This window comes from Mercenaria mercenaria, chromosome 14, assembly GCF_021730395.1.
Source record: "Mercenaria mercenaria strain notata chromosome 14, MADL_Memer_1, whole genome shotgun sequence".
In the NCBI taxonomy this organism is placed as follows: Eukaryota; Metazoa; Mollusca; class Bivalvia; order Venerida; family Veneridae; genus Mercenaria; species Mercenaria mercenaria.
Window position 1 is genome coordinate 22,462,797 of NC_069374.1, and position 72,089 is coordinate 22,534,885.

Below are 72,089 nucleotides of genomic sequence, written 5' to 3' on the forward strand. Positions count from 1 at the left end.
TTTAATGATCATACAAAACAACCGTACTACAAACAATTTATGTATATGGTCTATTAATACTAATTATAGTTTAATTCTTCGAAATTTAGTGAAACGCAAAAGGACCTAACAGGCAGTTCGTTGAACAAAAAGGAACAATACTACAGCTGTGGCCGCACAAAACAAATGTACCAAACCTAAAACAAAGCAGTGAATTAGAAGAAATGATTTGTTTTTGTCGACAGCTCTATTGCTCCTTGCTTTGTCTCTCGGGTTACTGAAAAACTTGACTTACATCTTTACAGTCTCTATCCTCGTACCGTCTGCAAACACCAAAACCTAAGTATACACGCAATTAAAACGGCGCGAAATTAATATGTGTTACTGACAATTGTTTGAACGCTGATTGCTTTGGACATTACGCTCATGCTTATACCGCATAAATTTGTATGTAACAACAGCAAAAGCTGTCTTATATATTTAAACACTCAAATATCGTCTTGGATACTTGTTAGCATATAATTGTTGAGAAGGAGCATGCATTGTATTGCACTGTCGCTACAAATAAAGGGAATTTGTACAAAAAGAATCAGCTGGAGTGACAATATTTGTAGTATGTGCTATATAATAATGGCACTGGAAATATTTTAATTCACTTTCATTGTCAGCGTTCACTTTCATGATACATCTGTTTTCATTTAAGTAAGGCGGAAACTGACGAGACAAGTACACCTGGGATGGATTTCACCATCTCCGTTTTTCCTAAGACCGTCAGCATTATTGACCCCGTGAATGTTATTGTTCAATTTCTCTGTATTTCGACACATAAGTCACGAAGGTTTCAACAGGTATCGTAATTTTTGTACTTTGTTGCTATTTAGGATTTACTCTATAACACATACGTGGTACATTTTGTCTGTAGTAGATTTTGTAAAGAAGATATTATAGCATTCGAATTAGTGGTCATATTTGAGAAATATACAAAAAATTAAATTGTATTATATTACCACTTCCAGAACTTAACATTTTACGAACATAGCATATTGTACTTCTTTTCAGAATCCATAACTTATGTTTATATGTTAATATATACAGCAGCCTGAGAACGAATTCATTTTAATATTCAATATACTTGACTACGCATATACAATCAGAATCAAACATAACTGAGACATACTTGCTGAACACTTTATAGTTTATGTTCATGAGTTATTAGTTATTTGTAATACACAAACAAACCTGGCATGGAAATAACATGTGCGTTTTATTCCATAATTTCTGGTGAATTGAATCTTCTGTTTTGCTTAGTTGCGTTCTATGTTCCCATAAGAAACAAACAGATTTTATCTTCTGTTAGTAATACACTTTCTACAATGTTTATATATGATAAAACATGTATAAGTATTTTTTCCATATAATGCGTGTCGCACAGTTTACTGATAATCAGTGTCATCCATTATCAAATAGGATAATGTTTTGTTTTGATGTAGGTAGATCTACTGAAACATTCTTAACTTATATTTGTATTTTATTTGATGGCAAAGTAGACCTTAAAGACCTTAAAACTCCAGTAATGGGGCTGAACGTATACATTCGGTCCACTCTCAGTATTTACAAAACCAGATATTTGTAATCTTGCTCATTTCAACAAATATTTTACTGCTACTTTCCGTATGAAATGTACAAAGGTGAAACGAATTAAAGACAAGTTTTGACCTGTTCTAGAAATTCAAATAATACCATGCTGACAAACATTTTACCAGAGAAAATCTATTTCGTTCATTATGCACAGAGAATGACCATACAGCTATAGTTAACAGATAACTATCAACATAATCAAACAGAATGTACCAGACATGTGTAATAGAATTTTGTTTCAGGACACCTACAGGATTTGGCTGAAGTCAAAGTTGGGTCTGCATTGTCAATGTGTGCTTTATAATATTGTTTATTCAAATAAAAAGCTCTTTTGATTTCAAATAATTTCTAGTTTTAAAATAACATATGATAGATATCGGGATAACCAAAGAGCAAGTTTTAGAACTATCTCTAAGTTCCCATAATGATTTTACAAACTTTTGTTACGAATTAGCTCAAATAATATTTTTTAAGGAAGAACAAATTAAACAGAACTAGTATTTAAATAATGCAAAATGCAATTATTTAAAGAATAAAAGAAATATATTTAAATATAAGAAACGGAAAACCAAATATTGATTTATTTAGTTAATGAATATTTTGTGTTGCGTTTTTTTTATGCACACCAACACAATAAAAGAAATATGGCGAATTTAAAGTGTTTAATATTGGAAGGAGCCTTGACTGCCCTCTTGACATAATTTCAGGTACAGGCGGTTGTAGTGTTGTTAAATACAATGTCAATCAAGTGAAAGCAGCTGCTCCCACTAGCTCCCTAGCAGAAGGATGTCTCTCTCTGATACCATTATATGTTAGTTGAATACATGCATGCGATATGACCACTTGTAGTGCCCTAGTAAATAAACTTGTAGAATAGTTTTATTGAGTTACTCATTTCTCAATACAGTACAATGGCGACGGGGATAAAAAAGTTGACTTTCAATAAATTGAAATAAAAAAGTGTACTTAAAAAAACGCTGGATTTATGTTTACACATATAAGCAGGAACTTAAAAGTTTAGAACACTTTTGGACACCTTTGTTACAATAACTGTCATTTATCAATAACACTGATATTTTGACAATAAATATGGCACAAGGATTACCAGTTTTTCCCGCATTTAGTGTAAACGAGCCTGGCATAGACACAAGGTGGAAAAAATGGACAAACCGTTTTGAAAATCTCATGATTGGAATGAATATCAAAGACAAAACACGACAACGTGCATTATTTTTTCGCTATGCAGGGGAAGACGTCAACGACATATTTGATACATTGCAAGACACCGGGGACGATTATGAAACCGCAAAAACAAAACTGACTGAATATTTCGCACCAAAAAAATGCACTGAGTACGAAATCTTCAAATTTCGACAGGCTAAACAGGACTCGAGAGAAAACGTAGACAGTTTTCACACGCGCTATTTTTTAACTTTCAGTTTCGCTTTGAGAGCTTTCACCATCCATTCTGTTCACGTTTTTCCTACAATTTCTCTGCTTGGACCTGCACACTTTTTCAAAATGACCTTTCTTTTTGCAGTATGTGCACGTCTTTCCGTCCGCCGGACATTTTCCTGATTGATGTGGGTATTCGTATCCACAATATTTGCATGTTGCCTTCTTTCTGGTCGGATAAGAGTTGTGTTTAGTTGATGCTGACTTGTGTTTCGATTTCAAGGATTTGTGTTGACATGAGATTGCCTAATCAAGCAATAAAACGCACAAAACATATAATTCCTACTATTGATGATATGATCGTGGACTTAAGTGGTGCTAAAGTGTTCTCTAAATTAGACTTGAATCAGGGATATCACCAGCTGGAACTATCAGAACAATCACGAAACATTAAGACATTCACCACACATATTGGACTGAGAAGATACAAACGCCTAAGCTTTGGTATAAATAGTGCGGCGGAAACTTTCCAAAACGCTTTAAGTACGACTCTAGAGGGATTAGATGGTGTGAAAAATATTTCGGATGACATAATCGTATATGCTAGAAACCAAACAGAGCATGACAGAAGGCTTGAAGCAGTCTTAAAGCGACTACAGCAAATGAACATTATGCTAAATAAAAAGAAATGTGAATTCAACCAGAACAAATTAGAGTTCTTTGGATATGTATTTGGTGAAGACGGCATGTCGGCAGACCCAAAGAAGGTCGAAACCATCAAGAACATACCACCACCCAAGAATGCGCCAGAGGTGAGAAGCTTTTTAGCTATGACAAATTATGTGTCGCACTTCATTAAAAATTACAGCACAATTGCAGAACCTCTAAGACACCTGATAAAGAAAAACGCAAAATGGACATGGCAAAATGAACAAGAAGAAGCATTCCTTAAGCTGAAATCGATTCTCAGCAGTGATACTGTCATGACCTACTTTGATCCTAATAAGGAAACACAGATCATCACAGATGCAAGTCCCGTTGGAATAGCCGCAATAATGCTACAAGAAGGAAAAGTTGTGTGCTATGCAAGCAGATCAATGACAGACGTTGAAAGAAATTCATATTCTCAGCAAGAAAGGGAGAATTTAGCACTAGTTTGGAGTGTAGAACATTGGCATATATACTTATATGGACATAAGTTTAATGTGATCACTGATGCGAAATTCATTGAAAATATCTACAATAATGAAGTCAAAAATTGGATCAGCAGGACTTGAACGCTGGAGAATGCGACTATTATCATACGACTTTAACGTAATGCATAAAAGTGGAGATTCGAACATGTCGGATTTCTTGAGCAGACACCCAGACACAGGAAAACACAAACAAACAAGTGTGGCAGAAGAATATGTTAATTTCCTGGCATATCATGATGTCCCTGTAGCCATGGACATGAATGAAACAATTCAAGCAACATCCCAGGACGTTGACCTCCAAATGGCCATTAAATACGTCAAATCTGGAAACTGGAATAACCCAAGCAAAAACAAAATCATTGATACCCTGTCACGCTGCAAAAACGAGCTGTCGGTAGTAAATCTTCAAAATGGTGAAATTCTGCTGCATGAGTCCAGGATTGTTATCCCTAGGCAATTACAAGATAAAGTGATATCATTAGCTCATGAGGGTCATCAGGGAATTGTTAAAACCAAACAATTATTAAGAGAGAAAGTCTATTTCCCAGGCATGGATCAATTAGTAGAAGCAAAATGCAAAAGTTGCATTCCGTGTCTAGCAGCAACAAATAAAAAGACTCAAGAACCGCTGCAAATGAGTGAAATGCCAAAATACGCGTTTCAGGTAGTTAGCTTGGACTTTTATGGACCATTTCCGGATGGAAAGTATTTACTCGTGTTAATGGATGAATACTCACGTTTCCCGTTCGTTGAAGTATTTAATTCAATCACAGGCAACACTGATTCCTGTGCTAGACAAAATTTTCTCAGGAGCAGGGATTCCAGAAGTGTTAAAGTCAGACAACGGAAGTCCCATGAATTCACACCTGTTCAAAGATTTTGCTAAGCATATGGGTTTCAAACACAAGAAAATGCTGAATGTGAACGCTTCATGAAAACAATAGGCAAAACAATCAGAGCTTCCCATGTCCATCATTCTGATTGGAAAAAAGACATGTATGCTTTTCTGAGAAATTACAGATCGACACCGCACGGAACGACATCCGAAACACCCTCTGACCTATTTTATGGAAGACCCATAAACATTAAAATTCCATTCTTACAAAGGCAAAAAAAAAACGAAAAAACACAAAAACGCAAGAGAAAATGACAGAAAATCAAAGCAGAAAATGAAAGACTATGCTGATACACGGAGAAACACGAGAAAAACTGAAATTAAAATTGGTGACAGTGTGTTGGTAAAACAAGACAAACACAACACATTTTCGACCCCATACGATCCAATACCCTATGAGGTAATCAAGACAAAAGGGTCAATGGTAACCGCCGAACGCGAGGACAAACAAATAACTCGAAACCCCCATTCTTTAAACGTGTCGGAACGTCGAAAACTGAGCCAAACAACGAGAAAACCAACGCCAACCATGATACGACCGTATCATCACAATTCGAGAAGAAAACCAGGCACGAAACCCCATCACACCAAGGCAACGAGTCTGGCGATGCCGTATTACCACGAACACAAAGACAGAAAAAAACACCGGATTACTTAAAAGATTATGTGTGTCAAAGTAATAAATAGCGGCATAATAATCCGCTATAATTCAAAGCAGACTCGAAAAGCTGCATTCGAAACTGGAATTTAAAAGTGTTAATCAATAATCTATCATTTAAAAGCTGCATTCAAAATTGGAATTTAAAAGTGCTAATCAATAATCAACCATTTAAATATGTAACGTTGTGAAAAAAAAATTCAAAGAGATGTAAAAGGATTTAACAATAAAATGTAATTCACCATGAATTATACATGCAACAGGTGCATTGAAATAATACATGTCATTTATATGCTTACACTGTTTTGTTACTGGATTTACATTATTGTTTTAGAATAATATATCTGACCTTCATTGCAAATTCATTTTGTATCATCGGGCTTATAATTTATTTACTTGAATGAAATGCCAGTCTCATTAACATTAAAAGTAATTTATGAACACGTGTAGACAGTAATTGCTATCGGAACCAATCTTTAAATCAGCCATTGAACATTAACGTCGAGATAAGATGATAAAGCAATTAGGAGCATATCATTGCTACAAATAAAACTCTCGTTATCTGGACAGACACTCGTAAAGACAAACACTTGTAATCTCAGTTAATGTTTGGAAATAATGACATTGCTGTTGGAGAATTTGATTAGTATAAACATTATTTTATTCTGGCTAATTTCAAATCTTGGCCGGGAGGAATTGTAGTGTAACTTGTTAAATACAATGTCAATCAAGTGAAAGCAGCTCCTCCCACTAGCTCCCTAGCAGAAGGATGTCTCTCTCTGATACCATTATATGTTAGTTGAATACATGCATGCGATATGACCACTTGTAGTGCCCTAGTAAATGAACTTGTAGAATAGTTTTATTGAGTTACTCATTTCTCAATACAGTACAGCGGTCACCTGGATAGAACCAACGACTTCCTCAAGCATGCTGGGTGGCTTCTCCACATCCGACATGAACAGAGCTTCTGCAAACAGAGGTAAGCTGCAAGCAAATTGAAGTCAACGATTTTAATCACTCGGCCACGCATCAATGAATAGGTGTCCACACTATATGCTCTACATCAACTGCACGTGTATCATTTGCATCAGCTACCAAAACGATATATCTACCCCAAGTTTCTGAAATAACCACCAGTTTCCTTGTTTTTTCATGTTGTTCACAACCTGAAAAGGATAGTAGTATTAAAAAAGTTTGAAATACAACCTAAATAAAATTAAAAGGCATTTGTTTCATCAAAATAATTTCCCACATTGTTACTGTAGCACGTTTTGTGTGAAAAATATTACTTCATTGCTGGACCTTTGCTAGGAAAAAGCAGATCGTTGACGTAAATTACTTACACATAGGAGTTTTCATTACCTGAGGACAACATATCGTGTAAGTGTAAGAGTGAACTTGAGATACGCCATTTCAATGGTTTTAACCATACAATGCTAGTTTTACAAGCGCAACGTTATGTTCCAATCAAATTAATGTGCATCTGTGTCTCAGTTGAAATATATTTGAGACGCGCCATGAGAAAATCAACATAATGGGTTTGCGACCAGCATGGATCCATGCTGTTCGCTTTCAAAGTCTATTGCAATTAGAGAAACTGTTAGCGAACAGCATGGATCCTGACCAGACTGCGCGGATGTGCAGGCTGGTCTGGATCCATGCTGGTCGCAAACCCACTATGTTGGTTTTCTCGTGGCACGGCTCATTTTTATCTGTAATAAGGAAACTCAAAAGAAAAGTGTTGCGGTTGTTCATACACAATGTAGATCCACTGAATCAGCAGCGACATAGTTGTAATGCAGTTTATTAAAACCACTTAACATTGTTTACTAGCAATGAAATATACTTTTAAGTTTTGATATTTCAGGTTCTTCAACATAGTCTTGTACTGGTGTGACAAGCATTAACAAAAACAACATAATGCTTACATTTGTTTAATATTTGTCACTTTTTTATATATCCAATGGACTTTTTTTATTAGCTCGTCAAATCATGACGCCGCCCCATGGGGTTACTTGATTGTACATAGAAAAATCTTCAAAATTTTCTAAAAATAAACCAGAAGGCCTAGAGCTTAGATGTTTGATATGTGGCATTGCCTAGTAGACCTCTATAAAATTTGTTCAAATCATGACCCCCGGGGTCAGAATTGACTCCGCCCCAGGGGTCACTTGAATTTACATAGGAAAATCTTCAAAAATGTCCTAAAAATAAACCAGAAGGCCTAGATCTAGATATTTGATGTGAAGCATTGCCTAGTAGATTTCTACAAAATTTGTTCAAATCATGACCCCCGGGGTCAATCTGACCCCGCCCCATGGGGTTACTTGATTGTACATAGAAAAATCTTCAAAATTTTCTAAAAATAAACCAGAAGGCCTAGAGCTTAGATATTTGACATGTAGCATTGCCTAGTGGACCTCTACAAAATTTGTTCAAATCTTGACCCCCCAGGGTCAAATTGACCCAGCCCAAGGGGTTACTTGATTGTACTTAGGGAAATCTTCATAAATTTGCTAAAAATAAACCAGAAGGCCTAGATCTTAGATATTTGATATGTTACATTGCCTAGTAGACTTCTACAAACTTTGTTCAAATCATGACCCCCGGGGTAAAATTGGCCCCGCCCCAGGGGTTACTTGATTGTACGTCACGGTATAGAACTTGAATATTAAAACGGGGAGAAAATGTGCAGACGGCCGGATAGCTCATTCGGTAGAGCGTCGGAACGGTATTCCGAGGCCCCGGGTTCGAGTCCCGGTCTGACTGCACATTTTTTCCACCCTGTGACATTTGGCGCTCAACATGGGACCGTGGCGGCATTACACTGGTTAGTCTCCGACGCCTGTAATTGCTTATATATAAAGTACCCGCTGAAATTCGAGGACGAATTTCAAAATGGTGGGGAAATATGTCACGGTATAGAACTTGAATATTAAAACGGGGAGAAGATGTGTAGACGGCCGGATAGCTCATTCGGTAGACTGTCGGAACGGTATTCCGAGGCCCCGGGTTCGAGTCCCGGTCTGGCTGCACATTTTTCCCACCCTGTGACATACATCGGAAAATCTTCCAATTTTTTTCTAAAAATCATCAGTTTGACATTTGAAACATGTAGCTCATATTACTCAGGTGAGCGATCCAGGGTCATCATGACCCTCTTGTTCAAATTTACTGTAGTCTACACTGTCAGACCAGTACAGGTAAACAGACGAATAGAACGTAAGATCATTAATAATGTGTAGTCGAAATATTTGTAAAATAGCAGATACAGGATGTGATACAGAGATGGACTCAAATAAAAGTGCAAATATTGAGGTTAATATACCAATACAAAACAGGTATACAACAGCTGATGGGTGGAATGATACCTTTTAAAATAACTGGAACAGTTCAAAAACATAGGAAAAGAAAGAAGAAAAGCAGTAGCGATGAAGCGATGAGTTTTTGAAACTATCCACAAATGAAAATCTTGCAATACTTTTTGAAACAATGAATAAAATTTTTACAAAACTTGAGTCACTGGAGGAGAATGACGAGTCTAACTTTAACTGTATATTACATTAGAATGACCGATAAGGTAAACAGTGCGCACGAACACGTGACAAAGACAGAAAACTGTAATGATATACAAAATAGAAAAAATAAGAAAAAATGAAAATGTTGTCATATTAGAGATTGACCTCGAGGCTTAAAGCCGACGATATATGATATTTGCTTAAGTTGTAAATTGATTAAACTATAACTGATAAGCTAAACCATGATAAAAGCTTGCATGTTTTGTATCGATGGTAAGAGGTGAGGTTTTGATATTTTTTCTGGCCAATCAGTTGCTGGGAAAAAGGTCTATTTACTTTTTTCTTTCCCCTTTGATCACTCCTTTCGTGTTGGCTTCAGTTTTTTGATTAATTCAGAATTGCCGTCCTGTCAAATTTGTTATTACACCGCTGAACCATGTGTTGTAAATATATACTGTATACTAGCTTTAACTGCAGATAAAAAAGTTTATCTGTATTTACATGTACAGCGCTGATAAAATAATCACTGCAGTAGAGAGGGAGAGCGAGCGAGAGAGAGATTGAGAGAGAGAGGGAGAGAGGGAGAGAGAGAGAGCATGGTATTTGGGCCAAATAACTATGGTGTACCGTAACTTGCTTTCGGTCATGCTTATATCGGTCTATTAACTGAGGAACGCCTCGGTAGCCTATTGGTAGAGCGCCCGCTTTGTGTGCGAGAGATCGTGGGTTAGGGTTAGATCCCTGACCGTGTCAGACCAAAGACGTAAAAATGGTACTAGTAGCTTCCTCGCTTGGCGCTCAGCATTAAGAGGACAGTGCTAGGACTGGTCAGCCCGTTGTCAGTATAAGGATACTGGGCGGGATAGCATGTCAGGTGTCTACGGCGTGGTATTCCAGTGAGGCAGCACTATAAAGTTTGGCATTGTGCTCACTGCTACAAGTATACACCGTCGTTTACATGATTAAAGATTCTTGAAAAAGACGTTCAACCTGAACACACGCACGCACGCACACACTAATAACTGATGTTATCCTCGAGTGTCTATGATGATATGAACAGATGTGATTCCTGTACTCGTTGAATGCCAAAAAACATTAGTATACATATAATGTACTAATGTATTTAGCGACATATTAAACGGTAATTTTGAATTTTGACAAATGTCATTTATATAACTGTATAGATATCGTTAATAAATCGAACACATACCGTGTCAAGGCGCCAAACGTACCTTCTAATAGTATTTGAGATGCCGATTGATCGGTTTGTCAACAGAGCTGTTTACCGTTTTAGAAACAAATATTAAACTATTCATTGTTGAGAAAATTGAAACGAAATTAAAAACTTTAAAACTTGATCAAACAACTGAGAAAGTATTCATTTTGATTTGTCCTGTCCGTCGACATGTTGGCTCAAAATTTCACATCAGTACAACTAATTAAGGAAGACCATGTAATGGCGTCTTGTTTTAGATTTTTCTTGTTTTAGATTTTTCTTCAAGTTGAACTACGGATTTTAACAAAAATTATCTGATGAAAGGCCATCAAATCGTGTAGGATTTTATGTTGCAGTGAATATATTATTGAATTATAACATAGTAGTCATCTAAGCATTGTAGATGTCCAAGAGATTTATTACTTTTGCTAATTTAGAAAGGTCGCGAAGCGCACAGTCGCGCGCGCGGCTCATAGTTGCGTAGAAGTTTTGTTGTACATCGTTACGCCGCGCAAAGGTAGCACAACGACGTCACTATTAAATGTTTGCACACAACCTTACTGCGCATGAGGAAGGATATAAAAAAACTGAGAATGTTTTTCTTTTCATTAAAAAATGATGTTCTGATTTGGTATTCGGAGAGTTGCTGATGTTGATAAAATGTAAGACAGTATCGTGAGACCGATAGTATGGATCGCTGTTTTGAATGACTATGTACAAGTTTTATATGTGAATTTGTTTGAATAGAAATGTTATGCTGCAAAATAAATAACGGATTTTGATACAGTACTCTGTTTTGTTTTAGTTTTGTATGACCAACATATGAGAGATCACGTAATACGGAGAAATAACGTAACAATACATACGGTTACTTTTGGACATATATCGTCCCTGATCCAGTTGCCAAAGTCAGAGTAAACCTGCCTCTGATAGCTGTTGCGACTCAGTAACCGACACAGTTCAAAAGTAACAGGCGTCCCTTTGTCTTTGTATTTTGTCTTCCACTGAAAATAACTATTATATAAAGTTGCATTTGAACTCACTTTTTTCACATAGTTTGCCAAAGATTTGATGTCTTTGAAGTCAAAAACATTTATATATGAATTTGGTATTACGATGTCTTCACTAATATTCTTCCAGTTAACTATAGGAATCTGTTCCCGCTTCAAAGCATTCCAGTATTTTTCTGTAACGTAATCTTTACACAGAGAGTTTTCCAAAGCCAGATAGAATTTATATTGTTTTAGAATCTCATCACAACTCTTGGGTTTCATGACACTTCCACAAGGTCTATCATAACATCCGCCGTACATATCTACAGTTACAAGGTTTTGCATTTTATGAACTAGTTTATACCTTTCAGCTTGATCTTTACAATTAGATATCATCCCAGCTACTTCTCTTGATTTCTCTTGATGAAAATTTGTTTTTCCGAATAGTTTCCTGGCATCATTGCTTTCTGAATGATTCAGTGTGTACTTGGAGCCATACAGCCACATTAGAGTTGCATCTTGTCTATACCATGCAGTCCAGTTGAACACTCCATTTAAGATCGCCGGATCCCAGAACATATTGCTTGGTGGTTCCATGTTAAAAAGAATCCAAACTTGATCAGGTCGACGGTAAGTCGGAAATGATATTGTTGTTTTTGTTCCAATTTCCCAATTAACTGACTTTGGAAAAAGATCAAAATTTTGAAATATAACGGCGTTTGCAGTAGTAATTTCACTTTTATTTACTGTAAAAGTACACTTGCATGTATCTTTACAGTTCGACTGGCATTGTTCACAATATTCTATAATAGTGTCCGAAAATAAAGGTGTCCAAATTAGAATTTTCTTTGAAACGTTTTTGTGGAAATTTCTTTCCGAGAAATAAGTAACATACGGCTTAATTTCATCACTGGAAGACATAAATATCCGTATTATATATATAAAACAATATGAGAACAGACACACAAAGATGCATTTGAAGCCACTCTTATTTTTTCTGTAAAACCACATTGCAAAAATGTTTCTATCATTTCAATGTCGTATAATCTAGCAAGCATTTTACGAGTATTAAGCTATTGCTTGTCACACTGAATATCTTTCGATCGCGTGTGACGGCCTGATCTCAAGATAGATATCATTATGCAGTAGCGTAGCCGTCGTTTTAAGTTGTAACAATACGTTACCGGTGCTATTCCCTCTATATGTGTATGAAGACAAAAGACTTAGAATTAAAGATACACTGTCTTTAAAGTGTTTACAGAGGTCATCATTTAGAAATAAAAATTAGCGGCCTTTGTGGACAGGTGTATAATAATCAATGGTAAATTTACACTATTTACAGTTAATCGAAAGGAGAAAGTAGTAGCTTTTATATTAAAGTTTTAACATAGTGGTCTTGCTGTGGTAGTAGTTTTTAGCCCAGGTTTCACACCACTTTACCTTTACCTTGCTAAATTTCTAAAATGGACTGATCCATCCGTGCAGGCTGATTTTGGTCTGTACTGGTCGCATAGGCAGCATCACTGATTTACCACCAGCAGGCTAAAAGTTAAGTGTTTCGAAACTGTATCTTGTGAATTTGTATTTGTCTATTGTAAAATGGCATGAAAACACTTTCGTACTTTTGCAAACTAGTGCACTTCATAAATGTATATAAATTGATCAGTAAGTTCAAAAGAATACACATAAATCTAGTTCTATTACGATTTTAGATTTTATTTCAGTTCCAAACTATTGGAGATCTTTGAATCTTTATAATGTCATGAACATTTAATATTTTTATCACACGTGTAAACAAGGATTATAGTAGAGTACTTGATTTGAAAACTTGATCGGCAAGGTTGTATTCACCTCAGTGGATTTTTTCAGGCCTGGATCCCATGATGCGCTTGCGCCGAGTCTCAGTAGAGCTGTTTTAATGATCCTTTTATTATATACAGGTTCCTATTACTAGTGTTATATCAGACAAAATTGTTATAATATCAGATAAATAAGACTGAAACGGTTATCTCTCTGACGCATGGAACGTTGAGATGCCATCATTACGTCACTTTAAACGTCATATCTGACGTCACATCTAAAACAATTAGTTCCACCATTGAATATTTTTCCGTATCAGATTGGAATAGAATACGGGATTTTGTATTCGTTAGTAAAACATATGCTGTATTTCAGACAAAAAATTCGTTGGTATATAATAAACGCATCTGTGCAAAGCATCCGACTATTATATACGTATTTTCTACCTATATTGGGAAAAAAAAAATTATATCATCCAGATCTGCGCCTGAATCAAAGCGTTTTGCAGGTATTTGATATAGCTTTATCATTACAATTTTCAGATAACAAACTCTTGATCAACACTTGTACTTCATTTGCTCCTCAAACTTTATCATGTATGTGCATAATACACTTTTGCAAATAGAATGGGACAGGGCAGTAAATTCAACAGTTAAAAACAGCAATAATTTTGAAAGTGTGTATGCGGGGAGGGAGGGTACCTTTAAAAATGATATTCAGAAACACAAGAAACTGCAGGTTTAAAACTGAGAGTGGGGAATGACGGAAAAAGAGAATAATATACCAAAAAGTAAAAACGACATTCCGGAGCGGAAAGGAGAGTTGGGGTCTGCATGTTAATGATAGATAACAAAATAAAATATCAAGCGGCAGATAGGGGGCAGGTATGTGGAAGCGTGCTTCAGAAATTTGATGAGGAGTACAGAGATTTAATATCAAGAAAGCGAACTGAAAGTAAAGAAAAAAGTACAGGAGTGGAGTGTGAGAGGGTATGCGGCTGCGACGATATGGATAAGGGATACTGAGCTAAAATAAAATACAGGGACGGTGAATAGGGTAACAAGGGTATGTGCGGGGTTGCACTGTGGATGAGGGATACTGAACTGATACTAACATGAAATACAAGGATGGAGAATAGGGTAACTTAACAGGCGTATGTGTGGGGATGCACATGGATTAGAGATATCAAACTTAGTTATCAAGAAACTGAGGTGAAAGTATAAATAAATGTAAATGAACTGAAAGTAAAAATAAATGTAAATGAACGGAAAGTAAAAGCAAATTTAAATGAGTGGAAAGAGGGTATGTTGGGAAATTTGAATAAGGGACATTAATATCTATAATTAGATAATATGCAAGGATGGAGTGGGGTATGTGGGTACATTTGTGTGGGGTTAAATGCAGGATGTTCATTACAAATACTAACTTTAAAGAAACAAAATAAAAAAAACAGGTGAAAGTAAAACATGAGGACCATAGTGACACTAGATCGCTCACCTGAGGCTCACAACTCAAAGATGTTTATGTTGGTGCTATGTTGATGATTTAAGAACTTTACTTAGGTAGAGGGTCGCCAAAAAATGATTGTGTGAAATTGTTCTGAATTCTAATAGTTAATTCCTGTCAAAATAATCTATCAGCAACACTGTATGAACAAATAAATGGCTGACCTTAATCACCCTCAGGGTATTAAACAGTGGAAGTGCAAGTCAAATAAGGTTAATTGTCTTATTACCATCAGCATTTAAACTAGCCCCTCAATCAATTTTCAGTACAATGCACTATCAATGTATTTTTAAGAGTAATACATGTGAAGAGCCATGCATCTCAGACATGAATAGAAAAATATAAAAAAGTACATAAAAATAGGAATCATATGAAAATCTAATTAATTCATGGAGGCTATCTTTTAATCAATCATATATCAAGTTATAATTACAATGTTACATATACTGCTTCATGTTATATCAATTTATAATTAGGTTTCAACAATCATATATCAATTTATAATTACAATGTTACATATACTGTTTCATGTTAAAACAAACTGAGAGGACATAACTAGAGTGCTACAGACAAAGTTTGTTGATGTTCATGAAAAGAAGTTGTGTAAAGGCTTTTCTAGTTTTGGCTCTGACGGCCCCTAAAACCATTCAAACTGATCCATTTAAGCAAATCTGAAACAAGACCTTCCTAGGATTCTACCGATGATCCAAGTTTGGTGCTGATGCTTTAAGTGGTTCATGAGAAAAAAGGCGTTTAAAAGTGTGTTTTTTTTCTCTCCAATTTTTAGCTCTAGCGGCCATTACAATCAACAAAGGAACACCGTTTGAACAAACCTACGAGATGACCTTGCAAGGATGCTACAGACCACGTTTGGTGTAATTTTGACCAGTAGTTTCAGAGGAGAAAATGTTTTGGTACAAAGTTGAGGCCGACGGACTCAGGGTGATCACAAAAACTCGCCTGAGCAAAATGAGCTGAAACTGAGGTTAATCCCTGTGACCTTGACCTGTGATACACTGATCCTAAGATCAATTAAGTCTTTCTTCAAGTGGTATTTACTCATTGTGTCAAGGTTTAAAGCCGTAGGTATTTAATTTCTGAAATTACTAAAAAAACTTCCTTTTCTCAATGGTACTGTTCGGCTTGCCTTCTTATAAACAACACAAATATAAATCTACAGAATTGAACAAATCCTTCTCAACAACAATCATATAGTTGTAACAGTAACAATATAGATATAAACAGTAACATCTCTCCAAATATATTCATTATGGATCAAAGGGAAACAACCCCATGTACATATTTCGGAAATCTTAATGACAGTTACATACCTGAACCTGACCCGGAGGAGGACTGGCTCCAATAACAATTAACTGTAATTTCTCAAACAGAAGAATTGACAGGTAATGAGGAAAGTGAAAACTCTTTTGATTCAAACTCTACAGAAAACAACATTTTATATTTAATATGACATTTTTGACACTCTTTAGAAATTTAAGAAATGAACACAAGAAAAGACCAATCCTTAGTCATATGAATATAAATAGTGTGCGATATAAATTTGTTGATCTAAAGCAGATATTAGATGACAAACTTACTGACCTATTAATAATTTCAGATGACAGTTTTAATAAATAAATAAATAAATAAGCTATTCAATGCAGGAGCCTAAAGATAGAAATGCACGCGGCGGCATAATAATAACTTTTGTTCGATCAGAATTACTTTTTTAAACGTAGAAAAGACCTGGAACACAAAGAACTAGAATGTATTTGTTATTGACTGTCTATGAAAAAAAGAGTAGGTTATTTTGGTTATTTATAAACCACAGATATTACAAAATCATCTTTCTGAAGAAACATGGACTACTTGTCTTGATGAAATGTGTCTCTTTTGTACGCTGTTCCGTTTGGACAATCGTGACTTTTTATTTAATACTAAACCGCGATGCACGATGGCGAAAACGCGATGGCACGATGATGAACCAACGATGGTCCGATGGTGAAAACGCGATGGCACGATGATGAAATCGCGATGGTACGATGGTGAAATGTCGATCGCGTTTTCATCATCGTACCGTCGCGTTTTGACCATCGTTCCATCGCGTTTTCACCATCGTGCCTTCTCGTTATCACCATCGTACCGTCGCGTTTTCACCATCGTGCCATCGCGTTATCACCATCGTACCATCGCGTTTTCACCATCGTACCATCGCGTTTTCACCATCGTGCCATCGCGTTATCACCATCGTACCATCGCGGTTTCACCATCGTACTTGTATTTTTGTCAACAATAGATAAATGTATCTCAATGTATTTTGTGAGAAGAAATTTACCATTTAGATTCTGCTGTGTTGTAAAATGTTTTACAAAATGTTCAGTGCTTAGTTCATTAAAATTGTGTAAAATCTTCAAGGTCACGTCCTTTGGTTGTAATAGTCACATGATATTATTTAAACTCAGCTTATTCTTGTTAGGATGTAGGAGGTACATAGTGCAATGTGAAAATGAGATTTATCAAGCCTGTATTTTACTGACACACATATACTGTACCACTGCGCATGACCACCGGATGGTAGATGGTACGTTGGTGATAACGCGATGGTACGATGGTGAAAACGCGACGGTACGATAGTGAAAACGCGATGGTACGATGGTGATAATGCGATGGTACGATGATGAAAACGCGATGGCACGACGGTAGAAACGTGATTGTACGATGATACGATGGTGAAAACGCGATGTTACGATGATGATAACGCGATGTTAGATCGACATTTCACCATCGTACGATCGCATCATCGCGATTTCATCATCGTGCCATCGTGTTTTCACCATCGTACTATCGTTGTTTCATCATCGTGCCATTGCACCATCGCGTTTTCGTCATTGTACCGTCGTACATCGCGGTTTAGGATTCAATAAAAAGTCTCGATTGTCCAAACGAAACACCGTACTTTTGACAGTATAATATGTATTAGAGACCTAAATTTTGACTTATTCAAACGAGACAAATGCAAAAAGACTCATGAATATGTTTGATAATTTTAACAAAGAAAATATTGTTATTAAAGGGCCAATATGTATGATGAAAAATCAGGATTCAAGTTTGATAGTTAAAGCTCTTTCTTGTAACACTATCAATTTCAATTGTGGTCTTAGTGATTGACATAATTTTATTGCACCTTCTCTGTGCCATTCAGTACCTGCAAAATAGTTAAATTAGACCACCCAACCCCCATTGTCTGTATTTTGCATATATTTATAATGTATTTATTGATAGATTTTGAAGCAACCTGTCTACAATAATTTTCCGTTACAGCTTCTTTTGTTATGGACCTACATTGCGATGCATGGCTCTATAGCTGTGTTTTGGGTGATCTGTGCTTCTAGGAAATCTAGCCTTACATTTCATCTTTTTTAGAAGCTACAAACATTTTGAAGAAAATGGATTTAATGAAGATCTATCTTATTCCCCCTTCTATGTTACCCATGTTTTCGACGATATAGATTATGTCTATTGGGCCCATGAACACTTGTTAAAACAAGTAATTGATAAACATGCCCCTATAAAAGTTTAAAGCCCAAGAGAATTTCTCTCTCTTACATGAATTCTCAATTTCGAAAAAATAGATATTAAAACAAGACAGATTTAAACTGAATATTTACAGAAAATATTTAAAGAAAATTGGCTAAAATACACTTAGCTCCGAAATCTTTACACTAGGTCAAAATGGGGATCTATACAAATATATTTCAAGGAAAGATGTGATAGGGACCAAAAGCTAAAGATTGTTGGCCCACAATTAAACTTTTTTCTGTTCTAAAAGCCAACACAGAAATCAGACAGTCAAATAATCATTAAGGACACTGAAAATGGTCTTTTGATTTCTGATATAGTATCTAAGAAGTTTAACTGCAAACAATATAGGCACTGAATGTAACACACCAGTGAATATGGAGCACCCCAGCATAAAGGCAATACAAAGTATTGTCCACCCAACAAATTTTAATTTCTCCATAGACACAACAAAATGCATAAACAAATATAATATCAGAAACTCAAACCCAAATAAACAACTGGTGATGACTTTATCCCTCCAGAAATAAATAAAGCAGGTCAAACTTGCCTTGCAGCACCAATTACCAATTTAGCAAATTGTATCATAGATAAAGATCAATTTCCAAACAAGTTAAAACGCGAAAGTCAGGTTACCCCCATTTATAAAAGATGAACATTTCATAAAAAAGAAATACAGACATGTAAGTATTCTATTATGAAAAAAGAATTAGCGACCAATTAAACGGGCATCTTAACAAAACATTCCACCCATTTTCATCAGGTTTTAGATCATCAAATGGTTGTCAGACAAACTTACTCCGTCTAGTAGAAGACTGGAGAAAGGCCTTTGACGAAAACAAATATGTAGGACGGTGCTAATTGGACTTGTCTAAGGCGTTTGATTGTCTACCTCGCAATCTAATTATAGTTAAATGACGAGCTTAATGCATGCCAACTTATGTTGAACTATTTTTTAAACAGGTCACAAAGGGTTAGAAGATTACAAATCATTAAGGGAGAGTCCAAAGGCGCAATACTTGGGCCATTGGTTTTCAATAATATCTTTATAAACGACACTTTATCTAATAACCACCCATATCTCAAAACCTTTAAAGATACTATTGAATCAGAAACTGAATCCCTCATACGCTGGTTCAATATAAACCAAATGCAAACCAACCCTGAAAAGTTTCAGTCCATCTGCTTAGGAGCCAACAGGAAGAGGTCAAGTCCATTCAAATAGGAAATAATGAAATTGTGTGTGGGTCTTTTATCAGGTCCAATTTCAGTTACTGTCCACTGATTTGACACTTACGCACTAGGTCTAATAAAAAAATTAGAAAAGCTACAATATAGGGCACTTAAAATTGTTTTGAATTATTATGAACCTTTTTATGATACTCTTTTAATAAAAGTAAATATGTCAACACTACATCTTGACAGGTAACGTGCAATAGCACTTGAATCTTTCAAATGTATAAAGAATCTATCTCCAGAATATCTGCAATATCTTGTATATGTTGAAAATTATTATTTCAGATACACAAACATACTGAGACGACCACATTGTGTAACTAGGTATAGCAAAATCTCTTTCCGTTTGGCTGTCGTCAGGGTGTGGAACAGCCTGCTAAATGACATGCGTACAATGGATAAGTAAAACCATTTTGTCATGAGTGTCCGCACTCGGACAGGCCCCAAGTGTATGTGTGTTATGTTCAGCTAGCCAGTTTGCTTGCCTCTTGTTGTCCTGCTTGTGATTTTTACATCTCTTGTTTCTTCTGAGTTAAAAATGTGTCTTTTTCAGTTATGTTTGCCAGTTCTTCTTATATAATATTAAAGCTATGCTCTTTATGTTTTTTTCTCTTGAGCCATCTTGCATGAGTGTCAGCCTTTCAGTTGCATTTTGTTTAATATGTGTTTGAATGTTTTGTGCATAGCTAAATTCTCTATCTGCATGTTAAGACAGAAACTTTATTGTATATTAAAAGGTATCTTTAGTATGTAAACGTGTTGTCTTAAAGTCTGTACTGTATATTGTATAAAATTATATTCTTAAAAATTGTGTTTCCTTAACTTTATATGCTTGTCTTTATAGTCTTGTGCCGTTTGTGTGTGTGTGTTTTTCCCCCTATTTTCCATAGAGAAGCCTATCTGTCTTCAACTAGACGAGTAAACTGGTTGGACACATTTAAACGTCGGTAAGGGCTTGGACTTCTGGCCCAAATCTCACGAAAAAAACTAACATAATTACTTAATTAAGTCTGTTCTATTTTAAAATCGTACTACTGCTTAAGTTAATGTTATTTGATACTGGTTGTTTCTATAAGGCCACACCAAATTGATTACTTGGTCAACGGATTTCCCGCTCCATTTTTTTCCAGAATCAAAAACAAATATTGTTTTTTTGAAAATCAGCTTCCGCTCGCTTCAATTTTTGCACACCGATTTCAAAATTTCCGGGCGGGCGTTTTTTTGCTGTTTAGGAGCCTTATTGTCACTGTGAAGAGACATTAATTCATACAATTTAATACTTTTAATCATAAGTGTCCATTAAAACACCAGAAGAACATGTTTGAGGCTCTGTGTTGCCCAAGTTTGCAAAATTGACAGCCGAAATGACAGTTAGATTGTGTAAATAAATCTTGGAAAGATCATTATGAAGAGTTTCGGCAAGACATTTTTTTTATCAATATCTCATTATTTAAAACAGTTTCATCTATAATGGCTGGTGATTAGAACAACGTTTGGCTGCGATCCTTAAAATTATACACATATATCAGCAGTAACTTGGTAGTTCTTAAATGATGAACAGGCGGTATAATTCAATTTGGACTTCACAACCAGTGTAACATCATAAATAAAGACAATTTTCTGGCGGAGAACGGGTAAGCACATGGAACTTTATTAGGACAAAGGCATCCTAAAGAGCTTACAAACTCGCAATAAAAACATGCATTAACGGCTTACTTTTTTATTTTTCAAGTAGAGTTGAAATACAAGAATATTATATAACTATTTATAGATCCTTTTTCAGATTTGTTTAATTGGTACCATCAGATCTATTTATCAAAATGAATTTGAGGATAATAATGCATTTATTGTTAAGACTTGCATCATCAAAAATAAGCCTTTCCTTATCTGCTAAAGTTAAAATGTGAAAATCAAAGACCAACAGAAGGTGCAAAATTTGTCATTGAATTTACAAGTGCATTGGGCCATCAGTGGATGATGGATTTCCTGGTATCTGGTGAAATTGCATTGGAAGTTGACAGAGACTATGATGTAAAGGTCATGGGTACCTAATGTACTGGTGAGGTGATTGCAGTATTTTCCATATATATAATGGTTTCTGTTATACACTACATGAGAGTAACAGCTTTCTTATTCTTATGTAGTGACATAGAATCTAAGGCGAAACCCTTTATGTGGCCAGGGTACTGGCTTGCCTAGGATACAAACTTAGCGAACACATTTACTTCTATACACTAGAAATATGGTCAAATTGCCAGATTTTCTTGTATCCGCCTGATGTCCCTCCAGTTTGTTTAAATGCCTAAATGTTTGTAAATATTACAATGTAGCGCGACCCGGTAAACATAGTTATTTTTGAGTCAGGTGTCGAGTGGCTGCAATGTAATTTGGGAACAGTTTGTCATTAAACCTTCAACATTTTAAGATCTTTGGTTCTTTTATGTATTTTCAAGCCATTTTGATATGTTTTTGAAGTGCTTGTTGATTCTTGTGATAAGGTTTTATATTTTTTTCTTCAAATCGCTCCTCGCCCGCTCCAAAAATAGGTGAAATCCAAAAACAAATAATTTTTTTTTATTTCGCTCGCCCGCTCCTAAATTTTTTGGAAAAAATCCGATGACCAAGAAATTAATTTGGTGTGGCCTAACAATGCATTTATAGCTAAGTTGTACTATGGTTAGTAGTATTTGTCTGAAGGACTTGTTTCAGTCACGTGAATATGATATTCCTATTTAAGCACGATATAACAAACTTAAGTATTTATTTAAGTATATTTCGTTTTTCTATATTTCGTTTTCAGTAAAATTCAAAATTGTTGTATTTTGATCTATGAAATAGTAATATACGGTACTGATATAGATGAAAAAGTAAACATTGAAGACGCATAAAAAGCAAAAACAAACAATTAAAATAACATACTTAGCTAAGCATTACTTAAGTTTTTTTCGTGCAATTTGGAGTATGTGTTCATTATGTTTGTTTGTTTCTGTTTTATTTCCATATAGACCATTTTCTAAGCATGTAAACCATAAATATATCTACATTAGTTATCAGGCTATTTTATGTCTCTATTTTATATGCACATGGTGCTCTTTCAAACTATTTATTATAAATATTGATAATTATTGTTATTTTTTATGCTTTCATGAACTTTTTATCTAGGCTGTCTTATGTACACTTTTAGCCTTATCATAAATACCAGTAGTTTAATCTAAATTTCTTAATTTTACATATCAAATATGTTTTAAATATGCTTAATCAGGTTTATGTCTTTATCATGTTTATTGTTAGTTTCAGTTTTATACATTTATGTGTTTGTCGGAAAATAACTCATGAGCTAATGTTAACTTGTTTTATTGTATCCGACGAACGACGAAAAAATACAGCTACTTTTATCTTGTATCAATCTATAAACTGTATTTGCATTGATAGGAAAAAACATTGTTTTGTATTTAACCAATGAAACTGCGTCAGTATTACTAGTACTGTGTGTTTTTTTTAACTTTTTGATTAGTTTAGTATTTCATATTTATAACGGTTGTCTCCGATGTCTCTTTTTCGAAATTGAATAACATTTACCAGTATAGTTTGCTGAACAATGCTACAGGTCTGCGCAATTTATTCTCTTTAGGTTAATTCAACAGTCGAACTTAAAATACATATTTAGTTACATGACACAATGCACGAAAAATGCAATTTACCCTTTACATTATGCCACCTTACGCCTGAAAGCAGCAATATATTCATTAAATGCCAAGCATGAATGGGTACTGGGTAGACCCACTGACATCCAACAGCAGACAGGTGACTAAATCACATTCATCACATGGAAGAATCAAATATATATATATGTGTGTGTGTGTGTGTAGAGAGAATTTATACGAACTAAATCACCATTACAATCAATATACCAGACCAGTTACGGCAAAGCGCCTAGCAGTACAAACGAACACGAACATGCCACAGCAAGTCCACTAACCAATAAGATTAGTTTCGATGTTGTTTCATATACGAGCCCGAATTGTACTACACATTCGCACTTGTTCAACATTTGCATATATTATACTCAAATATCTGTTTTTGTGTCTCACAAATCAGTAGTGACATTTTAGTCTTTTTAACTGATTGGGACCAGAGAATCTATATTTGACGTAATCAAACTCCTCACAGCGAATTGATTGGATAAGCTCCGCTTTCAAATCACAGGTTATTACGTGACGATAGAAATATGTGATTTTATGGGATAATAAGATTTGAATTATTTTTTATCATCTAATGCTTCAACCGTATAAAAAATACAGAAATAAAGAATTTAAATTTTCATCATTTTTTTATGAAAATGCCCTGTGGTGACAGTAGTAACTGTAACTGACGTTCTGTGTAACCGCTGCGGGGAGTTTGTCACAGTCTGTGTTTTAATTTGGCGCTACAATGGCGGGATGCTACGCGTTCATCATATTTCGGGATATTCTAAATTAAATGTCGTGTTAGAATCAAAATAAATTGACAATATTTGTTTGTTTTTAGAAGATATGCAATATATCTCGTCGAGAGGTGAGGCAATTAAATTATATGAGTTCTCGATGTGATATTCCATATCCACTCAAAACAAACAAATTCTGTTTATTTTTTGCGGAATGTTAATAAAAGAAATAGCAAACCAATATCACTCAGATTGTGACTGATATGGGACTAATAAAACACAGTATTTTACTAGTTAGCATAAAATAAAAGATATGTTCCTATATTCTGCTGATGAATAAAATGTAGGCAATCGTTCGGATGCGGATAATTAAATCACTCGTGCTACGCACTCGTAATTTAATTACTACGCATCCGAACTTCTGATTATATTTATTCACCGATAAAATATAAGAATTTATTATTTATTAAACAGATGCACATTTCAAAAATTGTTTAGCTGGAAAATAGCCTGTATAGTATACACACTTCAAAATATGCATTTGTACTATGAAACAGATTTTACAGCACAGTCTAATTTCTTTAATCAAGCAATCAATGCTTTTAAACTTTAATAAACTTGAAACAGTGTTTTAAATATGCTTTAGGTTCATGGTTTGTTTAGAGGCACCCTGGTGTGAGGGTAGAATTAAATCCGACCTAAGAAGTACCGTCCGACTCCTAACCCGGAAGTTATACATGATAATCGACAAATAATTTCCCTTTTTTTATATGTGACTTGCTATCAAACCTTATCAAGACCTTATTTGAGATGTGTTGATTAAATAGTATAAACATATGAGCCGTGCCATTAGAAAACAAACATAGTAGGTTTTCGACCAGCATGGATCCAGACCAGCCTGGGCATCCGCGCAGTCTGGTCAGGATCCATGCTGTTTGCTCACAGGTTCTCTAATTGCAATAGGCTTTGAAAGCGAACAGCATGGATCCTGACCAGACTGCGCGGATGCGCAGGCTGGTCTGGATCCATGCTGGTCGCAAACCCACTATGTTGGTTTTCTCATGGCGCGGCTCATATATAGTTGAACGGCAGTAAGCTAAATATACTAATCAACTTTTTTGTATCTGCGTTAATGAACCCCTTTCATTTTACGTTTTAATTAATAACTATGTCCCGTCAAATCGGAATGGCTTCTGATCAATTTGAGATATGTGATTGTTAGAATATAATTGATATGTTTTAATATGTCATTAAGCATTCCTTTTAACTGATCCATTTCTTTTCCAATTACGATACGGTTATATTTTAAGGATTTATGCACACAAACAAACATTGACCGTGTGAATTCAAAATCTTAAGCGGTTCGCAATATTTTTACATCATTCAACAGTCGTTTCCATTGTTACACTTTTCATTATTAATACAATCTGCAAAAAGATCCTTTGGAAGCAAAGAATGCAACCAAGAAGAATAATAGCAGACTCAGTTTTTCTATCGGCATCAATGTTGCCTTCATTCTGAAAGCAAAACAGAATTAGATAAAAGTTAATTTAAAAGAAAAAACATCTGACACTCTTTTTATTTTAAGGTAGACGTATGGCGTCAACATTCATTGTTTATCTGCACAATTATGTTCGCAATATTCATAAAGCTTCAATCACACTGCCCCGGATGGGCTTGCGGGTGAGTTCCGGATAGCACCTGTAACGCGTCCGTAGAAGTCCTAACTTATTCGTACATCATCTGGTGTTACAGTATCCGTTCTGAAATCGGGGGCATTCATGGACAAGGGTGCTAAGTTTTGAACATTCTCAAAGTTTTGCCACGGATAATATATCCGTGAGGAATCCGTAATAAATCCGTAATAGTTCTGCAAAGATCGTAACAGATCTTAAAAAATCGTAACAGTCCGGAAGACCTGTGCTGAAACAAAATGCAAGCTATGACGGTTTTATTCCGGTTCTAATAAGGTTGATTAAGGTTTTGTTAATATTTATTTAGTGATTTCTAACGTAATAAATTTGCCAAACCTATTTGTTTCCTTACACATCCGGAGCAATCCGAGAATGGGAATCCGAAACTCATCCGCAAGCCCATCCGGGGCAGTGTGATTCTAGCTTTCGAAGAATCTCATGCTTTCGCTTACCCATATTATAACTGTTCCCTGATTATTATTATTTTTTTTTTTTATTTAACGTCGCACCGACACATGAAATGTTATATGGCGACTTTCCAGCTTTAATGGTGGAGGAAGACCCCAGGTGCCCCTCCGTGCATTATTTCATCACGAGCGGGCACCTGGGTAGAACCACCGACCTTCCGTAAGCCAGCTAGATGGCTTCCTCACATGAAGAATTCAACGCCCCGAGTGAGGCTCGAACCCACATCGATGAGGGGCAAGTGATTTGAAGTCAGCGACCTTAACCACTCAGCCACGGAGGCCCCGTTCCCTGATTAAAGCGTATTATTTATCACACTTATAAGTCCTTGGAAATAAATGGATTCCGTTGAATGTGTTCAAATAAAAGATAACAAAAAGTGAGATATGATTTCATTAGATAAACCTGACATTGAACTTTCCTGAAATTAATTGGTAACAATTATCGTAACTTCGAAAGTCAAAGAAATTCACGTATCGTCTCGTTTCGTTACGTTAAACCCTATTGTACATTTAAGTAGCTGATACGACAAGTTTAAAATACCCGGCATATTGCCAAATGTGTTTTTTGTCCTAAATTGTATACAAGCGTAATTTATTCGAGAAGTAGCCAACACATCATAAGACAAGAGGGGGATTTAAGCCTTACGTTTCTGACATGAAAACATGATACACTGTAATATGAAAGGTTATAGTTTTGACGAAAATCTTTCATCCGGGTATGATGGAACATATCGAGGGGTTAAAGCCAGAACGGTATAAGTCCACGTTTTACTGAAAATCACTTTTTTAGACTTTTTAATACCATTTTTAAAGCTCCTTCTTTTGCCCTTATCTCTGGCACCATATAAGGTATAAAACCTAAGATATCAAAGGGAACCATATCGCAATAAGTGCTTATCATCAGTATTGTTGTATGCCAGAACGTTATAAGTGCATTAACATGAAAACCAGAAGGATTTAAGTGCACTTAGTTCCTTCTGGCGGTATACATTTTGATATATTATGAAAGGTAAAAAATGTGCCAAAACGATACAAGTGCACTTAAACCATTCTAGAAGTAACACATTTTGTTAATAATTCAAGGCGCAAATGAAATATGATCACTTATTACATTTTGGAATTAACACCTTTGGTTAATTAGGAAAGAAAATACTTTCAGAACTTGTATCCACAAGGTATATAATTGTTAATTGTAAATGGAAAGTAATATTTTTATTAAGGTTTATGTTATATTCACATGAAAACTTATATTGTTCCCTGCTAAAATGGTGAAAACTCCAGATTTAACAGTATTCTGCCATATTCGTATATATTAAATAGTTTGGCAAAGAAAAGTATTAAAACTATGAGAGGGAATTATAAAAGGAGGTAAACAATCAGTTTTTTGTCAAGCTTGTGCTGTGAACAGAAAACAAAGAGTTGACAGAACAGATGACAAAACCGTTGAGACCGTTTAATCAGGAACATAGTAAAATGAAAACCAGAGATAGAGAAATAAAATCAAACAAATTGAGCACAAAACCAAACCAACCATCTGCAGTCAAAGTAGTTTTACTGATTCCATGTTCCATTGTCAACCAAGTTAATTACCTGTATAAGAGAACATTAGGTTGCTACAATTTGTTTTTCTTCTCTTTGCCCAATTTAAGTTCAACATGAAAATTGTGGAAAATATCTGAAGAATAAAGAATAAAGAAACTATTGTGAACTTTGAAGTTGGCATACATGTACATAAAATAATTTACTAGGACAGTAATGCATGTTTTTTCATTGTGATTGTTGTGAAGGTGAGAATTGTTGCTGTAACATTAAAGTGGGGGGCAATATAAATTGATAATTAATTTTACAGAATTTCCATTTAGTGACAATAGTGTTTAGTTGGTATAATTCAACGTCAATTAGTGAGGCATGACTTATCCGCTATCCTCCGTCTTTACCCCAGTATTGTTATGAGCTAAAAGATCTGGCACACTTCAGTGCATAAAGTTGATCTATATTTGTTTGTCAGAAAATACTGTTGTTTATTTAATAACACTGATAATAATTTTAATGAAAACGATAAGAGAAATATTATTCAGTTTGTTTAATTTTAAATTTCACTTCCACCGTTTCAGTTTATCAGTTGTTAAAACTCAAAGTTCTATTTTGTTGAATTTTGGATATAAAATAGTTTAATATAATACTTAAAGTTAGTTCATTGATTATTTTCACTTTATCAAAATAGGAACCACACAATTCTTCAAATATTAACTTAAAAGTTACCCTTGTTGATATTTTCTTCAGTAGAGGGTATTCTAATCAAGGGGATTTTGACAGCCCCGACATTTTCAAGAATGGGATTATGATACCCCTGCTATTTTTAAAGAGGGGAATATGATACCCCTGCAAAAGTATGAATGGGATTTCGTAACATACTGTCTTTTTTCAGAGAAGGGAATTTTGATCACGGAGATTTTTATATACACATGGCATGCAAAAGAAAAATACAATAACATAGAAACCATTGAGCAAGTTTTAAGTAAGCGAACTTATGCAAACGGATAATGACTGTAAATGGAGTAGTAGTATAAACAAGGAAATAGAAGAGCAAAGAACGCAACTTCAGTAACTGTTACTGTATTCATACCCTGTCAGTCGGATAGAATTGTGAGAATGGCAAAAACAAAAAATCCTTGTGTTGTAGCACATTTACCAGTGAGAATTTCTTTCCATAAAGAGCATTGCAAAGTATGAAGTCCAAAAAAAAAAAAGCTTGGATAAAAAGGGACAAAAATGTGGAAAAAAAACTAAAAGGTTAAAATTTAAAGAAGGTAAACCTGCAAATGAATATGTTTAATACAGTTTCGATGACCTACATTTATAATGTATAAAACTGAAATCAAGGAAAGAAGCTTCTATAAAATCTGATTTACTGCCGATCCACAATGCAAAACTTCCCATTATACAAAAAAGGAAGGACTTCTTTAGCTTTGTTCTGATGGAACAACATCTTCAGAATTCCATCAGTATTTCAAGAATATTCATTCTGAAAAAGCAGCCAGAGACTGCCTATCAGAAACAGACATGTTGAAAGTAAGTGATGAGTCTGATATTGAATAGTTATTATAAGTACAAGGGTTGTTTTGTTTTAAGAGGTACTATATAGAAAAAGATGGGAAAACGTTCTTTTACTAATATTTAGAATTGATTGTTGAAATTTTGTGTAGTGTAATTTTTATACAATTTTAAACATATTTTGTAATTTTATACACATTTTACTCAACATTTCTATTTGTACTAAGTGCACATATTTCCTTAGTCTTTGTAAATCATGTCATAAGATTTAATAGTTTTGTTATAAGTGCACTTGTGACAGTATGGCATCGAATTAAACCAGCATTATTGCAAAATTTTAGAGAACTAAGTGCACTTAACACATTTGAACCCTCAAATTATTTTCCATTTTGTTGTATGCCAGATTGTGTTAAGTACAATTTTAACTATAAAACCAATTTAATTTATGAGTAGTCTTTTTTATATTCTTCATACATTGTAACAACATTATTGTCTATAATATAACCAAATCTTACCTAAATATTCTGATTCAGTAAAAAGTTTTATGTGTCTAAAACCTTCTTTTGCGTTTTTCTCCACTATTTGAAAAATGGACTTATACCGTTCTGGCTTTAACCCCTCGATATGAATTGTGTTTAGTACATTAGGCAACCATTTACCCCGAACAACGATAGGCATGACATAGATATGAAAGACTCAGTCAAGAGAAAGAACTTAATCTTAACTTCCATGGAATTGCAAGCACATATTTTTTATTTATAATTTTAGACTATGCAAACAGCAGTTGTTATATTTAAGTTACATTTTGTTACTTTCTAATAGCTACTTTTCACGTAGTATCGAAACGAATCTTAATGTTAAGAATGTCAAAAATTGAAAGTATAATATTAATATCGTTTTTTCCCAATGTAACAAAGAATTCCAAGATGTTAACAATCACCAAAAACGACCGCAGTCAATATTTCCGTGATTTTCGTTAGACAATTTGACTGTAACTTGTATGTTTTGGTTAACGAAGTATTAATTATTTTTCTACATGAATGTGATTATTTCTATATCGGTTTCTCATGACAATATACACCTGAAGATAACTGCTCTATTTTTATAATAACTACGTCGTGCACGACAGCTACTTGAGTCGTGGATTGTTTAATTTTAATAGTTTCAACTGCTTCAGGATTGGAAACATTTGACCATATACAAGCAGAACGTTTTCTGTAATGAAATACAATTGCTCTGTGAAAAGTAGCTCTAATCAAAATCAAAAATGTTTTAGCCAAGGATTCTTCTAAGCAACTTTGGCTATGTTCCTAAAGCGGTTTCATGTTTTGTTCAGTCAAGCGGATTAGCGAAGGATACTTTTGAACTAGCCCCGTAAGCATTCCTCAGTTGTTCAGTAAAATAAGTCGTTTGAATTTTGTAGTCTCACTTTATTTTTAGCTGCAACAACCTCTCAGTGCAGTAAGTCATATGTTATTTGAACAAACTTGGGGAAAGATCAAAGGGTGCTGCGAAATAACACCTATCATGAGGTTCATAAAAATAAGTTGTCCATTGCTTTCTATTCGTTTAGCTCTAGTGGTCCCGTAGAGCGGACAAAAAAAAACAGAAGGAGAAAAGGCCTATTAAAACATCCCTGTTCAAAGAATACAACCCTGACACCATTTGAATAAACTGTATATACTACATGCTAAAGTCGGAAGTCCATAAAATAGTTCACGTGAAGACGTGTTGTGTATTTTATCTCCGCCGACATATAAGTGACACCTAAGTTCAGTCATGCATCTAGCTGTCCTCAAAACTGAAAGTCAACCTGATATACATTAAAAATTATCCTGCAGGTTAATGACAATAGCCATGCTACATTTTATATATTACTCAGACGGCCGCTTAGTGAAGGTAAGCGAGATCATTTGAACCCACTTATAAACGGCTCATTTGTAAGGATGCTAGAGCCTTAGTTCGGTGTATATTAATGAACCGTTTTAGCGCAAACTATTTGTCAGCAGGAATTGACTAAGTGTTTTCTTCAAGAAATTGGCTGCTGAAATATTTACTGCACATTTACATCCCATCATTTATAAAAAATAAATATATCCAAAATGGGAAGTATCCTAATCGGTATTTCATCAAGTTGAAGATTTTTTTGTATTTTGTATTTTTTTTTTTTTTTTTTTGAAAACGGTATAGTTTTAGGTTATATAACGAATATGGGCAGAAGTCCACAAGTTTCCGTCCGGGCATAATATCAGCCATAGCTTTGATGCCACCTTTGTAGAGACGTAAGCAAGCTGGATTGATATCTAACATGCCTCATCTTTACACCTAAACCGAGGTTTTGGACTCAGGGCGATAACAGAGCAAGTGATTCGAATTTAGCTACCTTAAACACTCGCATGTGGAGTGTTTCTATAATTAAAAAATAATATTGCACATCCTTTTTCAGGGAAATTGCATACTACGACGTACATTTTGTATGACACAATCTTTTGCAGGGTTTATCTGTTTTCCTTTAGAAGGACAAAGGATATAGAGTTATTTGAAATATACTGCTTGTCAAGGAAATATATATAATCTGTATAGTAACGAAAAGTATAAAGTTTTGACAGTATTTAAAGTTCGATGGAATTGTGGGATATTTTACCTTTATTAGAATTTACAACATTGGCCACAAGAGCAATTCCTATTTTTGACTATTTTGCTAGAATAGTTACAAACTTGAAGAACAAAATTATAATTCAATTAAATGTTTCAAAACTTGCAAGTTCTTAACCATTACCCTGCTATGTTTTTATAATATACTTGTCCATCTGTCAATTTGGACAGTACCATTAACTGTTAAAAGGAGTGCTTACTAAAAATGCTGATTGAATGACGAACAGTGCAGGCTGATCTACACTGGTTGCAAAGGCAGAATAAATTGTGTCAAGTATGATATGGGTTTATAGAGAATATAAATAATACTGACCTCTTTTACTAACCAACACTGCATTGAAAACTAACATTTTTCAGAAATATTTATAGATTCTAAAATTCTTTCATACAAACCTTCATTTTTTAATATCTGGAGAACACCAACGCTCACACAACTGTTTTAAGATTTCATCAATTTACTTTACATCTGGAAAAAAAACTTTTATTTTGAGTCTGTTGAAAAATGAGAAAATAGTTCAGTAATATATTTGTAGACTAGTTCTGTTATATGCATATGATGATGATATATAGTTTTGCAAGTTTTTGTTAAAAAGTTGAACTATGAAATTCTCGAAGGCCATAAGAAACATTTAGGGTCGAGCCAAAAATTTAGGGTAGGTCGGGATACCAGAAACAAACAATTTTTGACGCTAAGTATGATGTAAGAAAACTCTTATTGAATGGCTTGTCTTTCAATAGTCACAATTACAATAAACCACTAAGTAATAAGTACAAAATCTGTAATCTGATAGGATGAAGACTTAATGAAAGGGTTTCATTTCCAACAGAATGACTACTACTGAGACCTGAAAAATGACTTATTACCACATATCTAAATGAATTCAGATTTATTTCGGAAATGATTCTAAGCAGTCAGCATGAAAAAAATCGTTTTATTTCTAAATTTTGGACATATTATCTTGGTAAACGTTGAATAATATAGACTGGTGATTAAATAGCACAAACTCTGGAGTAGAAATTTATAATTAAAGAGCCATGTAACATTGAAAACTATTGCCCTAGGCCTAAAGGAACGAGAGCAACACTTTGGACTTCACTCTCAATAAGTTTTTTAAGAAATATTACATGCATCAGAAAGAAATGTTCGTAACTTTTTCATATTCTGATCTTAGCCCTTAAAATGATGTTTAGAACAGCTGCGAAATAGTGCGTGTGGGTTCGAGGTGAATTGATAAATCAAGAATACATTTTGTTTGATTTGACAATATACCTGGGAACTAAATCATAATAAATGATGTTCCATCAATGCATGCTCTAGCCTTATTTCTTGTTCAGAGTGCGGCCAGCCGTTTCTTGCTTGCCCTGCCTTCTTTATCTGAAAATCCGATGTTTATAATTAAGCTAAGAAAAGGGAATAAATCATATGTTTTCTAGTGCAGTCTGATTACTGTCCTAGAGACCAAAAGCAAAATCAATGGGAAATAATGTGGATAAAAATCCTACGTATAGGCAGCTATATACATACATGCGTCTGCTTGTGGCAATGGGAATGAATCCCAGTCCAGATGTCTAGGATTCAAATCCCTGTCTGGGCATTCACTGTAAATTATATGAGAAACTTGTTCGAGTACAGGCCAGATCTGGGGCTGCAATGACACGATAGTTAAAATTCGTGACTTTGAATTATATGTTCCTCACCGAAAGTTGTGACTTCATTTGGGGTGTTGAATTACCTGGCCATCAGAAGGTCAGCAGAACAGTTGAACCCTAATGCATGCCCATGCATGAAATAATGTCTGGAGGGGCACCATGAGAACTTTCTTAGGTTTATACACCATCAAAAGATAAAATGTAGCGAATTGTGGTGACTGAATGTGGATCCCGAACTAAAGTGTGGCAAGCATGCATTTTTAATATTTTCAAAGTTGCAATTATGAGCTCTATCAGCCATTTGACTTGCTTGGCTAAGAAAAATTGATAAAGCAGGAGCATAAAGATAATTTTAGCATTGGGGGGCGGGATTGGTGGTTTTGGGATTGGGTATCACCCTCGCATCAACGGGGTACAGGGCGGCCCCAGGAAAAAATTGCATAAAGCTAGAATAAACTTAATGGTGCAGTCTGGCGACTTCTTGGGCTGAACATACTTGCTGTCTTCTTTTTTTTAGAGTTTTCACCCTATTTACAGTTTGGTGTGTTTAAACACTGTAATGGCGGTGTAAGATACAGACAGTGTCCTGCAAGGGTAGAACCAGTTTAAATGGCATTATAAAGGTATTTTCAATCTTCATGTAGATACTACCCTTTCGGTAGGTTTTGAGACACAACTTTAATTGCCAGGCGCTTGGCAACTGGTATTTGGGCGGCATGAGATATGATGGGTGAGACGGGGTTGGTAATTGAGTGATGTCCCCTCCAGAGTTGTTGGAATTATTTTGCAAATTGCACCATAGTTGACAAGATTTCCTTGCATTTAAATATCATATACCAAATATCAAAACGTTATTTGTGCAAATTTCACCAAGAACCTTTATTTAGGCAATGCTTCCTTCGGGATAATTGATTTCAACTCATTTAGATTTGAAGATTGAATACTGCTTAAGCCGGTGCTAGGGGGCGTGGGCAGTGTTGCATTTTCCCTTTATTGCCCATGAACAGACTCAATCAAACCGAGTCTGCAATTTTCACTGTTTGCCTTGTTCTCGATGCTTCCGAGGGATCTTATTTCCAGATTTTATTTACTTCACAACAGCGGGTGTTAAGTGCTGTGTGGCGGCCGTAAAAAGTCGCCCCGACTTCATCTCAGTGTTGTTATATTTTCTGGTCCTTCGGAATCATTGATTTCAATTCATTTAGATTTGAAGATTGAATACTGCTTAAGGTGCTAGGGGGCGTGGACAGTGTTGCATTTTCCATTACTGCCCATGAACAGACTCAATCAAACCGAGTCTGCAATTTTCACTTTTTGCCTTGTTCTCGGTGCTTCCGAGGGATCTTATTTCCAGATTTTATTCAAATAATTCTAAAAGTCGATGAAATTGCAAAACGTTTCATTGTCTTGCAAACTGTAGATATTTGTTTTTCACATCACTCTTCCTTGTTTTTACCTCTTTTATAAATGGTTCGTTCAAAATTTTCTGACGATGATTGATGCCTAACGAGAAAAGCTCATTAATTATGTTATAAGCTTCTTACACACGGATACAGTTGAACCATTTTATAAATGATACGAATAGCTATTGCTTATGTCTTTTTTACAAAATGTAATTGCATATATATTCTGCATATACATATATTCTACAGGTAACTAACACTTAAAATATTTCTACTTGACGTGCTTATGATATGTTACCTGCTTTATAATAGTACTTTTACTATTGTAAAACAATATCAGCACCCAACTAAGGCAACAACTGTACCCTTTAAAAAATTTGAGTATAGACAATTATATCGAAATTTTACACTTTTGTTCTATTAAATGATGAGCGGCCGCCCAACCTCCAAAAAGATAAGCCCGAAATTAACTTAACTATATTTTAATTTTTGACACTTGGCGATTCCGCGTATTGAAAATACACGTGTCCCTGGTAACGCTTTATCGCTTTCCACCGTTTCGTCTCTCCAATTTTGCATGAGCGTAGATTTGGTGTTGATGAGAAAATCTGGACATTTTCAAAACATTTGAAAAACTGCCTTGCTGTTACTGGCCAAATAATTGGGACGACGTCCATCGGCCCTGTCGCCCAAGTCGCAACGCCTCTTAATTTGCAAATGTCCAGAAGCTGTTCGGCAGTAAGCAAATTAAATTATTCACGTTTTTCATCGTCTGCTAACTATTTTTGTCTCCAGTTCCCGGTAGTTATTTTATCGCGTTTTCTGCTTGCAATTCACGATTTTCTCATGTTTTCAGTGCACTATATAAGTGATTGTTAACTGATATTCTTCACTCGAGGTTGAATATTTGACAGCATAACAAGTATTTTGATTATTTGTTTATTCTCGCAAGAAAATTTGACAAAACGTTCTGAGACGAATATTCAGTTTTTGGACATCATTTGCTTCTGGAAATGAACACTCAACGTAATACTCAGCGAAAAAGGTAGCAATTTCAGCAAGGTAAAGATTTATTACTTTTTCTATGTTCCGTAGTGTTTTGTCAAAATGAATATTTTTAGTTCAATATTTTGACACGTGTAACGGGAATGTCCTAGAATTTATCAACATACTGTTTCCACAAAATGTGACATTACATATTGCTTAAAGTTTTGATTTTGGCTAGAATATCTTTTACAAAGATTATTGACATGTAAGTTTCATCAACGCTAAGGGATATATGCTAATACGGATTTACAAAATATCTTGTTTTAATTTCGGCCTTCTGTGTACTTGAATTAGTGGTAATGTTGGCTGTAGAAATTTGAAACAGTTTATCTGTAAACATTTTGAATAGTTTAAGCGGCGGATATGTTACCTATATAGGAAAATTGTAAGTGACGAATTTCATAATCCTTTGTGATTCGGTTTTTATAACCGCAGAGAAGGTTTTGGTAGTGTCGGGTCACGAAGTTTTCGTGCAAATGGTGCAACAAATTACTCCGTCTGGTCAGAATGTTCAAATAAAGAAAACGTGCATATTAAAATCTGTTGTCTGTTTTGTATATTTTCAGTTAGTTTTATGGTACATGTGCACAAGGTTTGTATAACACATATTGATGCGTTTATTTGTTTTTTCTCTGTGAATTGGCGATGTTTTCTTGCTTAATGTTTTATTTTATTGTCAATGTTATTTTATATAATTTCATGATGAAAAAACTGCTATTGAAGGAAAGTAAATATTACATGTATATACTCCTGGGACGAGTTTTGTGAACTAGTAATAAAAGGTGTGCATATTGTATTAGCAAGTAGAAGTGAAGCGAAGCATAGGTATTAGTACTTTAATTTATCGTGCGTAAATGATTCAGTAGTTACAGCTCGGTCGTATTTAAAGCGTTTACAATTCTATTTAATATTAGATATGTTAATTATTCTTTTTTTCAAATGATGCTATTAGCTTTTAGCATAATCAGAGAAAACAACAATAAAAGATGCTGATTGATTTTGAATCGTGTGATGTTGTGATTAGCACAGAAGCTTTGACTTGCTTAATGTAGACCATGAGGTGGATATGTTTTAAAGAATGAAATTGCAGTGAAAAGATAAGTATATGTTTAGATAAATTTGGTTTTTAAAGCTACTTCCTCATAGTTTAGGTGAACATTTTCAATGTAAATTTCCGCCATGTTTGGCATAGAATGTATATATGACACTGAGAAAAATGATGAAGTGGGTAAAAATAAAGTTACATATTGGAAAAAATACAAGAATAATGTAAATTTGTTGAACTACTTCGAAAGCATTGAAACGGTTTGTTCCTTCTGCACAATATATTTGGTTATTTCTAAAGAGGCACCATTCTTTTTGTATTTCCATGATGGTAATTATACATGCTTTGCATGAAGAAAATGAGAAATAACAAGTATCTAGTTACAAATTGACAGGGACATATATCAGGCCAAGACAACGTGTGTAATGTCTTAACATTTTATTGAATTACTGTAGCAATATGTACATAAATCAGTGTATTAAGATAAATTTCGATCACATTTTGTTTCCACAGTTTAAGATAGTTATTCATATATATTTTTGAAACTATGCTGAAAGAAGATTTACTAAATACGTTTGCAGATGAATTTGTCAAAACACATTTATTCAGGAAAGGCCTAAGTTGTCCACCTAAAATCTTGTAGTATAGCTGTATTTTAAAAATGATTTTCATGAAGATTTCGTTGGTGAAAAAAGTAGGTCACTAGGTCGTGGTGGGTCTTTAAGAGTATCTTGCAAAAATCTTATGCCACTAGTCACTTCAGAGTACCCTCTTGTTACTGAAGTTAGTTTGAGAAAAAATATTAGAGATGATCAGCTTAACGTAGAGATCGTTTATTGATGTGCAATTCAGCATTCAGAATTTGTTAGAACTATGATGAAAATTTAGTATTTGTTTTTATATTTAAGTTGTAACATGAAGTCACAAAAACGTCAGTTATGTTGATTTTGAATCGTGTGATGTTGTTTAGCACATGGTGAATATGTGTTCAAGAATAAAATTGCAATGAAAATATAAGTATATGTTTTAGATAAATTCGGTTTTTAAGGCTACTCGCCCGTAGTGTAGGTGAACATTTTCAATATGTTCATTTCTGCCATGTTTGGCATATGACACTAAAAATGATGAAGAGGGTGAAAATAGAAGTTAGATATTGGAAAAATGCAAGAATAATGTAAAATGTCTGCATTATTTCAAAAGCGTTGCAACTGTTTAATACTTTCTGCACAATATATTTGGTTATTTATGAGAGTATCTTGCAAAAATCTATGCCTATAAGTTCAATTGTACCACTAGTCATTTCAGAGTACTTTTAGGGATTTTTGAGACAATTTATTACTGAGTTAGTTATGAGTTAGTTATGTTGCTTTTACTTTGGCCGTACTTAGAAAATGTGAGCTATATTTCATTTCGTGCATTAGTACGTTTCCTGCCATTAAATCATGCATTATTGTGTTGACTGTCTTATTACAGTTGTGTGAAAAATTCAGCTACAAAAAAGGTACATCTGTGAAAGATAATGTTTTATACTGAGCTGTTTTAAAGAAGGACAGTGCTATGATGCATTTGCATTACATTTTTGCCGTGTTGCTTTTACTTTGGCCGTACTTCGAAAATGTGAGCTATATTTCGTGCATTAGTACGTTTCCTGCCATTAAGTCATGCATTATTGTGTTGACTGTCTTATTACAGTTGTGTGAAAAATTCAGCTACAAAAAAAGGTACATCTGTGAAAGATAATGTTTTATACTGAGCTGTTTTAAAGAACGACAGTGCTATGATGCATTTGTATTACATTTTTGCCGTACTTTGAGACCACTGACCGTTTTTTTTTTTGTTATACTATGTGAGTTTTACATGCAGATCAATCTTGAATCTATAGATTGTTGTTTCCAGATGTCGTGATTAGGAAAACGTTGATTGGCGGATGATATGTATTTTAGAAGTTGTTGGGCTAACAAAAAACTACAATGCACGAAACACTGCTATGAAAACATGAAATATCTGATATATAATGTTCTTTTCAATGACGGATTATTATGTTTTGATATATTCAGTTGTTTTTAAAATACGACCGTGCTGTGATGGTGTTTGTTCTTGTAGTTTTTCGAATATGAAGCTACTGTCCGTTTTACCTTGGTTTTACACAAAAATATAATTATTAATTCATTAATTATTTTAGATGTGATAACCGTAACATAGTTTGGCTGAAATATATTTCATAAGTTTTCAAACTGTAGTTATTAGCTTAACGAAGAGATTGTATGATTGATATCATGTTCAGATGTTTTAATTAAGAATACTAGTATGTGAGAACTGCGACGGAAGATAAGTATTTGGCTATACTGCGGAAATAGTGACCGTTTTACTTTGGTCGTGCTAGGAAAGCATTTGCGTTTCTTGGTGAAAAAGGAACCTTTTACTTTGGCTGTGCGGAGAAAGCGTTGTCTGTTTATTTTAACGTGCATTATTATGTTGACTGCCTTATAGTCATTGTTGTGAAAACATTAGCCATGACACTTTTACTTTGGCTTTATTTTGAAAGTGTGGGATGCTTTGTTCTAGTTGTGCATAATTGCGTTGACTTCCTTATTATTGTTGTTGTGAAAACATTAGGTATTGTAATGTACGTCGGCTATGCTAAGGAAGTGTTGGCTGTTTTATTTTTGTCGTGTATCATTTTGTTGACCGTTTTATTTCTGTGTTGTGAAGTTATTAGCTTCAGCATTGGGTACTGTATTAATGAATAATTATCATATTTTGATAAACGAAGTTGTTTTAAAAACGACAGTGATTTTGTCTTTTCATTTCTGACATATTCAATTACCTTAATTGTGCTGTGATATATATATATTTTCTACATCAATCGTTAATCTGATAATGTTCTTTTCAGATGTAGTGATCAGTGTTACCTTGTTTGCTGGATATATATTTCTGTTGACCTAAGAACAACAATGAATAGATAAGTATACATTTGTAATATAGGGAGTCGCTTCAAACTTAATTTAAAAGGATACTCGAAAGCACTGATTTTTACATTGTGCTTGTACGGCTAAGTGTTACCTGTTCAAGCTCAATTTGCTAAGGAAGTTATGTCCGTTTTGCTTTAACTGTATTGTAAAAGGTTTTACTGTTTTGACTGGTTATAACGCAAAAGAGCTGACTAGCCAAACAAGAGTTTATATTAAAGCCTGCAGTAAATGTTACTTTTAATTGTTGTGAATAGTTTAACTTATATCGTTTTAGTGAAACTTTCAGCATTTGGATAGAACTGTCCTGATAACAAGACAGGATGTTGTTGTATTTGTATATTTCGAGTCCATGATGCGAAACCATTAGCCGTTTCATTTTTGCTAAACTTCGAAATGTTGTCTGTAATTTATTTTTGCCGAGTTCGTTCCAAACGAAATGTTTAATATGTGAATTAATATTTCAGATGGTGTGCAAGTTGTAGTTTAATGTAGATAGTAAGATGGATATGTAATTCATATAAAACTTGGTGAGAACTGCAATGAAAGATAAGTATATTTTTTGAGTATCAAGCTATGTGTCTATTTTACTCTAGCTGTGCTGTGAAAGCGGTGGGTGTTTGGGGGAAAAATGAACGTTTTACTTTGGTAGTGCTGTTAAAGCGTACGCTGTATCGACAAAGTGACCCTATTTGGTCGTGCTGTGAAAGCGTTTGCTGTAAAGTGATATTTTGCTTTGGCTGTGCTGAGAAAGCATGGGCTTTTAAGTTTAGTCGTGCATTGTTGCGTTGACTGTCTTTTGAATGCTTTGCCTATGCTACATAATATTAGACTGTGCTGCGTTTACTTTGGCTAACGTTCTGAAAACTTTGGATATTGCTAAAAGAATCTTTTGAATTTATTATACTACAATTACCTTCTTTGTTTAGCTCGATTGGAATGCTGTCAAATACTAAGACCTGTATCCTATACTTTGTTTGTTGCTTTTGTAGTTAGGAACATGAAATTAGTGAAGAATTGATTTACTCACGACAAAGAGTGAGTAAATTAAATTATTCACGTTTTTCATCGTCTGCTAACTATTTTTGTCTCCAGTTCCCGGTAGTTATTTTACCGCGTTTTCTGCTTGCAATTCACGATTTTCTCATGTTTTCAATGCACTATATAAGTGATTGTTAACTGATATTCTTCACTCGAGGTTGAATATTTGACAGCATAACAAGTATTTTGATTATTTGTTTATTCCCTCACACCCACCCTTACAGACATTTAAGTTTCTTAATAGTTATTGCCGATGGCTTGTAGCAGTCTTCGAATATTAAAGCTAGATTTGACTTTTTGATTTTGATTTAAACAAGATTGATCATTTACTTCTAGAGAGATTCCTCAGGCCAGACAGTACGTCTCCTTTATGTTCTGATAGAAAATAAGGTTCACAGTTACGTACCTTTTATTTCAAGGGTCTTTAGACATGAACAGTTCCTTGATAATTACTGTTGAGAATTCATGTATTACTAGAACTTTAAAGGCAGATATACATTTAACATTATATGAGAACATTTGAATTCTTCTTGCCAGGCTCGGTATCTACATTTAGAAAAGTGACATTCACTAGTACGCATTTAATTCTAAATCAATATATTTTATGCTGTTTTCCCCATGCAATGTTATTCTTTCATTATCAAATGTAAATTGCCGTTATTCTCTTTTGAGCTAGTTTTCATTTTATTTTGATTTTACCTTGAAAGAATGTTATGTTTTACACACTGCACATTTTTGTCTTATTTTGTGGTTGTTCACGAAGCTGAGAGAGACCAGAATGGCCATCTTATATGCTGTTTAACTATTCCAGATTAGATGAGTTCAAGTTATTGTACCCCCCGACAACAAAGTTGTAAGGGGGGGTATACTGGTTTCAGGTTGTCTGTCTGTCTGTCTGTCTGTCCGTCTGTCTGTCTGTCCGTCTGTCCGTCTGTCCGTAGACGCAATCTTGTGCGCACCATCTCTCCTTATCCCCTTGACAGAATTTAATGAAACTTCACACAAGTGATCAGTACCAACAGTAGTTGTGCATGGGGCATGTTAGGTTCTTTTAGAAAAAAAATTTGCAGAGTTATGGGACTTTGTTTTTTTGTTACTATACTATATACATAGACACAATCTTGTGCGCACCATCTCTCCTCATCCCCTTGACACAATTTAATGAAACTTCACACAAGTGATCAGTACCAACAGTAGTTGTGCATGGGGCATGTTAGGTTCTTTTAGAAAAAAAAATTTGCAGAGTTATGGGACTTTGTTTTTTTTTTACTATACTATATACATAGACACAATCTTGTGCGCACCATCTCTCCTCATCCCCTTGACACAATTTAATGAAACTTCACACAAGTGATCAGTACCAACAGTAGTTGTGCATGGGGCATGTTAGGTTCTTTTAGAAAAAAAATTTGCGGAGTTATGGGACTTTGTTTTTTGTTACTATACTATATACATAGACACAATCTTGTGCGCACCATCTCTCCTCATCCCCTTGACACAATTTAATGAAACTTCACACAAGTGATCAGTACCAACAGTAGTTGTGCATGGGGCATGTTAGGTTCTTTTAGAAAAAAAATTTGCAGAGTTATGGGACTTTGTTTTTTTGTTACTATTCTATATACATAGACACAAACTTGTGTGCACCATCTTCCTCATCCCCTTGACACAATTTAATGAAACTTCACAAAGTGATCAGTACCAACAGTAGTTGTGCATGGGGCATGTTAGGTTCTTTTAGAAAAAATTTTTGCATAGTTATGGGACTTTGCTTTTTGTTACTATACTATATACATAGACACAATCTTGTGCGCACCATCTCTCCTCATCTCCTTGACACAGTTTAATGAAACTTCACACAAGTGATCAGTAACAACAGTAGTTGTGCACGGGACATGTTAGGTTCTTTCAGTGACAAAAATTGCAGAGTTATGGGACTTTGTTTCTTGTTAACATACTATGTACATACAGTCTGCATATGCAGTCTTGTGCGTGCCTAATCTACCAAACCCTTGCACACAATTTAATGAAACTTCACACAAGTGATCAGTACCAACCCTAGTTGTGCATGGTGCATGTTACATTCTTTTAGATAAATATTCTGCATAGTTATGGGACTTTGTTTTTTGTTACTATACTGTATACATACAGTCTATATATATACAGTCCACATAATTATGCAATCTTGTGTGCGTCAAATTGCAATGTACTGTGTCAGTGCATGCGGGGGGTACATTCATCACCTTTAGTGATAGCTCTAGTTACATTTGGTTCATACGGCACCTAATAGAAAACACATTTTTTCAGTGTAGATTTTCATGTACATCTGATTATATTTTTGCCTTAATTGTTGATAGTATGTTTTCAGACTGAGTGGTGTACAAAGATAAAGATAATCACATTTACCCCACTTCTACTGGTCGATCATCACCACATCGCACGACATCGTACCATCTGACATTTGCAAGACAAATATATTCATATTTTTGGTACATTGGAATGGTGTCAAATACTAAGACCTATATCCTATATTTTGTTTGTTGTTTTTGTAGTTAGGAACATGAAATTAGTGAATAATTGATTTACTCACGACAAAGAGTGAGTAATTAAATACAATTAACTTTCATTTTAATGTATCGCATATATATTAAGAGTCTGCAGTGCTTAAATACAGCGACCTTGAACGTTGCAGTTCATAGATTTTGTACCATACCATTTCACCAAGGTAATCTAGCAAGGTGTCAGCGATATGACATGATTCTGCGTACATATTGTTACGCCCCTCTTAGCCTGTCTGGATTTTGTCAGAACATTCGGTCAACTAGGATCGCAGCATGGTCTTCCAATTTAATTAGCTTGGAATTAAGGCTGGGGAATGATGCGTCTTTAACTAATATTAAAAATGAATGACATACACTGAAACTTCAGTTACACATTTTTTAATTAAGATCTGTGTGACCTTAGATAATGATAAACTTACAATAATAACAATAATACAGAAAAAGATAATTCAGTTTCAAAATGTACCAGATTGAGTTAAACCCATTCAATTTCAATGTAGATTTTCTACAAATAATTATTCCAGAATGGAATATGAGATCTTAGATTATGAATATCGAACTGATAATTAACCAAGTGTCAGGTAAAATGCGATTTATATGACTTTGTATATATAAAATGATACAGTTGACCTAATCTGGTTAAGTTACCATAAAATACCAAGTTCACTATATTTAATAGAAACTATTATAATAGATCAATGAACGGTATCTAATAAACTATTTTCAGTGTTATATAATTGAACACATCAAATCAACAGGTTTATATATCTCGAATTCTTGGTTCAAGTTACCGATTCAGCGGAGTTCGTCCAACTGCCATTCTACTGTAACGGTCAAATTATTGTTATTGTTATTTCGTATCACGTGACCCTTACATGACGTAACGCGGAGAAGCCAAATGACAACAAACAAAATGGCGCGCTGTACTTTGAACTTGTTTAGATGGAGATATATTGACATCTACAGGTTATATTCGGTAGTTAATGATTCTAAAGCATTCAAATATAATAATGATACAAAGAGTTCACGCTATCTTTCATTATTAAACCTAAAACTGAGAAGAAATGCAGTAGCCGATCTGGATCAAGGGACGCTCAATCAAGATATACAAATAAAGCTTTGTACTTTCAGCTGACACAAACATTTGGCATAGCATTACCCCCTTACCTAAAGAACTGGTCCCCAATTTGGAATATAAAGTAAGCATATTACGATTTAAAATACATGTAAATGCAAATAAAATAGTTTACATCTGTTTGTGTTTCCGCAAAGTACAAACAACTTTCCTACAGATATGTGTCAATCATTTACTTAAATAATTCTTTAGTGTCATAACAGATTAATTATACATATTGTGTGAAATCACAAAATTGTTAACAAGTTAAAATGTTGTCAAAGTTAACATATAAGATTAATTGTTACCGAATAACAAGGGACATCATCTTAAAATAAGTATTTCACATCTTCTCATACAATCATACATGTACATACAATTTTATAATTTTTAATAATTTTTAATAAAATGAATTAAATTCATGTTTGCCTACTTTCAAATAAAAAGAATTAGAGAGAATTTCAACATGGAACACGCCGTTTAGTTGACAAGGAAAATTGAGATTTACCAAAAAAAATGTATGCTGAAAATTAAGTGATATTCAAGATATCCGGAGCACACAAAAATATGAACAAGTATTCACAACATTATATGTTATAGCATCCACATTTTCATGTAATACATTGTAATGTATATCTAAATATTATAATTGTAGCATACAAACATTCAGAAATTTCTTTACAGTCTTTATGATAATAACTAAATAATGAAATATTTAAACTCCAATAAATTCAGCATATATTCTCATTCAATTAATTTCAATATTCAAGTGACAATGCTATATATAAATGTGTGTACGTGCGTGCGTGTGTGCGTGCGTGTGTGTGTTTTGTAAGTAGGGGTATACAACAGAAATAATTAACTCTAGACATAATGATATATATATAATTATGGCTAGAGTTAATTATTTCTGTTGTATTCCCCTACTTACAAAAACATTTACTCAAACTATTGCCATAAAAATATTGAAATATGAAAAAAAGTTTTAGACACTGTTACATACAAGTAAACAAGATGCAAGCGTACAAGATTCAAGAGAACAATTAAATGTCATATGGTAAGTTATTTAAACAACCACATATACAGTATTTTTCTTCTTCTTCTGTGCATTTGTGTCCTGGACTGCTTCATCATGGTTATGGTCTTCTTCATTTATCTATTACATATCATAATTTTATACCTTGCCAATTTTTCCAATTTATTTAAAGAGTAGAACATGGTTTCTACGACAGTTTTCTCAGTTCAGTTCTTGTGATTGGTAGCAATGTTTTTGAAAATGTTTCATTTTGGGTACAATATCTCAAGTATGTCAATATAATTGGGAAAAGGGCGCCATCTCCCTTTACAAATATCTCGAAATCTTGAATTTCTTCTGCCACTTCTTTAAAACGTCCATTAGCACGTTTTAAGGTATTTCTAGATGTTGTATTTTTTTGTCCTCCTACATTCAATGTGATTTTTTTCTTGTTTTGATTCTTTTATCTGATTCTGATTACTGTTTTTTTTTCATTCTTGTTATTTGTTAGTATTTCTTCTTTCTTTTCTACATTCTGCTTATTTTCTATTTCTGTGATCTTTATTTCTTCTTCCTTCTTTTCTTCATTCTTTCTATTTTCTTCATCCATTCTTTCTTCATATGTTTTGTTATTCTCCTTCTTTCTTTCTCCCTCCTTTTCTTTTTTTTCTGTACTTCCCCTTCTCTTTCTGTAAGAATAATTTGTATATTTAATATATTGATAACATAACACATAAGCACAGATAGTGCTAGACTCCCTTTTCATGTTGTCATTGCTATAATTATTGTTGAATTGCTGTAATTAATAGAATTTGGGTCATTTGTCGCTGATTTGGGTTCATTATATAGATAGCTGGATCCCAGCATCACACAATATGTCATATACAAAAGTTAAAAGGAACCAGATATTTGACAGAGCAAGTACTCGTTGTAAAACGTTATGTTTAAATTTGGACCAATCAGAAACAAGTTCTAAAAATAGCACGTCTGCTGGGGTATAAATAGATAGATTGATGACAGAGAGCTCATTCGGTATCCAGCGGTTGAAGAAGACACATCGTGGATTCAACTAATAATTTATCCCAGTACCTTGATAAGGAAGTTATTGCAACTACACTGTCAGGGCGGATAAATTATTAAAAAGAAAATAGAAATTCGTAGACTAAAGAAGAGTTGCAGAATTTTAACAAGGTTCCGAGCTATAAGGCCAGCGCATAGGAGTTTTACTTTAAGGGTAGTTGAATGCTATATACGATAGCATATATAGGCTGAGCTTTGGGAAGCTGAGACAGAGACCCAGTGTTTGGTAATCTATAGAGATAGTAGGGGAGTTCCAGCTTATAGACGGTTCAGCATTATTGGCGAAGTACAGCCAAAGCATCGGGGATATACCTATATGGTGGTTAAATGCTACATGTGATAGCATATAGGCGCTGAGCATCCAGGAGTCAGGGCAATCATATAGAGTTGAGAAGACAGAGGCAGAGCATCTATGCGATAGGACTCGTATGTTGTTGATTCAAAGACATTAGAGAGTTTGAGATTTCAAACTTCGCCTTCCCCTTCAACGTCTCTCATATATATTTTGGGTAAAACGTCACCGACATGCGTGTATTTTATTTAAATCACACGTTGCTACTAAAGTTTTCCATGTAATATCACGTAAGCCTAAGACTTCGCTTTATTACTATGCGAAATAAAAAGCTTAGGTTCAGGATTTCTGCTTATTAAGTTATTTGATTATCCATATATATAATTAGACTAAATTTGATGCGAAACACTATCAATAGGTATAAGAATAATGAAGTTTTGTATGGCTAATGATTTTAACTAAATACATTGAATTGAACCTGGAAGTATAAAGTTATCAACTGATTTTGGAGAAACTTTGAGATTTTGTTCTACGGCATATTTGTGTCCCCAGGCGGTATCGATTATACCAGATGGGCCTTTTTGTCGTATGAAGTGAAGTTTTGAACGTCCGAAGATGTGATATCACGAAAGTCGAAACTTCATTCTTTTTACATCTGCTCTGTCCACATACTCGGCATCAAAGACTGAAATCTGGATGGAGGCACATGGCATGACAGTCATTTTACTTGAAAAATAAACAAGCAAATTCGATGAATTGGTATCCCCCGCCGAAAGGGTTTGTGGTGAGGAATGGCAAAAAGATATATCCGACAAAAAGTTAAGGATGTTAATAAGAAGCAAATAATTTCATTAGTCAAAATCAATTTAACAGAAAACAAATGTTTAATTAAAGAGTACATAATAAATGTATGATACTTTGGTCCTGACTAAAGAATTTATTTTGAATGGGATATGCTTACTGTAATAAGCTTAGCTTTTAAAATTAAATGCAGTTAATTGAAATGTGAGCTTGAAGTTTAACTGGAATGAAATATTCTCTTTGAGTGGTTTGGCACCAGGTGTTGCTGTTTTACATGTACATTTAAAAGATCAGATGTCCTTAAGAGAACACAGGTAAGATATCTTGAACATGGCTGAGGGCAAGGTTTGTGCAGTCACAACTTAACATGTTGAAGGTTTGAACATTTAAAAAAAAAAAGGAATGGAAATATATATATCTATATATAGATATATGTATATATTTATTTTTTTAGGGGGTGCGGGTGCAGGGGAATGGGAGAGGAAACAAAATTTCACATGTTGATTATAAATATTGACTGAAAATTAAAAATTAAAAAAAAAAAAAAAAAAAAAAAAAGGTAAAAGGGGGAAGTTGGGGGGGGGGGGGGGCGGGCAGAGGATGCATGATCAGTGGTGGGCATGACTGGGTGGAGAAGTGAGGTGGGGGAATGGTACAACTTGGAAGGTTTGAAAAAAAATCTAAAATAAGAAATGAGAAAAAAAAAAATTGGGAGGGGAGGGGAGGGGGGGGGGGGAGGGGGGGTGTGACCAAGGCAAGTGGGTGACTAGGTGTGGGTGCGCAACTTCACATGTTTATAATAAATATTCACAGAAAAGAATGACAGAAATTTAATGAAATTCTGCCAAATGGTAAGTTTGTTATGTACAAATATGTGGATTTTTAGACAATTAAAGGGCAATAACTCTGAAGTTACAAAAAGAAATCGGTACAAAATTGTCTGTGCACAACCACATTATAGTGCTCTAAATTCTGTTAAAGTTTCATAGTTCTAGGTCAAATATATCAAAAGTTATAATGCAGAAATTGGCATATCTATAGATCTATAGTACCCTATATAGTTAACACTAGAAACTTGTAAGGGCCTTAACTCTGGTGTTACTTGGGCAATCTGTCTGAAACTTGATGGGGGTTAACCTTAAGGAATGATTTTTTTTTTTTTGGGGGGGGGGGGGGGGGGGGGGGGGGGGGGTGGGGGGGGAGAGGTGTGTGATCAAGGTAAGGGGGTGACCAGGTGTGGGTACACAACTTCACATGTTTACAATAAATGTTCATGGAAAAGAATGAAAGAAATTTAATGAAATTCTACCAAATGGTAGGTTTGTTATGTACAAATATGTGGATTTTTTATACAATTAAAGGGCAATTACTCTTAATTTACAAATAAATCCAAATGAAATTGTGTGTACACAACCACATTACGGTGATCTAAATTCTGTTTAAGTTTCATAGTTCTAGGTTAAATATATCAAAAGTTATGATGCAGAAATTGCCATATTTATAGTACCCTATATAGTTAACACTAGAAACTTCTAAAGGCCATAACTTTGGTGTTACTTGGGCAATGAGACGTAAACTTGACGGGCCGCAAGAACTCATTGTGGTGAACATGTATATGAAGTTTTAAATAAATACCCAGATAGCAGACATGCGTTGGCCCAACGTTGGCCCAACGGCAGACTCTTCGTTGGCCCAACGAAGATTTCCAACGTTGGCCCAACGCCATTTTGCTAATTGGCGCAACGTTGGCCCAACGGTTGGTACACCGTTGGCCCAACGACTGGTATCCTACACTTATCGTTGGCCCTCCATTGGGCCAACTACTGGTATCCTACACTTATCGTTGGCCCTCCATTGGGCCAACAACATTTTTTCGTTTATTATGGTTGGTCCTACGTTGGGCCAACTCTATCTCTTTGTTGGCCGAAAGAAGGATGCCAACGCTATTCCAGCGATAACGAATTTGAAAAAATAGACTAAAACTAAAATTATTTAGTATACATTTTATTTTCAAATAATTGTGATTTTGTTTAACATTTAACAAGAAGAAATCTAACATTTATTTAAAGTTTGTTTGAAAGTCTCCTGAACAAATATAACCGAATATTTCATAACTACAACATGTCAAATATTTATTTCAGACATATATAAATCTATTTTTCTTTTTTCGGTTACTGATCAAATCCTATTAAAATGAATTACTGTCTGTATTTTAACTCATTATATATCCAAGTTCTGTCTGATTGTTTTCTTTTCTCACTGAAGTTGCAGCTTTCTATCTTTTCTTTTTTTCCCTGTGTCCCACAGTGCTAGGCGCCCAATTATTACTCTCTTGAACAGCATCCTGTAAGAAACGAAAATCATAATGTTGATTAAACCATCTACGTCATTTTGATAACAATAACTATACAGATGCACATAAACCTCTGAACATAAACTGTATGACATTTATTTTTGTCTGTATTTAACCGAGAAAAATATGTTAAAATTAACGAAAATATGAGTTATTTTATTTACAGAATTAAATACTCAACACTAGTGCCATCCGCCAGTTTTAGGTAAAAGTATTCAACATATGTTCAAGTCACATACTACATGCATACAGGCTATAAAAAGAAATTCTCTGTAAGATTCAACAACTTTATAAAAAATATTCAAAAACTTCTACTTACAGTTTATAGCTAGTAGACCGGGTTTTTGTTAACATGTATAATAGTTTCCTTTACTTTACATGTATATGCAGCTAGAAATCTCGCCTAGAGAGTAAAATTAACCACATTTTCTGGGATTTCTTACATAACTCGGGTTAACGAGAGTTCATGTTCTGGAATACTCAACAGATTTATTGTAGACATTTTATGATTGTACAAAATTAGATATTTGTTATAGCAGTTTTTTTCTTCAATATTTTTTTCACAAATAACATTCTTCAGGTAGAAGATTTGAAATAGTTCAAAATATCATTACGGCTGCAGATAAGTATTAAGTTTAATTAGTCCAAACTATCAGATTACGAATTGGTGCAGAAAAGTGTCTGATTAAATACTGCATGTTACACCTACACAATGTGTTTACCTGTAGGTGCTTGTGATAAAACAGTGACCTGTAAAATATATAATTATTATATTATTACTTCTAATGGGCCAACGTTGGGCCAACGATGTTTTCTCTGTGTAAGTCTTTCCCTGAAAATCAGTATTGGGCCAATGCAGAGATATCTTTGACTGAAATTTAAGGTTGGTTCAACGTTGGCCCAACCGCTGTATTTACAATACTTATTAATCATCGTTGGGCCAACAGTGGCCCAACAACGATTATCCTTTGACGGTTTTCCGTCGTTGGCCCGATGACTTCATGTTTACAGGGTATTCCCAACCATTTCCTAGATATGGCTCCGGACGGACGGACGGACGGACGGAAAGACGGAAGGACGGACGGACGGACGGACGGAAAGACGGACGGAAGGACGGACGGACGGACGGACAACGCCAAAACTATATCCCTCCGACTTTCGTCGGGGGATAATAATTACGCGCGATTATCATTTGGTGGAACATTTTATTTTCACATCCAAATAAAATCAATCTGTTTCTGTCGGACACTCAATACGACAATTGCGTTTTAATTATAAACATAAAATGGTACTGTTAAGACGGAAAATTCTTTTGAAGTATCAGACAATTTCAGATTTATAATATCATGATGAGAGACTTTTCCTGTTAGCCGTATTGGATAACTCCATTTTTTAAATGCACGGAACCAGAGCCTGTCAGAGAGACATTGTGGGTTAATTCCCCCTTTGATTCTTATATTTTACAAAGAAAGTCAGTCTTGAAACTCGGTGTGACCCTACCCTACCCCTACCCCCCTCCCCGCTCCCCCCACCCCTGAAATGAGTGACCCCTTCTTTAATGTTGGTGTCCCTCTAACAAAAAGTCCTTGATCCGCAGATGCTTTACTTATAAAATAGTATATTAAAATCAAATTGTGCTGTCTGAGAGTTTGGCATTATACAGAGTCATACAGAGTGTCATTATCACTTTGATATCCTCATAATAGGCTATTAACTTTGTATGTGGATATATGCACGAGTTCTGCAGCGGTAATATTGCGCGACTTTAGGAGCGCATATATCCGCATTCAAAGTTGATAACCTTTTTATTACATATCCACTATCAAATGACTAATTTATATCTAAATTATCGTTCTGTCACGAAAGACAGGAAAAAATACGGAAAAAAATTCTCCTAAAATGCAATAAACAAATCAAACTGACGCGCATTAATATTTTCCGCGAAAATGACGTCAACTTGTTGTCGCAACGTGCGCATGGACGCCATGGACGTCACGCGATTCTTTCCATTACAACGTTAAGAAAACATTCCACGTCCTATATTAGTCCAACTCATGACGTAATTATAACTTCCATTTCATTTCAGTCTGATAAATTAATACGTGCCAGTATCTAATAGGTCAGATTAATCAAAGTGTAAAAGTAGAAAAAATGTTGCATAATTTACAAATTAAACAAATACACAATAGCAACAAAAATCTAAAGAAACGAGATTCGCAATGGACGGACCGTCAGGGGAGGTAACTAGAGTAACGGATTGGGACTAGTCCGATATGAAAGCGTTCAACGTCATGATATGGAAAAATATTGCACGATCGCGGTCCATTGAAACCCAATGGAAAATAATTTTAGGTATGTAATAATCATTTTTATTCCTCTCGTGTATGATTTACAATCATGCATTGTATACTGACTATACTGACATAATTTTATATAAAACCTAAATGTTTGGAGCAACACATTGTTCACATTGTTTTATCGTGTTTTTTTGTTGTTTTGTTTTTTGTTTTTTTAGGTAATCGCTCTAATATCCATGCGATGATTATATTAATTGAAATGGGTTTTTTTTCATTTAATTTTCATTCTTTTCATTTTTAAAACCTCTTGTAAAATTCCTGCCCTTTCGGACAATTTGTATCAAAATGCACGAAAAAAACGACCATAATTACGGATAAATTGAATGGGCGGATTAAAAGAAGTAAGGTTCATTCTAATATTTGAAATCTCAAGGAATTTTAATCGAACTTCAACTTCATACGTTAACTTCGCAAGAGACGTTGAAGGGGAAGGCGAAGGTTGAAATCTCAAACTCTCTATTGTCTGACGGGAACTTCAACAAAAAGACCAGTCAAGTATAGAGTCTCCAGCTTATAGGAGTTTGAGCTGATTGAAAATTGTTAGTTTGAAACATTTAGTGATTTGCCTGATCCCTGAAATTGTCTAGCTCATAATAGAAATCATTTACAAATCATTGGTACACGAATCATTTAGGCAAGATAGCCAGAGGAAAATTCTATATATATGAGATATTTGGTCTCACCAGCTATACGTTTTAACAAAGGACAATCTATTTCGTTTGTCAGCTAGTCTAAGACATAGTCACCTTAGGGATAGGACCCATTTCATTGTTCAAGAAACTAAAGACGTAGGCAGTTCCCTGGATCATATAACCAGTATCCTGACACTTTCTCCGTTCTCTGTTTTTCCTTAATTTCTTCTGTTATCTCTTCCTGATTTCTATCTTCTTTCTTATCTTCAATTATCTTTTTCTCTTCCTCTTTTCTTTCTTTTTCTTCCTTCGTCTTCCTTATTTCTTACAATTTTTGTTGTTAATTTCTTTCTTCGTCCCTTCCCTTCTTGTCCTGTTCTATTATTTCTTTCATTACCCTTCTCTCGGTATCCCTTACTTCCTTTTTTATCCTTATTCTTTTAAGTCTTTCTTCTTCTTTTTTTCTTATCTTCAATTTCAATTTTTCTCCTCTCCTCTGCTAATCTCTTTCTTAGGAATTCTCTTTCTTGTTGTCTGTTGTCTGTTTGTTGCTCTTGTTTATTTATCATGTTTATATCCACCACAGATTTTTCGAGTTCATTCATCTCCGATTTACAGGAGGAACTGCTGCTGGAGGAACTACTACTTGATCTGGATGAGATACTGGAGAAGGATGGGGATCTGTCTCTGACACTTTGTCTTTTTGGAGGTGAGTTATAGTCTCTATTATAATTTTCATTTGTATTTCTCTTTCCTGAATAGGGCACCTGTGGCCGTGTTGCAATCCTTCTAGTTGGGCTATGGTTTTCGTTCGGGTTTCTCTTGTCAATTATTAGATTAGCAATGTTAGTAATAAATTCCTAAAGCTTCGGTTGTCTGGCCTCATTTCCCAGTGACTGTATGGAAGAGCGTAAAGTCATTTCTGCTATATAATTTCATTTTGATGGCTTTCTTATTCAGACTGAGCTTACCTCGCAACAGAGCACAGCGATATACACAGTACATAAACTAACAGTTCAAGAGGTAAAGTTCAAGAGGTAACTTAATATTCTAGGTTCAATATTATTATTTTTTTATCTTTACAAGTAATTACTGTGTATACGGTTTCAGTTTATCATGATGAACTACACGTGCTTTCTCACGGAAACCATGTATTCTGTACATTTTATCACTAATTTTTGTAACTACTTTATATGGACATTTCTATGGTCTAGCAAGTTTACTGCTTCGACCAACATTACGTCTTGGATTAAAATAGCATACTTGATCACCTACGGAATATTTGAAAGCATGACTATTTAAGTCATAATTCTTTTTCATAGTTTCACTTGAAAGTGAAAGCTTGTTTCTTGCAAAATCATGTACTTTAGTTAATCTTCTTTTTAATGTTTCAACATAATCTGTGCCATATCTCTGTTCAGGTTTGTCTATTTCAGGTGTACAAAAATCAGATCGATTGGAAGTCTGATTTCGGTTCCAAACATTATGGTTGCTGGTGTAACTCCAATAGATTCATGAACAGACGAGCGAAATGCCATTAAGCAGATAGTACGTATAATAATAATAATAATAAAGACTTTATTTTACGAGGCTACATATTCGCCAAAACGGTCTTCCATATGTGCCTCAACGTATTTGTCCCAGTCATTTCTATGTCCAGAACAAAGGCTGTAAGCATATTAAGGATATTTCTGTTAGCACACTCAATGAAACCTCCACATTGAGGCCTAAACGCTGTGTCTCTTGTCTTTTGAATACCTAACAAGGTGATAATTCTTTAAATAGCTTCGACTCAAATTGAGAACCTTTGTCAGTGTGTATGGATATAGGTACAACAAATCGGGAGATTATTTGTTCTACAAGAGCATTGGCAGCGGTGACAGTTTCAATGTAAGGAAGGGGAATCGCTTCAGTCAACTTGAAATAGTAGGACACAACCATGACATAAGAATTTTTATTCCGTGTCCTTCCTAAAGGCCCTACAAAATCAATGGCTATTCGTTCGCATCTTTCCCCAGAATTTAATTGCCTCATAAGAGCTTTAAATGGCTTTTTGGGCATTTTACGAGAAGCACAAACTGCACACTTTTTGCAGTAGGTTTACACACCTTTCCTTAAACCATACCAGTAAAGTATTTGTCTATTATTTCTAAATTTGCTTTCTTAACACCTAGATGCCCACTTGTCACAATGTCATGTAGTGAAACATACCGTATTTAACATTGTGGTATCACAATTTGATACTCAGTAGTGTTGCCTATTTCACTTATCCACATTCGTTGCGAGACATTGTTCTTTAATGTCAACGATTTCCATCTGTAACAGAAATATTTTATCTGGCCATTCAATCCTGACAGTTTTCCAATCTGGTTTCTAATTATAGATAGATAAATAGATTTATTTCGATAATTGAGCAAACATAACATAGTTACAATACATGCATATAATAAAATTTATAATCACATATAAAAGTTGTCATATGAAGTAATGTGTTATGAACTATGTCAGTCACATCAATATCAAGGATGACACATGAAAGAGAAAAAAAATCTCTTATTCACATTGTGGTCCTTGGTACCAATGGTCTGACATAGAGAGGCATGAAACATTAACATGAATATATATAAAAAAAATTACTGAGTTCATTATTATAAAATAACGTATATGTTATGCATATGTAATTAAAATTGCTCAAACTAATCAATTTATGATTCTTAATTAAACGAAAGAAGATGAATAAATAGACACCAATATCACATCAATATCACAGTACATTGTGAAAATATAATTTCTTAAAAAAAATGCATTACAACCAGGGACTAGATAACAGAAAGAACACATAAGTTCAGCAACGAAGCTTATCGTTAAGAAAGTGGTCCTTTACCGCCCTTTTAAAACTAGATATGTTGGGCAATTGTCTTATGTGGGGAGGTAGCATGTTCCATAACTTGCAGCCCAAGTAGGAAAAAGACTTTAGGCCAAAACCTTTAACTTTCGGTGGCACAAATGACCCATTTTGGCTAGATCTAGTTCGGCTGCGTGAAGAGAATCCTGTTTAACGATATGATGACCCATGTAATCAGGGGATTGACCATTTTTTATTTAAAAAACATGACAAAGAGTAATTTGTTCAACTCTTCTGGAAACGGGAAACCAGTCTAGGGAAATAAAATGATGTTGTTCAATATGACATCTGTGTTCCAAGTTCAATACAAATCGGATCAATTTATTTTGTGTAACCTGTAGTTTGTCCTTCCAAAATTTTGTTAAACCAGGATACAAAATGAACAAGCATAGTCAAAATGGCATTGAATAAGGGATAAGATCTTTTAGTATGTTCATTAAGATAGGCCTTCTTTCTATAAAGAAATTTTAACCTGGCATTAGCTTTCTTAATAATGGAACTAGCCATATATTCACCAGTTAAATTCTGATATAAGGTTGCACCCAAGTATTTGACAGCTGAGGTAGGATTAATATTTTGACCATTACACTTTATATTAAGGTCCCTATTAGTCCTCAGTTTAGGCTTGGAACCAAATATAATAGATTCAGTTTTACCCAGATGTAGAGACAATTTATTATCAATTAACCATTGACTAACCATTTCAAGATCTTTAGCTAGATCATTTTCAATAGATGACTTTTTAGTTTTACCAGAGACCATTATAGCAGAATCATCAGCATAGAGTAACAGTTTATTTTTAACCACTGCAGACATATCATTCACATAAATTAAAAACAAAAGAGGTCCTAGTATTGACCCTTGCGGGACACCACAAGTAATTTTACAAGGCTTAGAAAAGGTTCCAGAGATATCTACAAGTTGTTGTCTGTCAGATAAATATGATCTGAACCAACGTAATACATCAGGGCCAAGACACCAAGACCTTCAGGTTTCATAAGAAGGATAGAATGATCCACAGTGTCAAATGCCTTCTGGAGATCAAGTAAAATCATGCCTATGAGATGACCTAAATCCATTTCAAACTTGATATAATCAGAAAGATGTATGAGACATGTATCAGTTGAAAATCCTCTTCTGAAACCAGACTGAAACTTGTACAATAAATTTTTGTCATTGAGATAGGAATCAACTTGGTCATAAACAACCCTCTCAAAAATCTTGGAAATTATACTAAGTATGGACACAGGGCGGTAATTACCAACATCTGTTTTATCATTTTTCTTAAAAAGGGGAACAACTCTTGCAGATTTCAACACATCTGGTACTACCCCTTGAATTAAAGACAAATTTATGATATGTGTGAGAGGACAAGCTATAATAGATGCACTATCTCTAACAAACTTACAAGGAATACCATCCAGTCCAGTAGACTTACTTACACTGAGTTTACTTAAATATTTTATAATTTTATTCTCAGACATGACTGAAAAAGAAAAATTATTAGGAAAACACCTTTTTGTGAGTAAAAAGAAAAAACAAAATTCCTTCCATATCTTTGGAGGGACCTAGGCAATTTATCTACCAATTTAGAAGCAACTGTTGTGTAAAAAACATTGAATTTCTCAGAAACTTTGTGCTTATTAAAACATATCTCATTATCATCATCCATTTTAAGACCAATGTTAGAACGAGATGATGTATTAGACTTCTTAGATGGCAGGCCAATTGCTCTCCATCCAACTGATCACGTGGCTGATATTGTGATTAGACCTCTGTAACTGTGCTAAACTTTCCAGGGTTAGATTAAGTCTATCTATTCAGCATTATCATTGCTCTTGGTCTTACCTTTGAACATTTTACTCTCGTTGGCCTCTGGTTTGGTTTGAACATTTATCTTACTGTTCTTTCTAGATGGACCAGGTAAATTGTCATTTTCCGGACTTTTGTCAGAGAGAGATCTGATCTCTTTCGAATCTGTTGAACTTTGCTTACCTTCCTTTGTCACATGACATGGTTTACCTGATTCATTTCCGAAACAGTATTTACCTAAATCTATGTCAAATCAGGGTTTACCTAAATCTATGTCAGACTTCTTGTCAGTTGCAATAGAACTAACCTCGGTAGAAGACTGATTGCATTTGGTTTCCTTTACCTGAATGGAATTACTAATACAGACATCCTTTGACATCTCCCGTTGATTAGTATTCACTTTTTGATCAGTTAGAAGATTCTTGCCAGGAACCATTGTTACCCTGTTTACACCACAACTCCATGTGACCCTGTTTACACAACAACACGATGAGACCCTGTTTACACAACAACACGATGAGACCCTGTTTACATAACAAACATGAGACCCTGTTCACACAACAACACCATGAGACCTTGTTCACACTACATACTGGTCGGTCTAAATACCAAATATGGTAAAAACAACACCATTACAATTGGTACTTTTAACAGCATAAAGCCTATCATCACTGGTACTAGTAATAACATTATTTATGAGCGTCTATTCTCTGGAATGCCCTTTGTCTAATGTTTTTCAGCTAGATTTTTTTGTTTTGGGACAATTCTAATCTCTGATACATACTTGACTACATTAACATCAGCAATTCTGCTTTCTACCCTTTTCGCAATATTAACACGAGTTTCCATAACAGGGTCGTCTGCTAAGAGCATCGGCATTGTCATGTACCCGTCCAGGTCGATGGATGATTTCATAGTAATAGTTTTCTAAGATATTGACCAATCTACATAACTGCCCTTCAAGACTTTTGAAATTTGCTAGCCATTTGAGACTTGCATGGTCACTTCTGATGGTAAATTTTCTGCCGTACAAATAGTGGTGAAAATGTTTAACTGATGCAACTACAGCTAATAACTCTTTCCTCGTTGTACAGTAACTACGCTCTGACCTAGAGAAACATCTTGAGTAGTAAGCTATAACCTTACCATTCTTCTTCACCATTTTGTATCTGGCATAAAATTCCAGCTAACGCAGTATTACACACATCTGTATCTAGAATATAATAGTCCTCGGATGTGGGGAAAGCCAAGATTGGACTACTTATCAGAGCAGATTTTAACTTTTGAAATGATTGTTCACATGATTGTTCACATTCAGAGGTCCACTCAAATTTGTGACCTATGTCTGACAATACATGTAAAGACCAAGCGCTCATTCAACTTTCAAATATAAGTACAGAAATGGAGAGGAAGACTCCCCTTAAAAATTGTCATTTCTCTCCAGATCTGAACCTGTGAAAAATTCGAGTTTTGGGGTGATTTTAGCCACTAGGAGTTTTTGCTTGCATTTCCTGTTAGAATGGACCTAGAAGACCAAGCTCTCACCCATTTCCAAATATGAGCCGTTCTCCAGCAAAACCGGGCTTAATGACATTTTTGTCGATTTTTAGGTTTTGACATTTTCCGATTTATCAAGCTTTAACAAGTATGTCTGTGAAAACCGTTTATTCTACGTAAATTAGTATTTTATTTATAGAGTTTTAAAGTTACATGGTGCTATGCGCAGGAACGTCAAAACGCTGTTATGACGTCGTGATAACGTCGTAAAGAGCTTTATAAAATGTGTTTCGGTGTCAGTTATAATTACTACTCAACATTATTCTGCAGACTATACCTATAGGAGAAAACATTTCTTCTGTCAAAATAAGCGTCTTATTCAGTATAAGATACATATGCCGTAATTCGTCTTTCGTTTTGATATACATGTAGATCTAGTGATTATTGCGATTTTAAAGCAACTAACCCATAGTTTTCCAAGATTTTTTCAACATATTCATTTTCACCAAGTTTGAAATAAAATGAATATATTACATTTAAAAATGATAAAGTTGGTGAAGAGAAGAAGTAAATATCAGTAAAAACAAAAAAATAATGTATTTGTTTACATTATTTGAAAAGCGTTGCAACGGTTTACTACTGTTTTCACAATATATTTTGTCATTCATAAGGACATCTTTGACAGATGTCAATTAGTTTGTGCCACTAGCAACTTCCAGAATAAACACATACTGATTTTTAAAGAAAACTATTTTCGTCAAAAATGTGTGGGTTAGTCCCTTTAAAACATGGGAGTAAAACTTAATTGTATATAAAATTATTGATTGTCATCGATTTTGCCCTTTCAAGAAACAACGCCTGTCTGGTTTCACATTTATTTAACATTATGTTTAAACATAATGTTATAACAACGTAAATATAATAGCAAAAAGTAAATAATTGATCAAACTAATCGTTTTAGTCAAGAAGTACCAGTACATATGAGCCCCAACACGAGAAAATGTGTCTTCGGGAATCTTCGTGAATTTCCGGAAAGTGTTTATTTAGGCTGTCGTGTGCATTAATGCACCTGAAAATTGCATCTTCAGGTAGAATAAACCTTCTTTGATATAACAACGAACAGTATGGACACTGATCATACGGCGCGGATATGCGCATGCTGATCTGGGCCCACACTGGTCGCAAAGCCTTGAAGATCCCGAAGGCACATTTTTCCGTGACAAGGCTCATATATATTCAAACTCAAGTGTATACAAATGTCAAACAACTACTGATCACTAGGCGCTGGGCACGTGCTATCCTGGTACATTGGGCGTACATAACTTCTGACGGCCTTATAAAGGTAATCCTGGCGTTCTCGGTTAAGTCCGTGCGCAGGGATAACTGTTGGTAAGTCGTCTGCTGGAAATACACGATCCTATCCTGAGACCGCAGCACATTTACAGTCGTTTCATCTGTGTCTCTGTTCTCTTTCACAGTTACTACACCAGGTTTGTCAGAAGACATCTTGAAGTACTGGTACTTCCTGCATGAAGAAGAAAATGAAGTATTCATCGAAAACAAATAATGCCTTGCTTTTTATGTATACAGCTTTGCAATAAATTACTTATTCTGTAACGCACACTTGTGCAACGTGATAACCATTACCTAGCATTTTTTGACAAAATCACTAAATATTGTAATGCCCTGGCATAATGGTATTGTTTACCTGTTCTACTTTCACTTTCGGTTTCCATTCCAGTCTTGATTCTTCTATTATTATTATTGTTGTTGTATTTTTTTTTCAGCTTTCACTGGCAAACCACACAAATTTCGACAGTTGTACTGTTTTAAAATTCAGTTCAACCTGCCTAATTCATGCGTTACGCCAGGAGTCTCTAGCATTTCCCGGTATCACACGATCACTCGACTTCAGATGTAAACAATGTACATGTTGTTATGACTTCTTGCATATCCGCTCCATATGTACTTGTGTAATGAACTATTTATGCTGAATCCTGTCAGAATCGATTATGTTAATCATTGTTTGTATTCCTGCCAGGTAATTTCAAGTTATTCCTCGTGTAATACTCAATTTTTTCCGATAATATGTAGTCTACAGTTATTGTTTTGCTGGGAGCGGCCATTTTGGTTTAACTACTTCCGGTTCGTTGCTACCGGTAACACTGTCTGCATTCTATGTGCGTTGTGTAAGAATCGCTAAGAAAGTTGTGTTTTACATATAATGGCTCACCTACTGAACTGCAGAAAGCGTAATCATGAGGTGTTTATTCTTTATTAATGTTTTGCAATATTAATTCCTGTGTATAATCGTCACAGTGCTTGTATTTTTATGAGTTTTTGTGTGTGGTGCAGTCGGGCTGTACTTTTGCTGCGTTGTTTTGGTTGCAGTGCAGCAGCGCTACACTGGTGTTGCACTTTGCGTGCATTTGCAAGCTTTTTGGTGCAAATGCCGCTGCAGTGCTGCACTAGTGCATCGTTTGCTGCACACGGCGTCTGTTGCACAGGTCTTGGGTATAAATACTCGGTCGTCGCTGTGCTCAGGGACTTCAGTTGAAATTTGTTTGGGTTGGGTCACAAAAATTTTTGATTTAGGTATGTTCTTTTACCTCTAGGTTTATAAATAGATCAGTCCTGATCTCTGTGACGTTTAGACACAAGTTTTACATTTTCACCTAAGGCTACTAATTAAATTTTGTTTTATTTGCATAATTCCTTATAATGATTTTTGTAAAGACAGGTTACAAGTAAATTATCATCATTTTCTAGTGTTTTAAACTTTATCAAAGTGATGCTTTAATTTAATATTAGAATTATATATGTGTACAAGTCAAAGGTTTGCATAATGTCGGGTATTGTATAAGGTAACTTTATTGGGTAGGTTTTCAAGAACCTCAGGGGTATTTTAATAAATTTAAGGTAGAGTATATGCTATTGATATAGATTTAAGGTAGTGTATGTGCCACTGATACGGATATATGCTCTTGTTGAAATTGTTAATAAAATAATTAAAATTGTTAAGAGTGGAAAGGTGTTGTCTCATCTTTAGTAGTAATTAGTTATAGGTTAACTTCCCTGTACCCACAAAGTAAAATATTTGGCCTTGCTATATAACTGAAGTCCATTTCAAAACACTTCACCCAAACGGCTGATGAGCAGGAACACTTGGGCTATGGCATAGGAGCTAAGGGCTGATTACAGCGAATACCGATTGCAGCCTTGAACCTGGAATCTCACCGTGGTGGACCGTACCAGTCTAGCCCCGGACACTTAGTAAATACTTTGCATGTAAAAGGAGGACTCATAGGGAATAACGGATCCCTTCGATAGGATACAGGTGACAAAATCCGAGCATTATTGAGGCAACCAGTGCCACCCCCTAATTAATGCCGTTCCACCTATTCCCCACACAGCGAGGCAACGACACCCCCCCCCCCCCCCCCACTAGCGCGCAACATAATTTTTGGTGTCAGAAGTGGGATCCTTTAATTCTTTGAGGATCCAGTGAGACGGACCTACGTAAAGGAAAGACAATACCATGGAGAGTCATGGCCCAGCTGATAGTGACGGGGAGATCTTTTTCCGCCAGCCAGATCCAGACAATGTGAGTGACCATGAACTTTCAAGGTGTAGTAGCCTACAGACACTGTCAGATGGTGAAGTAGATGTCGTCACTATGCGGCCCTCTCGAGATTATTCTACAAATGTCCAGCACACGTCTTCATACACTGATGCTGCGGCCAACACATCACAGTCCGGTGCACATGTGCAGGACCAGTCCAGGTCAGATTTGGTACTAAGTGAAGTTCCGGAGTACTTAGGGACGTTGTTGCCGAATTGAAAAATCTGAAGCAGGCGTTGCCACAAGGTGGACACCAGACGGACCCCTCTCAATCAGGTTATGGGATGCGGCCCGGAGTGAATGCAGGTCAAGGTGACTTTGAGACCGTGCCAGGAGAGCATAGGTACCATGACATTGGGGCGGAACGTGATCAACGAGTTAACCATGAGGGATTTGAGCCAAGACTTCAAGGGCGAAATTGCAATTATAATTCGGCTGAGTCTAGAACATACATAGGTGCAGGTAGACCTGATTATAGGGGTATGGGTTTTCAAGCTGGTAGGAAAGTGAGACATATGGAGAGTGTCAAGATGCCGCCATTCACGGGAAAAGAGGACTGGCATATATGGATTACACGGTTCGAAGCCATAGCAAAGAGGTACGGTTGGGACGATGAAAATAAACTGGACCAGTTACTTCACCGTATGGAAGGTAAGGCTGCCCAGTTCCTATATGGGCAATTACCAAAGCAGATCTTAGGCGACTATAGGGAGCTCATAACTGAAATGCACAATCGTTTTCGCGTTATAGAAACAAGTCGGTCATTCGCAGCGAAGTTCAGTCGGCGTCTTCAAAGGGTTGGTGAAACGGCAGAGGAATATGCCGCGGATTTGAAAACGCTTGACGACAAGGCCCATGGGTATAGGGATAGGCGAACTAGAGAAGAAGATTTGGTCAGAAAATTCCTGGATGGGCTCCGGGATGAGGAAATTCGCTTTGAGGTCGAATTTCACAAAGAGCCAGAAACATTGGAAGAAGCAGTATATCATGTGGTAGATTTTATACAAACTAGGAATAGTATGGGCTCAGAAAGGAAACACAGGACAGCAAGACGTGCGGTACCGATGGAGGAGTTCCCTAGAGATGTTATGACCGAAAGTGTCTGTAGAGTTCCGGAAAGGGCTACAGGTGGAATTAGATTTCAGGGCAGCGGTGGTGAAATTACAGGTCACAGCCAGCATACACATGGGCAAGAGGAAATGCTTGCCAAAATTCTAGAGCGGTTAGAGAGGCTCGAAGCTTCAAGAAGGTCAAATACAACGTGGCCTAAAGGTGATCAGAAGCCGCGGGGTATTGAGTCAGTGGAATGCTTCTGCTGTCATAAGTTGGGCACTATGCTAGAAATTGCCCTCAAAAGGGTGCGCAGGTGGCAGCTAGGACAGTGCTGTCGTCAAGGGTGTACGAGGCTATGAGTGAAGGAAGAAGGCCGAAGCTTGTGAAGTCCGGCAACCTCAGGGGAGCGGATGGGTCGCCAATTACCGAGTTGGAGAAGGCTGGGTTTCACATGAAGCTAGGGCCATACGAGTTGGAACATAAAGTAGTGGTGGCCGATATTGAGGATGACGCGCTGCTAGGATTTGATGTTCTGATGGGCGGGAAGAATGGACCAGCTGATCTCCTGTTGAGCAAAGGGGTTATAGTGTTGGATGGGGTGGAGATACCATGCCAACATGTAGGAGTAGGCAAGGGGCCTAGAAGAGTAACTGTCGCTGATGACGTACTATTACCCAGTAGGGCGGAAACCATAGTGGACGTTTATGTTGAGAGGCAGACGCTTGATGACCTGGCTCGAGATAGTGAATTTTTGGTTGAACCTAGTGAAGGCTTCAAAGAACGATACAATTTGGTAATGGCCTCCACTCTGGTGGATATTAATAATGGTCCGACATGTAAGGTACGGGTACTGAACCCTTTCCCAGTGGATGTGACCTTAAAGCAGGACGCGCACGTCGGTGCTGCTGAGAGAATAGAAAGAATTGTGAGTGTTCTTGCTGAGAAAGAGCATGTATGTGAGGATGGCAATTTGTCCAGGGTCCGGAGGGTTACCTGCAGGGACAGAGCGGGACCTAGTGCTGTCCTTAAAGAGGTGAAGCCTGGAATGGGTGGGGTGCCAGCTCACTTGCAGGGTCTTTATGAGAAGGCAACAGGAGGTAAGAGTGAGTATGAGAAAGACCGAGTGGCGGAGCTCCTTGCAAAGCATGACACATTTTCCAAGGATGAATGGGACATTTGCCTGACGGATCTAGCCGAGCACGCAATCGACACGGGTGACGCAGCACCAATCAAACAGAGGCCGAGGCGTGTGCCTTTAGCATTTGAAGCCGAGGAGAAGTCTGCTATAGAGGACTTACTAAAGAAAGGTGTCATTCAGAAGAGATCATCGCCTAGGGCAAGCCCAACTGTGTTTGTCAGGAAGAAGTCGGGGGCTGTTCGACCCTGTGTAGATTACAGGAAGGTGAATGTTCTGGTGAAACAAGATGGTTTCCCACTGCCTAGGTTACAGGACTGCCTTGACGCAGTGGCAGGAATAAACACTCTTCAGCTCATTTGATTAAACCTCTGGGTATTTTTCAATCCCCTTAAAGAAGGATGATATCCCAAAAACGGCATTCACATGCAAATATGGCCTGTTTGAGATGACCAGGATGCCCTTTGGATTAAGCAACAGCAGTAGCACCTTTCAAAGGACAATGGAGCTAGTTTTGCAGGATCTCCAGTGGCATACTTGCCTAGTGTATGTTGATGACATCATCGTCTATAGCGCCGACTTTAGCGAACATATGAGCCGTGTGGATGAGGTCCTTTCAAGAGTGGGTGGGGCAGGGCTGAAATTACGGCCAGAAAAGTGAAATTTTAAACTCCAGACAGAAGTAACCTTTGTGGGACACATAGTGTCTAAGGAGGGCGTGCGCCCAGACCCCATGAACATAGCGAAGGTTGCTGACTGACCCAGGCCAACGACGGCGAAACAGGTGAAGGCCTTTGTTGCAACCGGATCCTATTACCGTCGCTATGTGAAAGACTTTGCGAAAATTGCCAGGCCCCTGTTGGAGCTGACAAAGAAGGACGTTAGTTTTTATTGGACCCCAGCTTGTCAGGTAGCTTTTGAGACCTTGAAAGCGAAGCTTACTGGGGCTGATATTATGGGTTATCCGTTAAATGAAGGAGGTGAGTTTTATCTGGATGTTGATGCATCGGGTTTTGGAATTGGGGGAGTATTGTCCCAAATTCAGTCGGGTCGGGAAAGGGTGATTGCCTACGCTAGCCGGTCAATGAACAAGGCCGAGCAAAATTACTGTATAACAGAGAAGGAACTTCTTGCAGTGGTATACTTTGTTCAATATTTCAGGCAGTACCTTTTAGGGAGGAAATTTACAGTGCGCAGTGACCACCAAGCCTTGGTGTGGCTATTCAGTCTTAAAGAGCATAACGGCAAAATTGCGAGGTGGATAGAGATACTTGCTGAGTACCAATTCGCAATCCAGTACAGGCCAGGCAGACTCCAATCTCACTGTGATGCCCTATCCAGGTGCGAGGACCCGAGGGCTTGTGACTGCAGCAATGTCGACACCAGTGAGCCTCTGAAGTGCGGTCCATGCAACAAATGCCGAAGGCGTGCAGAGCAGATGTCGTTGTCGTGGCAACTGGTGGGCCAACCATAGAACAAGTGGGCCAAGGAGAGACAACCAGCGGAAGTGACGCGAGTGTGCAAGTAAGAGCGGTCACAGATGGGGAGACTCCAAAGATTAAGCCATGGTTGGAGACCGTAACTGCAGAAGAGATGGCAAGGCGACAGGAGGCTTACTCAGACATAGCGGTGATTGCCAAAGCACTGAGGGCTGGATCAAAACCAGATCATTCACAGATGGAGCTACAGAGTCCAGCAGCAAGGCATTATCGGGTTTTGTGGGAGTCGTTATTTCTGCATGATGGTGTTTTGTTTAAGAGGTTCTCAAAACAGAATGGTACAGATGTTTACACTCAACTGATTGTGCCAAATGAAATGAAAAAGCAAATATTAAAGCAGGCCCATGATAATGTGTTAACTGGCCACCTTGGTACTAGGAAGACAAAATACAGGATACTGCAGAACTACTATTGGTTTCAGCTGAGAGATGATGTTAAACTCCATGTCCGAGCTTGCGATGTATGTGCAGCCAATGCGACCCCAAGAAAACGTCGAGAGCTCCAATGGGACACTTGCCAAGTGGTGCACCCTGGGACACGTTGGCTATTGACTACTTGGGTCCGCTACCGTTAACAGAAAATGGCAATAGGTATGTCATGGTACTTACTGACCATTTTACAAAGTACGTGGAGGTGCTTCCGGTTCCGTCGCAGCATGCTGATGTCTGTGCGCTGAAAATTGCAAATGAGTTCATTTCACGTTGGGGTTGCCCGCTTTCGATTCATTCAGATTTAGGTATGACTTTTGAAAGTTAACTTTTCAAGGAGTTTTGCAAGCTTTTCGATGTACGGAAGACTCGATCCACACCTAGGAATCCAAAGGCGAATGGTCAGTGTGAGAGGTTCAACCGTAGTCTGATTAAGATGATTAAGGCCTACCTTGTTGAGCAAGATGAGTGAGACAGATATCTGGGTTGTCTGGCTGGAGCGTACAGATCCTCACCAGTGGAGTCGACGAAATTAACGCCAAACATGATGTGTCTGGGCAGGGAGGTTAGAATGCCAGCGGACCTGGTTCACGGGTATGTGAGGGACAGCGATTCCATATCTGAAGCAGGCCATGTCCAGACAATAAGAGAGCGGATGCTTAAGGCGCACGAGGTAGCGCGGCGCTATCTGAATTCATGTGCAAAGAGGAGTAAGGACCGCTACGACATAAAGACCTCCTTCACTAGTTATCAAGTGGGTGATATGGTGTGGTTATTACATGAACAGAGGAAGGTTGGCATTGCTCCAAAGCTAGAGAAGAGATTTGATGGACCCTTTGTGGTGGTGCAGCGGCTCTCTCCTGTGACCTTCAAGATACAGGTTGACCACCGGGGGGAACAGAGGATGGCACATCATGACAAATTGAAAGTGTATGAGGGGACTTCAGAGCCAAAGTTTGTAAAGGCTCTAGTGTGGTAGGCAGTGAGGTGTGGTAGGCAGTAAGACTTCTTAGTATAGGAAATGTAGGTCACTGAATTTGTAGGTAATGGTTCTAGTCTAGCCAGGTACAGATGGAGATTCTTGGAAACTAAAATTCTACTATGGGGTACGCCTTTTGAGACTTATCATGGTAAACTAGCGAACCTTGACTTCCCTGGTGCCCTGATGGTAAAATTCCTGTTGGTAAAAGTTGTTTCTCTATTGTCTATTACAGGCTGTCATGGATATAAGACGCCCAAAGAGGAGGCTCTACACATGTCTACAGTGTGAGCGGGGCCAGAAGATGCATGTGTGTGAGAGGTATAGAATGACTGCCCATGTGAATCGTAGCCACCGACCGTTGGACCAGGCTCCCTTCTTCTGCACATTATATCAATACAGGTGCATGACCATGGCCATGTTGGAGAAGCACGCTGCACAGCCGAAACATTTGTCGGATGCCAGGAGCAGAGGTGGTGAGCACAGGCGCTTCTTGGGACAGAACTTCAACCCCAAGGTACCAGTAGAGGGGGTGGACTTTCGGTTGGCCACAGAGGAGGAGACAACTCAGAGGTGGTGTGTGGACGAGAGTCAGCTGGACGAGGATGAGTCTGAGAGCGCAGAACAGGACACTGGGCTGATCAATTTACAGGTACGAATGCTTTCTAATACTGAGTGCTCTTCTGAGGTCTACTTTAATGTGGTAAAAAAAAAATATATATATATATGATAATTCTTCCTTAGGACTGTTATGGTTTTACCAGGAGCGGCTTCAGAACCGAATTACCGGGGTCGGCCCATGGTGGAGGCCTTGGTTAAAATCCGAGATGTCTGGCAGACAGAAAAGAATCCCGTGTTTTAATATATAAATGGCTTAAGCATCTTTCATAGTTACTTGACATGCATCAGTCAGGTGCTTCCAGCGGCCTTGATTTGTGGCATGCATCCAGTCTTGTTTCCAGTATAGAGTATAGTCATTACATTAAATGGATGGACAGCTACAAGTATAAAATATAGTATGGTCAAGCCTGAAACTTTGAGGGAATGTGTGTAGGATTGAACCTGAGTCAAGTTCATATGGAAAACATGTTTTTATGTTATACCTTCAGGTTACTCCCCAGATGCTGGCGCAGCTGATGTCGGGCAGGACAGGCCAGCAGGAGTGTGGTCCTGTGGTCCCATTGTAAGGAGCTTGGCGCCAGTACCAGCCTACGACCCAGCTATGCCAGGATATACCTCAGCAGGGCAGTCTTTTCCTGTTTACACGGCAGTCACCACAGCAACATACGGTAGTGCGATAGGTGTAAGTGCACAGAGTACCGCTTACATTCCATTGGACATTGCAACCAGTTCGGTCGGACAGACCAGTGCTCCCAGCACATCAGCTTCACCCATAGTAAGTGCGCCTACGTCAGTTTACTCGACGCCGGTGTCATCATGTCCAGTGTCAGTTCCTGTCTGGGTCCCGTCTTTTGGAGATACGTTCATCTCGTCTGGGTTGGACTCTGTGCTAAACTCCCCAGTGCGTAATAGTTCCGGGGTTCCTACTTCAGAGCCGTTGAACACACCACAGGTCAGAAGGACACCACTTAATTATTTGGGTACACCTGAGCAGGACATTAAAGGTCAACTCTTAGGTCAGGGTGAAGATCAGTCTTTTTCGCCTGCTCCGTCCATGACCGTCGCTATGGGTACTCAAACAAAGGTCACGCATCATAAGACCGACCTTACTCCCACAGCTTCATCCATGGCAGTGACTCGCCTAGACGAGACCTTAAAGGTGGCGTTGGAAAAGATTGCTCAGTCTGTCGACCGCAACAGCAGGCGTATTGAGGATCTTACCAAGACGATGGCTATTGCTGCAGGCTCTCTCAAACGCATGGAGAGTTCTCTGGATAACGTGGCCCTTAGGCGTGGGGCGCAGGACCGTAAGAGTGACGTAACAGAGTCGAGTGAGAAGTGGCCGAGGTTGGATGGAAAGGAAAATCAACGTCCAAAACTTTCATCAGTGGTAAAGAATCCTAATCATACCAAAAGATCTGGAAAGTAACTGTAACTGTAACTATAACATAATTATAAAGTGTATTTATTGAACCCGGTGGTGCGAATCCTAGAATCATTCCAGCAACATTGTGATCTTCGATAAGCATTTCTAGTCAGAAGATGAAAGACATTCCGAGTCAGAGCTATGATAAACATTCCTAGTCAGAAAATGATAGTGCTATTTTGTGAAGTTACTTTTAACTGTGAAGGAACTGAAATATTACGCGTGTGAAATAATAGTGTAACATTTAAAGTCAACACTTGTAACACGGAGATGTTATCATTGAAAGTAAACTTTAAGTATGAACTCACTGTTGAAAAGTGATTTCTAAAGAAACTCAACAGATGACAGTTTAATATAATTTAGTGAATTCCGAGTTATTAATTTTACAAATTTACGTAAAAAGGAAATGCAATTCAAATGATGAATAGACTGAGAACTTCAAAGTGCCAATGTGGAACATTCTGGTCAGGGAAATCTAGTTATTGTATGTGTTATGTGTTATTTATGACCACTATTTATTTTTTTGTATACTGTTAAAGTATGTATTTTCAATTTAAGGTGTCTGGTTACCTGTGTACTGAATTTAAGGCTTGAAGATACCTATTGTGATTTACATTTTACTACAGTTCAAACTTAGCATTTCTTAATAGTTTAAATGCAGCAACAGGAGTTGCTTCGTGTGGAACCCGGGGGTGATGTAATGCCCTGGCATTATGGTATTGTTTACCTGTTCTACTTTCACATTCGGTTTCCATTCCAGTCTTGATTCTTCTATTATTATTATTGTTGTTGTTTTTTTTTTCAGCTTTCACTGGCAAACCACACAAATTTCGACAGTTGTACTGTTTTAAAATTCAGTTCAACCTGCCTAATTCATGCGTTACGCCAGGAGTCTCTAGCATTTCCCGGTATCACACGATCACTCGACTTCAGATGTAAACAATGTACATGTTGTTATGACTTCTTGCATATCCGCTTCATATGTATTTGTGTAATGAACTATTTATGCTGAATCCTGTCAGAATCGATTATGTTAATCATTGTTTGTATTCCTGCCAGGTAATTTCAAGTTATTCCTTGTGTAATACTCAAATTTTTCCGATAATATGTAGTCTACAGTTATTGTTTTGCTGGGAGCGGCCATTTTAGATTAACTACTTCCGGTTCGTTGCTACCGGTAACACTGTATGCATTCTATGTGCGTTGTGTAAAAATCGCTAAGAAAGTTGTGTTTTACATATAATGGCTCACCTACTGAACTGCAGAAAGCGTAATCATAAGGTGTTTATTCTTTATTAATGTTTTGCAATATTAATTCCTGTGTATAATCGTCACAGTGCTTGTATTTTTATGTGTTTTTATGTGCGGTGCAGTCGGGCTGCACTTTTGCTGCGTTGTTTTGGTTGCAGTGCAGCAGCGCTGAACTGGTGTTGCACTTTGCGTGCATTTGCAAGCTTTTTGGTGCAAATGCCGCTGCAGTGCTGCACTAGTGCATCGTTTGCTACACACGGCGTCTGTTGCACAGGTCTTGGGTATAAATACTCGGTCGTCGCTGTGCTCAGGAACTTCAGTTGAAATTTGTTTGGGTTGGGTCACGAAAATTTCATGATTTAGGTATGTTCTTTTACCTCTAGGTTTATAAATAGATCAATCCTGATCTCTGTGACGTTTAGACACAAGGTTTACATTTTCACCTAAGGCTACTAAGTAAATTTTGTTTTATTTGCATAATTCCTTATAATGATTTTTGTACAGACAGGTTACAAGTAAATTATCATCATTTTCTAGTGTTCTAAACTTTATCAAAGTGATGCTTTAATTTAATATTAGAATTATATATGTGTACAA

The 72,089-nt window shown here is 36.2% G+C and overlaps 2 protein-coding genes across 2 annotated transcripts; one reads left to right on the top strand and one right to left on the bottom strand.

Moving 5' to 3' along the window:
* The first annotated feature begins 4,353 nt into the window (after nt 1–4,353).
* LOC128548135 (uncharacterized protein K02A2.6-like) lies at nt 4,354–5,094 on the top strand. Its single transcript, XM_053522537.1, has one exon. The coding sequence runs from the start codon at nt 4,354–4,356 to the stop codon at nt 5,092–5,094; it is 741 nt and encodes a 246-aa protein (XP_053378512.1).
* Nucleotides 5,095–5,316: 222 nt separating this feature from the next.
* LOC128548395 (alpha-(1,3)-fucosyltransferase fut-3-like) lies at nt 5,317–12,578 on the bottom strand. The gene is made up of 2 exons (XM_053523048.1): nt 11,365–12,578; nt 5,317–6,930 (listed from the first exon to the last, which is right to left on the bottom strand). Exons 1-2 carry the CDS (start codon nt 12,499–12,501, stop codon nt 6,856–6,858), a joined length of 1,212 nt encoding a protein of 403 aa, XP_053379023.1. The 5' UTR covers nt 12,502–12,578; the 3' UTR covers nt 5,317–6,855.
* Nucleotides 12,579–72,089: the final 59,511 nt, after the last annotated feature.

Bases quoted from the DNA above. Each gene is read 5' to 3' on its own strand.
- LOC128548395 (XM_053523048.1), bottom strand. From the start codon at position 12,501: ATGTGGTTTTACAGAAAAAATAAGAGTGGCTTCAAATGCATCTTTGTG. The intron at 6,931-11,364 runs GTATGTATTGTT...TATCCTTTTCAG, and splicing joins ATATATGTCCAAAAGTAACC to GTTGTGAACAACATGAAAAA.
- LOC128548135 (XM_053522537.1), top strand. From the start codon at position 4,354: ATGTCGGATTTCTTGAGCAGACACCCAGACACAGGAAAACACAAACAA.